At 34.4% G+C, this 57,693-nt stretch overlaps 8 protein-coding genes across 13 annotated transcripts; 5 read left to right on the forward strand and 3 right to left on the reverse strand.

The window, feature by feature from the left end:
* The first annotated feature begins 23,143 nt into the window (after nucleotides 1-23,143).
* Nucleotides 23,144-30,932, forward strand: LOC106450450 (S-adenosylmethionine synthase 2). Of its 3 annotated transcripts, none has more exons than XR_007339470.1 (3): nucleotides 23,144-23,375; nucleotides 23,712-24,947; nucleotides 30,792-30,932. XR_007339470.1 is itself a non-coding variant. In XM_013892105.3 (2 exons), exon 2 carries the CDS (start codon nucleotides 23,715-23,717, stop codon nucleotides 24,888-24,890), a length of 1,176 nt encoding a protein of 391 aa, XP_013747559.1. In that variant the 5' UTR covers nucleotides 23,144-23,375; nucleotides 23,712-23,714; the 3' UTR covers nucleotides 24,891-24,949. The 3 variants fall into 3 exon arrangements, 1 of the variants encoding a protein (XP_013747559.1); XR_007339471.1 differs by having other exon boundaries at nucleotides 23,344-23,518; XM_013892105.3 differs by lacking the exon at nucleotides 30,792-30,932 and having other exon boundaries at nucleotides 23,712-24,949.
* On the reverse strand, nucleotides 28,969-29,892 carry LOC125609577. The gene has a single exon (XM_048781093.1). It carries the CDS (start codon nucleotides 29,890-29,892, stop codon nucleotides 28,969-28,971), a length of 924 nt encoding a protein of 307 aa, XP_048637050.1.
* A 313-nt stretch (nucleotides 30,933-31,245) lies between the features above and the next one.
* LOC106408356 (squamosa promoter-binding-like protein 1) lies at nucleotides 31,246-35,321 on the reverse strand. 3 transcript variants are annotated; one of them, XM_048779455.1, is made up of 11 exons: nucleotides 35,073-35,321; nucleotides 34,326-34,942; nucleotides 34,068-34,252; nucleotides 33,573-33,985; nucleotides 33,426-33,500; nucleotides 33,240-33,347; nucleotides 33,044-33,161; nucleotides 32,817-32,958; nucleotides 32,619-32,739; nucleotides 32,019-32,549; nucleotides 31,246-31,943 (listed from the first exon to the last, which is right to left on the reverse strand). In XM_048779455.1, exons 2-11 carry the CDS (start codon nucleotides 34,859-34,861, stop codon nucleotides 31,509-31,511), a joined length of 2,664 nt encoding a protein of 887 aa, XP_048635412.1. In that variant the 5' UTR covers nucleotides 34,862-34,942; nucleotides 35,073-35,321; the 3' UTR covers nucleotides 31,246-31,508. The 3 variants fall into 3 exon arrangements, with proteins under 3 accessions (XP_048635412.1, XP_048635410.1, XP_048635411.1); XM_048779453.1 differs by having other exon boundaries at nucleotides 33,573-33,988; XM_048779454.1 differs by having other exon boundaries at nucleotides 33,573-33,988; nucleotides 34,326-34,934; nucleotides 35,073-35,307.
* Nucleotides 35,322-38,201: 2,880 nt separating this feature from the next.
* Nucleotides 38,202-40,318, forward strand: LOC106450452 (probable receptor-like protein kinase At2g47060). Its single transcript, XM_048779456.1, has 8 exons — nucleotides 38,202-38,337; nucleotides 38,513-38,616; nucleotides 38,683-38,936; nucleotides 39,021-39,147; nucleotides 39,218-39,491; nucleotides 39,587-39,719; nucleotides 39,796-39,882; nucleotides 39,982-40,318. Exons 2-8 carry the CDS (start codon nucleotides 38,529-38,531, stop codon nucleotides 40,108-40,110), a joined length of 1,092 nt encoding a protein of 363 aa, XP_048635413.1. The 5' UTR covers nucleotides 38,202-38,337; nucleotides 38,513-38,528; the 3' UTR covers nucleotides 40,111-40,318.
* A 329-nt stretch (nucleotides 40,319-40,647) lies between these two features.
* LOC106454411 (pectinesterase 5-like) lies at nucleotides 40,648-41,621 on the forward strand. Its single transcript, XM_013896534.3, has one exon. It carries the CDS (start codon nucleotides 40,707-40,709, stop codon nucleotides 41,355-41,357), a length of 651 nt encoding a protein of 216 aa, XP_013751988.2. The 5' UTR covers nucleotides 40,648-40,706; the 3' UTR covers nucleotides 41,358-41,621.
* Nucleotides 41,622-44,239: 2,618 nt separating this feature from the next.
* Nucleotides 44,240-48,895, forward strand: LOC106450453 (pectinesterase 5-like). The gene is made up of 4 exons (XM_048779457.1): nucleotides 44,240-44,675; nucleotides 44,759-44,906; nucleotides 45,358-47,726; nucleotides 47,964-48,895. Exons 3-4 carry the CDS (start codon nucleotides 46,637-46,639, stop codon nucleotides 48,650-48,652), a joined length of 1,779 nt encoding a protein of 592 aa, XP_048635414.1. The 5' UTR covers nucleotides 44,240-44,675; nucleotides 44,759-44,906; nucleotides 45,358-46,636; the 3' UTR covers nucleotides 48,653-48,895.
* Nucleotides 48,896-49,995: 1,100 nt separating this feature from the next.
* On the forward strand, nucleotides 49,996-52,615 carry LOC106450454 (peptide chain release factor 1, mitochondrial). 2 transcript variants are annotated; one of them, XM_013892113.3, is made up of 11 exons: nucleotides 49,996-50,220; nucleotides 50,298-50,398; nucleotides 50,477-50,575; nucleotides 50,637-50,820; nucleotides 50,913-50,961; nucleotides 51,048-51,126; nucleotides 51,207-51,281; nucleotides 51,368-51,445; nucleotides 51,541-51,699; nucleotides 51,767-51,862; nucleotides 51,959-52,615. In XM_013892113.3, the coding sequence occupies exons 1-11, from the start codon at nucleotides 50,112-50,114 to the stop codon at nucleotides 52,151-52,153; spliced, it is 1,224 nt and encodes a 407-aa protein (XP_013747567.2). In that variant the 5' UTR covers nucleotides 49,996-50,111; the 3' UTR covers nucleotides 52,154-52,615. The 2 variants fall into 2 exon arrangements, with proteins under 2 accessions (XP_013747567.2, XP_022574704.2); XM_022718983.2 differs by having other exon boundaries at nucleotides 50,027-50,220; nucleotides 50,301-50,398.
* Nucleotides 52,616-52,906: 291 nt separating this feature from the next.
* LOC106450456 lies at nucleotides 52,907-55,115 on the reverse strand. Its single transcript, XM_013892115.3, has 4 exons — nucleotides 54,764-55,115; nucleotides 54,115-54,689; nucleotides 53,213-53,728; nucleotides 52,907-53,117 (listed from the first exon to the last, which is right to left on the reverse strand). Exons 1-4 carry the CDS (start codon nucleotides 54,975-54,977, stop codon nucleotides 52,995-52,997), a joined length of 1,428 nt encoding a protein of 475 aa, XP_013747569.2. The 5' UTR covers nucleotides 54,978-55,115; the 3' UTR covers nucleotides 52,907-52,994.
* Nucleotides 55,116-57,693: the final 2,578 nt, after the last annotated feature.

A 57,693-nucleotide genomic window follows, 5' to 3' on the forward strand; every position in this document is an offset into this window, starting at 1 on the left:
GTGGACTAACCACTATAAAATCGCTATTTTCTAGGGAAATGGAGACAAAAAGTTCCAAACCTCTTTGACCTTCATCATATGTTAGTGAAGGATGCAACTATGCATTAAAACAGAATTTTCATATTTTTGAATTTTTCTCAAAATCTATGGGCTAACCCCTACGAAAATACTGAATTTTTCGGTAAATGCTCTAATAATGAAGCATATGATCTTTGGGGTTGTTTTAAAATTTCTAAACACATTCTACATTTGTATTAATGTATATTAAACTCATTTTCATGGTACATGGGCATCGTTTTAATTTTTTGTCAATTAATTTAGTAAAACTTCATAATACTCCCTAAATTGGTGGACTAACCACTATAAAATCGCTATTTTCTAGGGAAAGGGAGACAAAAAAAGTTCCAAACCTCTTTGACCTTCATCATATGTTAGTGAAGGATGCAACTATGCATTAAAACAGAATTTTCATATTTTTGAATTTTTCTCAAAATCTATGGGCTAACCCCTACGAAAATACTGAATTTTTCGGTAAATGCTCTAATAATGAAGCATATGATCTTTGGGGTTGTTTTAAAATTTCTAAACACATTCTACATTTGTATTAATGTATATTAAACTCATTTTCATGGTACATGGGCATCGTTTTAATTTTTTGTCAATTAATTTAGTAAAACTTCATAATACTCCCTAAATTGGTGGACTAACCACTATAAAATCGCTATTTTCTAGAAAAACGGAGACAAAAATGGTTCCAAACCTCTTTGACCTTCATCATATGTTAGTGAAGGATGCAACTATGCATTAAAACAGATTTTTCATATTTTTGAATTTTTCTCAAAATCTATGGGCTAACCCCTACGAAAATACTGAATTTTTCGGTAAATGCTCTAATAATGAAGCATATGATCTTTGGGGTTGTTTTAAAATTTCTAAACACATTCTACATTTGTATTAATGTATATTAAACTCATTTTCATGGTACATGGGCATCGTTTTAATTTTTTGTCAATTAATTTAGTAAAACTTCATAATACTCCCTAAATTGGTGGACTAACCACTATAAAATCGCTATTTTCTAGAAAAACGGAGACAAAAAAGGTTCCAAACCTCTTTGACCTTCATCATATGTTAGTGAAGGATGCAACTATGCATTAAAACAGATTTTTCATATTTTTGAATTTTTCTCAAAATCTATGGGCTAACCCCTACGAAAATACTGATTTTTCGGTAAATGCTCTAATAATGAAGCATATGATCTTTGGGGTTGTTTTAAAATTTCTAAACACATTCTACATTTGTATTAATGTATATTAAACTCATTTTCATGGTACATGGGCATCGTTTTAATTTTTTGTCAATTAATTTAGTAAAACTTCATAATACTCCCTAAATTGGTGGACTAACCACTATAAAATCGCTATTTTTAGGAAATGGAGACAACAAAAGTTCCAAACCTCTTTGACCTTCATCATATGTTAGTGAAGGATGCAACTATGCATTAAAACAGAATTTTCATATTTTTGAATTTTTCTCAAAATCTATGGGCTAACCCCTACGAAAATACTGAATTTTTCGGTAAATGCTCTAATAATGAAGCATATGATCTTTGGGGTTGTTTTAAAATTTCTAAACACATTCTACATTTGTATTAATGTATATTAAACTCATTTTCATGGTACATGGGCATCGTTTTAATTTTTTGTCAATTAATTTAGTAAAACTTCATAATACTCCCTAAATTGGTGGACTAACCACTATAAAATCGCTATTTTCTAGGGAAAGGGAGACAAAAAAAGTTCCAAACCTCTTTGACCTTCATCATATATTATTTAAGGATGCAACTATGCATTAAAACAGAATTTTCATATTTTTGAACTTTTCTCAAAATCTATGGGCTAACACCCCTACGAAAATACTGAATTTTTCGGTAAATGCTCTAATAATGAAGCATATGATCTTTGGGGTTGTTTTAAAATTTCTAAACACATTCTACATTTGTATTAATGTATATTAAACTCATTTTCATGGTACATGGGCATCGTTTTAATTTTTTGTCAATTAATTTAGTAAAACTTCATAATACTCCCTAAATTGGTGGACTAACCACTATAAAATCGCTATTCTCTAGAAAAACGGAGACAAAAAGGTTCCAAACCTCTTTGACCTTCATCATATGTTAGTGAAGGATGCAACTATGCATTAAAACAGATTTTTCATATTTTGAATTTTTCTCAAAATCTATGGGCTAACCCCTACGAAAATACTGAATTTTTCGGTAAATGCTCTAATAATGAAGCATATGATCTTTGGGGTTGTTTTAAAATTTCTAAACACATTCTACATTTGTATTAATGTATATTAAACTCATTTTCATGGTACATGGGCATCGTTTTATTTTTGTCAATTAATTTAGTAAAACTTCATAATACTCCCTAAATTGGTGGACTAACCACTATAAAATCGCTATTCTCTAGAAAAACGGAGACAAAAAAGGTTCCAAACCTCTTTGACCTTCATCATATGTTAGTGAAGGATGCAACTATGCATTAAAACAGATTTTTCATATTTTTGAATTTTTCTCAAAATCTATGGGCTAACCCCTACGAAAATACTGAATTTTTCGGTAAATGCTCTAATAATGAAGCATATGATCTTTGGGGTTGTTTTAAAATTTCTAAACACATTCTACATTTGTATTAATGTATATTAAACTCATTTTCATGGTACATGGGCATCGTTTTAATTTTTTGTCAATTAATTTAGTAAAACTTCATAATACTCCCTAAATTGGTGGACTAACCACTATAAAATCGCTATTTTTAGGGAAATGGAGACAACAAAAGTTCCAAACCTCTTTGACCTTCATCATATGTTAGTGAAGGATGCAACTATGCATTAAAACAGAATTTTCATATTTTTGAATTTTTCTCAAAATCTATGGGCTAACCCCTACGAAAATACTGAATTTTTCGGTAAATGCTCTAATAATGAAGCATATGATCTTTGGGGTTGTTTTAAAATTTCTAAACACATTCTACATTTGTATTAATGTATATTAAACTCATTTTCATGGTACATGGGCATCGTTTTAATTTTTTGTCAATTAATTTAGTAAAACTTCATAATACTCCCTAAATTGGTGGACTAACCACTATAAAATCGCTATTTTCTAGAAAAACGGAGACAAAAAGGTTCCAAACCTCTTTGACCTTCATCATATGTTAGTGAAGGATGCAACTATGCATTAAAACAGATTTTTCATATTTTTGAATTTTTCTCAAAATCTATGGGCTAACCCCTACGAAAATACTGAATTTTTCGGTAAATGCTCTAATAATGAAGCATATGATCTTTGGGGTTGTTTTAAAATTTCTAAACACATTCTACATTTGTATTAATGTATATTAAACTCATTTTCATGGTACATGGGCATCGTTTTAATTTTTTGTCAATTAATTTAGTAAAACTTCATAATACTCCCTAAATTGGTGGACTAACCACTATAAAATCGCTATTTTCTAGAAAAACGGAGACAAAAAGGTTCCAAACCTCTTTGACCTTCATCATATGTTAGTGAAGGATGCAACTATGCATTAAAACAGATTTTCATATTTTTGAATTTTTCTCAAAATCTATGGGCTAACCCCTACGAAAATACTGAATTTTTCGGTAAATGCTCTAATAATGAAGCATATGATCTTTGGGGTTGTTTTAAAATTTCTAAACACATTCTACATTTGTATTAATGTATATTAAACTCATTTTCATGGTACATGGGCATCGTTTTAATTTTTTGTCAATTAATTTAGTAAAACTTCATAATACTCCCTAAATTGGTGGACTAACCACTATAAAATCGCTATTTTCTAGAAAAACGGAGACAAAAAGGTTCCAAACCTCTTTGACCTTCATCATATGTTAGTGAAGGATGCAACTATGCATTAAAACAGAATTTTCATATTTTTGAATTTTTCTCAAAATCTATGGGCTAACCCCTACGAAAATACTGAATTTTTCGGTAAATGCTCTAATAATGAAGCATATGATCTTTGGGGTTGTTTTAAAATTTCTAAACACATTCTACATTTGTATTAATGTATATTAAACTCATTTTCATGGTACATGGGCATCGTTTTAATTTTTTGTCAATTAATTTAGTAAAACTTCATAATACTCCCTAAATTGGTGGACTAACCACTATAAAATCGCTATTTTTAGGGAAATGGAGACAACAAAAGTTCCAAACCTCTTTGACCTTCATCATATGTTAGTGAAGGATGCAACTATGCATTAAAACAGAATTTTCATATTTTTGAATTTTTCTCAAAATCTATGGGCTAACCCCTACGAAAATACTGAATTTTTCGGTAAATGCTCTAATAATGAAGCATATGATCTTTGGGGTTGTTTTAAAATTTCTAAACACATTCTACATTTGTATTAATGTATATTAAACTCATTTTCATGGTACATGGGCATCGTTTTAATTTTTTGTCAATTAATTTAGTAAAACTTCATAATACTCCCTAAATTGGTGGACTAACCACTATAAAATCGCTATTTTTAGGGAAATGGAGACAACAAAAGTTCCAAACCTCTTTGACCTTCATCATATGTTAGTGAAGGATGCAACTATGCATTAAAACAGAATTTTCATATTTTTGAATTTTTCTCAAAATCTATGGGCTAACCCCTACGAAAATACTGAATTTTTCGGTAAATGCTCTAATAATGAAGCATATGATCTTTGGGGTTGTTTTAAAATTTCTAAACACATTCTACATTTGTATTAATGTATATTAAACTCATTTTCATGGTACATGGGCATCGTTTTAATTTTTGTCAATTAATTTAGTAAAACTTCATAATACTCCCTAAATTGGTGGACTAACCACTATAAAATCGCTATTTCTAGAAAAACGGAGACAAAAAGGTTCCAAACCTCTTTGACCTTCATCATATGTTAGTGAAGGATGCAACTATGCATTAAAACAGATTTTCATATTTTTGAATTTTTCTCAAAATCTATGGGCTAACCCCTACGAAAATACTGAATTTTTCGGTAAATGCTCTAATAATGAAGCATATGATCTTTGGGGTTGTTTTAAAATTTCTAAACACATTCTACATTTGTATTAATGTATATTAAACTCATTTTCATGGTACATGGGCATCGTTTTAATTTTTTGTCAATTAATTTAGTAAAACTTCATAATACTCCCTAAATTGGTGGACTAACCACTATAAAATCGCTATTTTCTAGAAAAACGGAGACAAAAAGGTTCCAAACCTCTTTGACCTTCATCATATGTTAGTGAAGGATGCAACTATGCATTAAAACAGAATTTTCATATTTTTGAATTTTTCTCAAAATCTATGGGCTAACCCCTACGAAAATACTGAATTTTTCGGTAAATGCTCTAATAATGAAGCATATGATCTTTGGGGTTGTTTTAAAATTTCTAAACACATTCTACATTTGTATTAATGTATATTAAACTCATTTTCATGGTACATGGGCATCGTTTTAATTTTTTGTCAATTAATTTAGTAAAACTTCATAATACTCCCTAAATTGGTGGACTAACCACTATAAAATCGCTATTCTCTAGAAAAACGGAGACAAAAAGGTTCCAAACCTCTTTGACCTTCATCATATGTTAGTGAAGGATGCAACTATGCATTAAACAGATTTTTCATATTTTTGAATTTTTCTCAAAATCTATGGGCTAACCCCTACGAAAATACTGAATTTTCGGTAAATGCTCTAATAATGAAGCATATGATCTTTGGGGTTGTTTTAAAATTTCTAAACACATTCTACATTTGTATTAATGTATATTAAACTCATTTTCATGGTACATGGGCATCGTTTTAATTTTTTGTCAATTAATTTAGTAAAACTTCATAATACTCCCTAAATTGGTGGACTAACCACTATAAAATCGCTATTTTTAGGGAAATGGAGACAACAAAAGTTCGAAACCTGTTTGACCTTCATCATATGTTAGTGAAGGATGTAACTATGCATTAAAACAGAATTTTCATATTTTTGAATTTTTCTCAAAATCTATGGGCTAACCCCTACGAAAATACTGATTTTTCGGTAAATGCTCTAATAATGAAGCATATGATCTTTGGGGTTGTTTTAAAATTTCTAAACACATTCTACATTTGTATTAATGTATATTAAACTCATTTTCATGGTACAAGGGCATCGTTTTAATTTTTGTCACTTAATTTAGTAAAACTTCATAATACTCCCTAAATTGGTGGACTAACCACTATAAAATCGCTATTCTCTAGAAAAACGGAGACAAAAATGGTTCCAAACCTCTTTGACCTTCATCATATGTTGGTGAAAGATGCAACTATGCATTAAAACAGATTTTTCATATTTTTGAATTTTTCTCAAAATCTATGGGTTAATACTGAATTTTTCGGTAAATGCTCTAATAATGAAGCATATGATCTTTGGGGTTGATTTAAAATTTATAAACACATTCTACATTTGCATTAATGTATATTAAACTCATTTTCATGGTACATGGGCATCGTTTTAATTTTTTGTCAATTAATTTAGTAAAACTTCATAATACTCCCTAAATTGGTGGACTAACCACTATAAAATCACTATTTTTAGGGAAATGGAGACAACAAAAGTTCCAAACCTCTTTGACCTTCATCATATGTTAGTGAAGGATGCAACTATGCATTAAAACAGAATTTTCATATTTTTGAATTTTTCTCAAAATCTATGGGCTAACCCCTACGAAAATATTGAATTTTTCGGTAAATGCTCTAATAATGGAGCATATAATCTTTGGGGTTGTTTTAAAATTTCAAAACACTTTCTACATTTGTATTAATGTATATTAAACTCATTTTCATGGTACATGGGCATCGTTTTAATTTTTTGTCAATTAATTTAGTAAAACTTCATAATACTCCCTAAATTGGTGGACTAACCACTATAAAATCGCTATTTTCTAGAAAAACGGAGACAAAAAGGTTCCAAACCTCTTTGACCTTCATCATATGTTAGTGAAGGATGCAACTATGCATTAAAACAGATTTTCATATTTTTGAATTTTTCTCAAAATCTATGGGCTAACCCCTACGAAAATACTGAATTTTTCGGTAAATGCTCTAATAATGAAGCATATGATCTTTGGGGTTGTTTTAAAATTTCTAAACACATTCTACATTTGTATTAATGTATATTAAACTCATTTTCATGGTACATGGGCATCGTTTTAATTTTTTGTCAATTAATTTAGTAAAACTTCATAATACTCCCTAAATTGGTGGACTAACCACTATAAAATCGCTATTTTCTAGAAAAACGGAGACAAAAAGGTTCCAAACCTCTTTGACCTTCATCATATGTTAGTGAAGGATGCAACTATGCATTAAAACAGAATTTTCATATTTTTGAATTTTTCTCAAAATCTATGGGCTAACCCCTACGAAAATACTGAATTTTTCGGTAAATGCTCTAATAATGAAGCATATGATCTTTGGGGTTGTTTTAAAATTTCTAAACACATTCTACATTTGTATTAATGTATATTAAACTCATTTTCATGGTACATGGGCATCGTTTTAATTTTTTGTCAATTAATTTAGTAAAACTTCATAATACTCCCTAAATTGGTGGACTAACCACTATAAAATCGCTATTCTCTAGAAAACGGAGACAAAAAGGTTCCAAACCTCTTTGACCTTCATCATATGTTAGTGAAGGATGCAACTATGCATTAAAACAGATTTTTCATATTTTTGAATTTTTCTCAAAATCTATGGGCTAACCCCTACGAAAATACTGAATTTTTCGGTAAATGCTCTAATAATGAAGCATATGATCTTTGGGGTTGTTTTAAAATTTCTAAACACATTCTACATTTGTATTAATGTATATTAAACTCATTTTCATGGTACATGGGCATCGTTTTAATTTTTGTCAATTAATTTAGTAAAACTTCATAATACTCCCTAAATTGGTGGACTAACCACTATAAAATCGCTATTTTCTAGGGAAATGGAGACAACAAAAGTTCCAAACCTCTTTGACCTTCATCATATGTTAGTGAAGGATGCAACTATGCATTAAAACAGAATTTTCATATTTTTGAATTTTTCTCAAAATCTATGGGCTAACCCCTACGAAAATACTGAATTTTTCGGTAAATGCTCTAATAATGAAGCATATGATCTTTGGGGTTGTTTTAAAATTTCTAAACACATTCTACATTTGTATTAATGTATATTAAACTCATTTTCATGGTACATGGGCATCGTTTTAATTTTTGTCAATTAATTTAGTAAAACTTCATAATACTCCCTAAATTGGTGGACTAACCACTATAAAATCGCTATTCTCTAGAAAAACGGAGACAAAAAGGTTCCAAACCTCTTTGACCTTCATCATATGTTAGTGAAGGATGCAACTATGCATTAAAACAGATTTTCATATTTTTGAATTTTTCTCAAAATCTATGGGCTAACCCCTACGAAAATACTGAATTTTTCGGTAAATGCTCTAATAATGAAGCATATGATCTTTGGGGTTGTTTTAAAATTTCTAAACACATTCTACATTTGTATTAATGTATATTAAACTCATTTTCATGGTACATGGGCATCGTTTTAATTTTTGTCAATTAATTTAGTAAAACTTCATAATACTCCCTAAATTGGTGGACTAACCACTATAAAATCGCTATTCTCTAGAAAAACGGAGACAAAAAAGTTCCAAACCTCTTTGACCTTCATCATATGTTAGTGAAGGATGCAACTATGCATTAAAACAGATTTTTCATATTTTTGAATTTTTCTCAAAATCTATGGGCTAACCCCTACGAAAATACTGAATTTTTCGGTAAATGCTCTAATAATGAAGCATATGATCTTTGGGGTTGTTTTAAAATTTCTAAACACATTCTACATTTGTATTAATGTATATTAAACTCATTTTCATGGTACATGGGCATCGTTTTAATTTTTTGTCAATTAATTTAGTAAAACTTCATAATACTCCCTAAATTGGTGGACTAACCACTATAAAATCGCTATTTTCTAGGAAATGGAGACAACAAAAGTTCCAAACCTCTTTGACCTTCATCATATGTTAGTGAAGGATGCAACTATGCATTAAAACAGAATTTTCATATTTTTGAATTTTTCTCAAAATCTATGGGCTAACCCCTACGAAAATACTGATTTTTCGGTAAATGCTCTAATAATGAAGCATATGATCTTTGGGGTTGTTTTAAAATTTCTAAACACATTCTACATTTGTATTAATGTATATTAAACTCATTTTCATGGTACATGGGCATCGTTTTATTTTTTGTCAATTAATTTAGTAAAACTTCATAATACTCCCTAAATTGGTGGACTAACCACTATAAAATCGCTATTTTTTAGGGAAATGGAGACAACAAAAGTTCCAAACCTCTTTGACCTTCATCATATGTTAGTGAAGGATGCAACTATGCATTAAAACAGAATTTTCATATTTTGAATTTTTCTCAAAATCTATGGGCTAACCCCTACGAAAATACTGAATTTTTCGGTAAATGCTCTAATAATGACGCATATGATCTTTGGGGTTGTTTTAAAATTTCTAAACACATTCTACATTTGTATTAATGTATATTAAACTCATTTTCATGGTACATGGGCATCGTTTTAATTTTTTGTCAATTAATTTAGTAAAACTTCATAATACTCCCTAAATTGGTGGACTAACCACTATAAAATCGCTATTTTCTAGGAAAAGGGAGACAAAAAAAGTTCCAAACCTCTTTGACCTTCATCATATGTTAGTGAAGGATGCAACTATGCATTAAAACAGAATTTTCATATTTTTGAATTTTTCTCCAAATCTATGGGCTAACCCCTACGAAAATACTGAATTTTTCGGTAAATGCTCTAATAATGAAGCATATGATCTTTGGGGTTGTTTTAAAATTTCTAAACACATTCTACATTTGTATTAATGTATATTAAACTCATTTTCATGGTACATGGGCATCGTTTTAATTTTTGTCAATTAATTTAGTAAAACTTCATAATACTCCCTAAATTGGTGGACTAACCACTATAAAATCGCTATTCTCTAGAAAAACGGAGACAAAAAGGTTCCAAACCTCTTTGACCTTCATCATATGTTAGTGAAGGATGCAACTATGCATTAAAACAGATTTTTCATATTTTTGAATTTTTCTCAAAATCTATGGCTAACCCCTACGAAAATACTGAATTTTTCGGTAAATGCTCTAATAATGAAGCATATGATCTTTGGGGTTGTTTTAAAATTTCTAAACACATTCTACATTTGTATTAATGTATATTAAACTCATTTTCATGGTACATGGCATCGTTTTAATTTTTTGTCAATTAATTTAGTAAAACTTCATAATACTCCCTAAATTGGTGGACTAACCACTATAAAATCGCTATTTTCTAGGGAAATGGAGACAACAAAAGTTCCAAACCTCTTTGACCTTCATCATATGTTAGTGAAGGATGCAACTATGCATTAAAACAGAATTTTCATATTTTTGAATTTTTCTCAAAATCTATGGGCTAACCCCTACGAAAATACTGAATTTTTCGGTAAATGCTCTAATAATGAAGCATATGATCTTTGGGGTTGTTTTAAAATTTCTAAACACATTCTACATTTGTATTAATGTATATTAAACTCATTTTCATGGTACATGGGCATCGTTTTAATTTTTTGTCAATTAATTTAGTAAAACTTCATAATACTCCCTAAATTGGTGGACTAACCACTATAAAATCGCTATTTTCTAGAAAAAGGAGACAAAAATGGTTCCAAACCTCTTTGACCTTCATCATATGTTGGTGAAGGATGCAACTATGCATTAAAACAGATTTTTCATATTTTTTAATTTTTCTCAAAATCTATGGGCTAACCCCTACGAAAATACTGAATTTTTCGGTAAATGCTCTAATAATGAAGCATATGATCTTTGGGGTTGTTTTAAAATTTCTAAACACATTCTACATTTGTATTAATGTATATTAAACTCATTTTCGTTGTACAAGGGCATCGTTTTAATTTTTTGTCACTTAATTTAGTAAAACTTCATAATACTCCCTAAATTGGTGGACTAACCACTATAAAATCGCTATTCTCTAGAAAAACGGAGACAAAAAGGTTCCAAACCTCTTTGACCTTCATCATATGTTGGTGAAAGATGCAACTATGCATTAAAACAGATTTTTCATATTTTTGAATTTTTCTCAAAATCTATGGGTTAATACTGAATTTTTCGGTAAATGCTCTAATAATGAAGCATATGATCTTTGGGGTTGTTTTAAAATTTATAAACACATTCTACATTTGTATTAATGTATATTAAACTCATTTTTATGGTACATGGCAATCGTTTTAATTTTTTGTCAATTAAATTAATAAAACTTCATAATACTCCCTAAATTGGTGGACTAACCACTATAAAATCGCTATTTTTTAGGAAATGGAGACAACAAAAGTTCCAAACCTCTTTGACCTTCATCATATGTTAGTGAAGGATGCAACTATGCATTAAAACAGAATTTTCATATTTTTGAATTTTTCTCAAAATCTATGGGCTAACCCCTACGAAAATACTAAATTTTTCGGTAAATGCTCTAATAATGAAGCATATGATCTTTGGGGTTGTTTTAAAATTTCTAAACACATTCTACATTTGTATTAATGTATATTAAACTCATTTTCATGGTACATGGGCATCGTTTTAATTTTTTGTCAATTAATTTAGTAAAACTTCATAATACTCCCTAAATTGGTGGACTAACCACTATAAAATCGCTATTTTCTAGAAAAGCAGAGACAAAAATGGTTCCAAACCTCTTTGACCTTCATCATATGTTGGTGAAGGATGAAACTATGCATTAAAATAAATTTTTCATATTTTTGAATTTTTCTCAAAATCTATGGGTTAACCCTACGAAAATACTGAATTTTTCGGTAAATGCTCTAATAATGAAGCATATGATCTTTGGGGTTGTTTTAAAATTTCTAAACACATTCTACATTTGTATTAATGTATATTAAACTCATTTTCATGGTACAAGGGCATCGTTTTAATTTTTTGTCACTTAATTTAGTAAAACTTCATAATACTCCCGAAATTGGTGGACTAACCACTATAAAATCGCTATTTTTTAGGGAAATGGAGACAACAAAAGTTCGAAACCTCTTTGACCTTCATCATATGTTAGTGAAGGATGCAACTATGCATTAAACCAGAATTTTCATATTTTTGAATTTTTCTCAAAATCTATGGGCTAATAATGAAGGGCATATAATCTTTGGGGGTTGTTTTAAAATTTCTAAACACATTCTACATTTGTATTAATGTATATTAAACTCATTTTCATGGTACAAGGGCATCGTTTTAATTTTTTGTCACTTAATTTAGTAAAACTTCATAATACTCCCTAAATTGGTGGACTAACCACTATAAAATCGCTATTTCTAGAAAAACAGAGACAAAAATGGTTCCAAACCTCTTTAACTTTCATCATATGTTAGTGAAGGATGCAACTATGCATTAAAACAGATTTTTCATATTTTTGAATTTTTCTCAAAATCTATGGGCTAACCCCTACGAAAATACTGAATTTTTCGGTAAATGCTCTAATAATGAAGCATATGATCTTTGGGGTTGTTTTAAAATTTTATAAACACATTCTACATTTGTATTAATGTATATTAAACTCATTTTCATGGTACATGGGCATCGTTTTAATTTTTTGTCAATTAATTTAGTAAAACTTCATAATACTCCCTAAATTGGTGGACTAACCACTATAAAATCGCTATTCTCTAGAAAAACGGAGACAAAAATGGTTCCAAACCTCTTTGACCTTCATCATATGTTGGTGAAGGATGCAACTATGCATTAAAACAGATTTTTCATATTTTTGAATTTTTCTCAAAATCTATGGGCTAACCCCTACGAAAATACTGAATTTTTCGGTAAATGCTCTAATAATGAAGCATATGATCTTTGGGGTTGTTTTAAAATTTCTAAACACATTCTACATTTGTATTAATGTATATTAAACTCATTTCATGGTACATGGGCATCGTTTTAATTTTTTGTCAATTAATTAAGTAAAACTTCATAATACTCCCTAAATTGGTGGACTAACCACTATAAAATCGCTATTTTTTGGGAAATGGAGACAACAAAAGTTCGAAACCTCTTTGACCTTCATCATATGTTAGTGAAGGATGCAACTATGCATTAAACCAGAATTTTCATATTTTTGAATTTTTCTCCAAATCTATGGGCTAACCCCTACGAAAATACTGAATTTTTCGGTAAATGCTCTAATAATGAAGCATATAATCTTTGGGGTTGTTTTAAAATTTCTAAACACATTCTACATTTGTATTAATGTATATTAAACTCATTTTCATGGTACATGGGCATCGTTTTAATTTTTTGTCACTTAATTTAGTAAAACTTCATAATACTCCCTAAATTGGTGGACTAACCACTATAAAATCGCTATTTTCTAGAAAAACGGAGACAAAAATGGTTCCAAACCTCTTTGACCTTCATCATATGTTGGTGAAGGATGCAACTATGCATTAAAACAGATTTTTCATATTTTTGATTTTTTCTCAAAATCTATGGGCTAACCCCTACGAAAATACTGATTTTTCGGTAAATGCTCTAATAATGAAGCATATGATCTTTGGGGTTGTTTTAAAATTTCTAAACACATTCTACATTTGTATTAATGTATATTAAACTCATTTTCATGGTACATGGGCATCGTTTTAATTTTTTGTCACTTAATTTAGTAAAACTTCATAATACTCCCTAAATTGGTGGACTAACCACTATAAAATCGCTATTCTCTAGAAAAACGGAGACAAAAATGGTTCCAAACCTCTTTGACCTTCATCATATGTTGGTGAAGGATGCAACTATGCATTAAAACAGATTTTTCATATTTTTGAATTTTTCTCAAAATCTATGGGTTAACCCCTACGAAAATACTGAATTTTTCGGTAAATGCTCTAATAATGAAGCATATGATCTTTGGAAACACATTCTACATTTGTATTAATGTATATTAAACTCATTTTCATGGTACATGGGCATCGTTTTAATTTTTTGTCAATTAATTTAGTAAAACTTCATAATACTCCCTAAATTGGTGGACTAACCACTATAAAATCGCTATTTTTTTGGAAAATGGAGACAACAAAAGTTCGAAACCTCTTTGACCTTCATCATATGTTAGTGAAGGATGCAACTATGCATTAAACCAGAATTTTCATATTTTTGAATTTTTCTCAAAATCTATGGGCTAACCCCTACGAAAATACTGAATTTTTGGTAAATGCTCTAATAATGAAGCATATAATCTTTGGGGTTGTTTTAAAATTTCTAAACACATTCTACATTTGTATTAATGTATATTAAACTCATTTTCATGGTACAAGGGCATCGTTTTAATTTTTGTCACTTAATTTAGTAAAACTTCATAATACTCCCTAAATTGGTGGACTAACCACTATAAAATCGCTATTTTTTTGGGAAATGGAGACAACAAAAGTTCGAAACCTCTTTGACCTTCATCATATGTTAGTGAAGGATGCAACTATGCATTAAAACAGAATTTTCATATTTTTGAATTTTTCTCAAAATCTATGGGCTAACCCCTACGAAAATACTGAATTTTTCGGTAAATGCTCTAATAATGAAGCATATGATCTTTGGGGTTGTTTTAAAATTTCTAAACACATTCTACATTTGTATTAATGTATATTAAACTCATTTTCATGGTACATGGGCATCGTTTTAATTTTTTGTCAATTAATTTAGTAAAACTTCATAATACTCCCTAAATTGGTGGACTAACCACTATAAAATCACTATTTTCTTGGGAAATGGAGACAACAAAAGTTCGAAACCTCTTTGACCTTCATCATATGTTAGTGAAGGATGCAACAATGCATTAAACCAGAATTTTCATATTTTTGAATTTTTCTCCAAATCTATGGGCTAACCCCTACGAAAATATTTAATTTTTCGTAAATGCTCTATATACTGAAGCCTATGAGCTATAGTGTTGTTTTAAATTTTCAAAACACATTCTACATTTGTATTAATGTATATTTTTTTGTCAGTTGTATTAATGTATATTAAACTCTCTTTCACAGTATATGGGCATCGTTTAAATTTTGTGTCAATTAATTTAGTAAAACTTCATAATACTCCCTAAATTTGTTGACTATACACTATAAAATCGCTATTTTCTAGAAAAACGGAGACAACAAAGGTTCCAAACCTCTTTGACATTCATCATATGTTAGTGAATGATGCAACTATACATTAAAATAGAATTTTCATTTTTTTGAATTTTTCTCAAAATTTATGGGTTAACCCCTACGAAAATATTTAATTTTTAGGTAAATTCTCTATATACTGAAACTCATGAGCTTTAGTGATTTTTTAAAATTTCTAAACACATTCCACATTTGTATTAATCTATATTAAACTCTCTTTCATGGGACATGGACATCGTTTAAATTTTTTGTCAATTAATTTTGTAAAACTTCATAATACTCCCTAAATTGGTTGACTAATCTTTATAAAATCGTTATTCTCTAGAAAAACGGAGACAACAAAGGTTCCAAACCTATTTGACCTTCATCATATATTATTGAAGGATGCAACTATGCATTAAAATAGAATTTTTCATTTTTTTTGAATTTTTGTCAAAATCTATGGGTTAACCCCTACGAAAATATTTAATTTTTTGTAAATGCTCTATATACTGAAACTCATGAGCTTTAGTGTTGTTTTAAATTTTTAAAACACATTCTACATTTGTATTAATGTATATTAAACTCTCTTTTATGGTACATGGGCATCATTTAAATTTTTTGTTAATTAATTTAGTAAAACTTCATAATACTCCCTAAATTGGTTGACTAACCACTATAAAATCGCTATTTTCTAGAAAAACGGAGACAACAAAGGTTCCATACCTCTTTGACCTTCATCATATGTTAGTGAATGATGCAACTATACATTAAAATATAATTTTCATTTTTTTGAATTTTTCTCAAAATCGATGGGCTAACCCCTACGAAAATATTTAAGTTTTAGGTAAATCTCTATATACTGAAACTCATGAGCTTTAGTGATGTTTTAAAATTTCTAAACACATTCCACATTTGTATTAATCTATATTAAACTCTCTTTTATGGGTCATGGACATCGTTTAAATTTTTTGTCAATTAATTTTGTAAAGCTTCATAATACTCCCTAAATTGGTTGACTTACCTTTATAAAATCATTATTCTTTAGAAAAACGGAGACAACAAAGGTTCCAAACCTATTTGACCTTCATCATATGTTATTGAAGGATGCAACTATGCATTAAAATATAATTTTAATTTTTTGAATTTTTGTCAAAATCTATGGGTTAACTCCTAAGAAAATATTTAATTTTTCGTAAATGCTCTATATACTGAAGCCTATGAGCTTTAGTGTTGTTTTAAAATTTCTAAACACATTCTACATTTGTATTAATGTATATTAAACTATCTTTCATGGTACATGGGCATCGTTTAAATTTTTTGTTAATTAATTTAGTAAAACTTCATAATACTCCCTAAATTGGTTGACTAACTACTATAAAATCGCTATTCTCTAGAAAAACAGAGACAACAAAGGTTCCAAACCTCTTTGACCTTCATCACATGGTAGTGAAGGATGCAACTATGCATTAAAATATAATTTTTATTTTTTTGAATTTTTATCAAAATCTATGGGTTAACCCCTACGAAAATATTTAATTAATTTTCCGTAAATACTCTATATACATAAGCCTATGAGCTTTAGTGTTGTTTTAACGTTTCAAAACACATTTTACATTTGTATTAATGTATATTAAACTCTCTTTCACAGTATATGTGCATCGTTTAAATTTTTTGTCAATTAATTTAGTAAAACTTCATTATACTCCCTAAATTGGTTGACTAACCACTATAAAATCATTATTTTCTAGAAAAACCGAGACTACAAAGGTTCCATACCTCTTTGACCTATGAGCTTTAGTGTTTTTTAAAAATTTAATGCTCTACATACTGAAGCCTATGAGCTTTAGTGTTGTTTAAAAATTTCTAAACACATTCTACATTTGTATTAATGTATATTAAACTCTCTTTCATGGTACATCGACATCGTTTAAATTTTTTGTCAATTAATTTAGTAAAACTTCATAATACTCCCTAAATTGGTTGACTAACCTTTATAAAATCACTATTCTGTAGAAAAACGGAGACAACAAAGGTTCCAAACCTATTTGACCTACATCATATGTTAGTGAAGGATGAAACTATGCATTAAAATAGAATTTTTATTTTTTTGAATTTTTGTCAAAATCTATGGGTAAATGCTCTATATACTGAAGCCTATGATTTTTAATGTAGTTTTCAAATTTTTAAACACATTCTACATTTGTATTAATGTATATTAAACTCTCTTTCATGGTACATGTGTATCGATTAAATTTTTTGTCAATTAATTTAGTAAAACTTCATAATACTCCCTAAATTGGTAGACTAACCAATATAAAATCACTATTTACTAGAAAAATAGAGACACCAAAGGTTCCAAACCTCTAAATTTAAAATTTTAAATTTATGACCAATTGTTTATATAAAAGTTATAAAACTTATTATATTGTTTATATCGAAAATCATGAAAATATAAAAAAGGAATTAACCTTTTTATAATCTTTATAAAAACAATATAAAACAATTGGAACCTCTTTTTTTAAAAAATACAAAACAATATTTTTTTAAAAATATTGTTAATTGATAAATTAACAATATTAAGCTAGAGCGATAATTTAGGGAGTATTATGAAGTTTTACTAAATTAATTGATAAGAATTAATTAGTTAATAAATTAATTAGTTAATAAATTAATAAATTTTTATAAACCAATTTTCCATATACTAGAAAATTGATTTATATAAAAATGTAAATCTATGACCCTACAAAATTGAGTTTTTCTATAAATGCTCTATATAATGAAGTTTACACTCTTTGATGTTGTTTAAAAATTTCTAACCACATTATAAATTTGTATTAATATATGCTAAACCCTCATTCATGGTACATAGACATCACTATAGTTTTTAAAAATTTAATTTACTAAGTTTTATATACTACTTAAATCAGTGGACTAAACAATATAATATATATTCTCTAGAGAAACAGACTCAACATATATTGCAAACCTCTTTACCATCATCCTATCTATATTCAGGATGCAACAATGCAATAAAACATTATTGTCATCTTTTTGAATTTTTTTCAAAATCTGAAGGTTAACCCCTACAAAATTGAGTTTTTCGGAAAATGCTCTGTATAATGAAGTTTACACTCGTTAATATTTTTAAACATTTCTTATCACATTATACATTTGTATTAATGTATGCTAAACTCTCTTTCATGGTACATAGAAATCACTATAGTTATTAAAAATTTAATTTAATAAATTTTATATACTACTTTAATTAGTGGACTAAACACTATAAAATATATATTCTCAAGAGAAACGGACACAACATACATTTCAAACCTCTTTGACCATCATCATATGTCTGTTACGTATGCAACTATGCAATAAAAAAAAAGATTGTCATTTTGTTTTACTTTTTTTTCAAAATATGAAGGTTAACCCCCTACAAAATGAGTTTTTCGATAAATGCTCTATATAATGAAGTTTACACTCTTTAATGTTGTTTAAAAATTTCTAACCACATTATACATTTGTATTAATGAATATTAAACTCTTTTTCATGATACATGAATATCGTTTCTATATCTTTAACAATTAATTTTAATAAAACTTCACGTACTGCCAAAATCAGTGGACTAACCACTATGAAATATCTATGCATTAAAGAAATGGATATAACTAAGATTTCAAACCATCTTGATCAGAAGAAAGACTAAACTATGCAATAAAGCAGGATTGTCAAATTTTTAAATTTTTCTCAAAATCTGAAGGTTAACCCCCTAAAAATTGAGTTTTTCGGTAATTGCAATATATATTGAAGTTTACATTCTTTAGTATTGTTTAAAAATTTCTAGCCACATTCTATATTTGTGTTAATGTATGCTAAACTCTCTTTTTCATGGTATGTAGACATCACTATAGATTTTAAAATTTTAATTTAATAAATTTTATATACTACATAAATTAGTGGACTAAACACTATAAAATATATATTCTCTAGAGAAACAAAGACAACATACATTTCAAACCTCTTTGACCATCATCATATGTCTGTTAAAGATGCAATTATTCAATAAAAAAAGATTATCATATTTTTTGAATTTTTTTCAAAATCTGAAGGTTAACCCTTACAAAATTGAGTTTTTCGATAAAAAATGCTAAATTAAAAGAATTTAATGTTTTTTAAAAATTTCTAACCACATTATAAATATTTGTTAATGTATACTAAACTCTTTTTCTTTGTACATGAGTATTGTTTGTATTTTTTAACAATTAATTTAATAAAGCTTCATGTACTGCCAAAATCAGTGGACTAACCACTATGAAATATCTATTCATTAAAGAAAGGGATATAACAAATATTCCAAACCATCTTGCTCAAAAGCAAGACGAAACTATGCAATAAAGCAAAATTGTCAGATTTTTAAATTTGTTCTCAAAATCTGAAGGTTAACCCCCTATAAAATTGAGTTTTTTGATAATTGCAATATATATTGAAGTTTACATTCTTTTGTGATGTTTAAAAATTTCTAACTACATTCTGCAATTGTATTAATGTATGCTAAACTCTCTTTCATGGTACATATACATCACTATAGTATTTAAAAATTTAATTTAATAAATTTTACATACTACTTAAATTAATGGACTAAACACTATAAAATATATATTCTCTAGAGAAACGGACACAGCATATATTTCAAACTTCTTTGGCCATCGTCTTATGTGTGTGCATGATGCAACTATGCAATAAAACAAGATTGTTATATTTTTGAACTTTCTCAAAATCTGAAGGTTAATCCCTACAAAATTGAATTTTCGGTAACTGCTATATATAATGAAACTTACACTCTTTAGTGTTGTTTAAAATTTTCTAATCACATTATATATTTGTATTAATGTATTCTTAAATCTCTTTCATGGTACATGAGTATTGTTTATAATTTTTAACAATTAATTATTAAAACTTCATATACTGTCTGAACTAGTGGACAAAACACTATAAATATATATATATATATATATATATATTCTCTAGAGAAACGGATACAACGTAGATTCTAAACCTCTTTACCATCATTCTATCTATATTCAGGATGCAACAATGCAATAAATCAATATTGTCATCTTTTTGAATTTTTTTCAAAATCTGAAGGTTAACCCCTACAAAATTGAGTTTTTGGTAAATTCTCTATATAATGAAGTTTACACTTTTTAGTGTTGTTTAAAAATTTCTAACCACATTATACATGTTTATTAATGTATTATAAACTCTCATCTTGGTACATGAGTATCGTTTCTATGATTTTTAACAATTAATTTAATAAAACTTCATATACTTCTTAAATCGATCGACTAACCACAATGAAATTTTTATATTCTCTAGAGAAACAGACACAACAAAAATTTCAAACCCCTACGAAATTGATTTTTTGATAAGTTCTCTATATATTGAATTTTATCCTCTTTAGTGTTGTTTAAAAAAATTCTAACCACATTAATGTATGTTAAACTCTCTTTCATGGTACATAGACATCACTCTAATGTTTAACAAGTAATTTAAGAAACTTCATGTACTGCCTAAATAAGTGGATTAACCACTATGAAATATCTATTCTTTATAGAAACGACATAATAAAGATTTCAAACCTCTTTGGCCATCATCATATGTCAGTGCAGGATACAACTATGCAATAAAGCAAGATTGTCATATTTTGAATTTTTCTCAAAATCTGAAAGTTAACCCCCTATGAAATTGAGCCTTTCGATTAGTGCTTTATATATTGAAGTTTGCACTCTTTAGTGTTGTTTAAACAATTATAACCACATTCTATATTTGTATTAATGTATGTTAAACTTTTTTTCATGGTGCAAGAATGTCGTTTCTAATTTTATAACAATTAATTTAATAAAACTTCATATACTGTCAAAATCAGTGGACTAACCACTGTGAAGTATCTATTCATATTGGTTTAAGTGTTTTAATGGATTTTAAAATCCAAGCCAAATCAAGTGTTATTGGTTTTATCATTTTAAAATCCAATTTCAAATCTGTTGTTATTGGTTCTATAATTTAAAAATGGATTTTAAAATCATGTGTTATTCAATATTAATGATTTCTTTGAGGATTTGATTTTAACTTAGATTTGAGTGGATTTATAAATAATTTTAAGAGTAAAACACAAAAGAGCAAATATTGAGTTAAACCTTGTTATTTTGACTGGATTTGTATTATTGGGTTTTTCCAATTCCTTGTTTTGTTGTGTGTATCCTAATATCCTAATAAACGTAGTTGATAAGAACCTTAATATTACTCTTTTGTTCATTTTCAAAACATGCATTAGGCACATGTCTTGCATACAAACATATTGTATAATACATATAAAAACGAAATTGGTGTTATTACTTATCTTGTTGTTACAAAAGTGATGATGAATTGTTTCTCAAGTTGTTTTCTCTTGTGAAGAGAGAACTTATTGACACTTCTTCAACTTTCAAATTGATAGGTGCAAACAAAACTTATCTCGCATACGAAAATACTGAATTAGTTATCATTATTGTGATTCAAATAACATAAGCAATGTGTTTGTGCATGTTTTGATAGGTTCTTAAGTTTTTTTATCGAATGTATACATCATCAAACATGAATACATAATTTTTTAGACATTAAGAAACTTTAGAAGAAGAAAATATATATATATATATCACATGAAAATGATGAACTAGATGCATAATTACACAATGAGAACTTTATATATCCATTTCATTGATTTATAATAATCCACTTATTTTGATTTTGAAATCTATATAGTTAATTTTGAAATCTGTTTGTCTGATTTTAGAATCAATGGATTAGTCAATGATTTCTAAATCCAAAAAGAATTTCTAAATCCACTAAACTACTAGAACCAATAACCCCCACTAAAGATACGGACACAATCAAAGATTTCAAACCTCCTTATCATCATTCTATGTCAGTGCATGATGAAACTATGCAATAAAGCAAGGTTAACTAATCCCTACGAAATTAAGTTTTTCGGTAATTGTTCTAAACATAGTGAAATATGGTAATCTTTTTTTAGTTGTGTTTCTTGAACGAAACATCTTAATCTTCGATCTAAAAATACGTTGAGCTATAAATTGATTTAAGTCATGATTACTGAGCTGAAAAAAACAATAATCACACCAACCGGTATGCACCACGAGAACGACACTTCACATCGGTTTATATACATTGTCTTCGGTTTAGGATACGGTGCGGTTGGTGTCTGCTAGTTACTTTACACTAACGTTGAGGCAAAAAGAAGATATTTGGTTTTTACAGATGACGTGCTGTCTCGTGCATCATGTGAATTCATTCCACGACGTCAAGCTGATTCAACCGGCTGGGGTTGGTGGCTGACCGGTAGTTTATAATGCAAACAAAAAAAAAACAGGATAGAAACTGGTAAATGTCATTCTCTATCACCAACTACCACAAATCTCAACCGTTGAGCTAATGCATCAAACAACTGTGATTAAAAAGAACGTGTTACTTATCCTCACAAAAATAATTAGTGTGTCTAGTATTTATATAACTTTAGGAAGAATTACATGTTCAGAGTAAAATGTAGCTGATAGAGAGTTCTACGTACATATATAGTTTTGTAAAATTCTAAAATTAAAACATGCCTTAAATTACTTATATTTTATTGGTTTCAAAAATTAAATTAGTAAATACAATTATTGCAATACCTTTTATTTACTACAAAAGTAAACAGAAAATAGTAAATAAACAGTAGTATATATTATTCTGTAAGAGAATCCAACTTACCATTAATATCATTATTTGTATGTTTTCTTAATAGGAAATGAATAAATGCAATTTCCACAAGAAAATATCCGACCGATTGAACCAGTAACCAGTTACTGAAAGTTAAAAAGAATGAAGAGTGTATAAAAAGAACACGTGCAGCGGCGTTAAGGGTTGTGTACTTGTGTCCAGTGGCTTGGTCGGTGTCGGCTGCTTCTCTGCTTAGATTTGCTCTTCCTCTCTCTCTCTACACAGGTTTCTCTTTAATAGACAAACTCTCTACCTATTCTCTGACTCTTTTCTTGTTATAAACAAGGGTTTGATTCTCCTGTCTTCACAGATCTGTGCCAATCATTTGCTGTTTTGTTTGCTTTGGATAGGGAAAATATTACTCTTCGGTTTGACCTTTCTACTAATCACTTAATAATGATTGTGTCTTCATTGATCAATATAGACTTTAATCTCTGTTTCCAGTTTACTGATCTTGATTTTAACGGTTACACTTAATAATAATAATCTGTATCAGGATTTATTTTTCTACTATTAATAACTAGTCTTCCAAGTCACTAATCTTTGTCTTACTGTATTTAGGCTATGGAGTCGTTTCTGTTCACATCAGAGTCAGTGAACGAGGGCCACCCAGACAAACTCTGCGACCAAGTCTCCGACGCAGTCCTAGACGCTTGCCTCGAGCAAGACCCTGAAAGCAAAGTCGCATGCGAGACTTGCACCAAGACCAACATGGTCATGGTCTTTGGTGAAATCACCACCAAAGCCAAAGTTGACTACGAGAAAATCGTCCGTGACACGTGTCGCGCCATCGGCTTCGTCTCAGCCGACGTCGGCCTAGACGCTGACACCTGCAAAGTCTTGGTCAACATCGAGGAGCAGAGCCCCGACATAGCTCAAGGTGTTCACGGTCATTTCACAAAACGCCCTGAGGAGATCGGAGCTGGTGACCAAGGTCACATGTTTGGGTACGCAACGGACGAGACTCCTGAGCTTATGCCGTTGAGCCATGTCTTGGCCACGAAGCTCGGTGCGCGTCTCACTGAGGTTAGGAAGAACGGGACTTGCCCATGGGTTAGACCTGATGGGAAGACACAAGTCACCGTTGAGTACTACAACGAGAACGGTGCTATGGTCCCTGTCCGTGTGCACACCGTTCTTATCTCAACTCAACACGATGAGACCGTCACCAACGATGAGATCGCACGTGACCTCAAAGAGCACGTGATCAAGCCGGTGATCCCCGCCAAGTACCTAGACGAGAAAACCATCTTCCACCTAAACCCATCAGGGAGATTTGTCATCGGTGGTCCACACGGTGACGCTGGTCTAACCGGACGCAAGATCATCATCGACACGTACGGTGGCTGGGGAGCTCACGGTGGTGGTGCATTCTCTGGCAAAGACCCATCTAAAGTGGATAGAAGCGGTGCGTACATAGCTAGACAAGCGGCTAAGAGCATTGTGGCTAGCGATCTAGCACGCAGGGCTCTTGTTCAGGTCTCTTACGCCATTGGTGTCCCCGAGCCGTTGTCTGTTTTTGTTGATACTTATGGAACAGGGAAGATTCCAGACAAGGAGATTCTCAAGATTGTGAAGGAGAACTTTGATTTTAGGCCAGGGATGATGACTATTAACCTTGACCTCACGAGAGGTGGCAATGGGAGGTTCTTGAAGACTGCTGCATATGGGCACTTTGGTAGGGATGATCCTGACTTTACCTGGGAGGTTGTTAAGCCTCTCAAGGCTGAGAAGGCTTAAGAAGAGTCAGCTTATTGTTTTAACTACGTTTATGTTTGTTTGAAACTCTTTAAATTGCTTTTTGTTGTGTATTACTAAATAGAAGTGAGAAACTAAAGATATAAATATAATATATCTTCTTTGATGTGAGATAACGTGAGAAGAAAAGAGAAACTGATCTTTCTGATTATTGTTTCAATCGTCAAACTCCACTCACAACAAAGGGATAATACACCTATTTATAGTAAGGTGAAAATATTAAAATAACAAAAGGCGGTCATTTCAGTCGGTCAAAGAAAGATCTGGAGAATCATTATTTTATTACATGTTTATCTTCAACACTCCCCCTTGATTCTCCATCTTTATTACGTAGTGCCTCGTTAAAAACCTAGTCATGGAAAAATCCATTGGGACAAAAACCATGACAAGGAAAAAAGAGTACACTACCATAATCCCCCCTGAAAGTAGTGGACCTAGCTTCCTTGTTACAAGTCACGCAAATGCCGCATTCCGATACCGTAGACATGTTTTCTGAATGTTGTAGTCGGAAGAGCTTTGGTGAACAAGTCAGCTGGATTGTCGCATGATCGTACATATTCGATGTCCACTTCTTTATTTTTCTCGAGCTCCCTTATGTACGAGAAAAATCTTGGAGGGATATGTTTTGTTCTGTCGCTCTTGATATAGCCTTCTTTAAGTTGAGCAACACAAGCCGAATTGTCTTCAAATATTTTCGTCGGCTCTTTCTCGTTGACTATTCCGCTTGATTCTTGTATGTGGTAACTCATTGACCGAAGCCACACACATTCTCGACATGCTTCGTGAAGTGCAATAGTTTCTGCATAATTTGAAGATGTCGCAACCAGAGTTTGTTTATGGGACCGCCAAGAGATCGCGGTTCCACCAATTGTAAAAACATAACCGGTTTGCGATCGAGCCTTATGAGGATCTGATAAGTATCCTGCATCTGCAAAACCAACTATACCAAACTCGGGTTTTTTAAAATACATTAACCCTAAATCAACTGTACCTTGAAGGTAACGGAATAAGTGTTTTATTCCGTCCCAATGCCTGCGAGTATGAGCAGAGCTATATCTCGCTAGTAGATTAGTAGCAAAAGCTATATCTGGTCTGGTACAGTTTGCAAGATATAACAGCCCACCGATAGCACTCATATAAGGTACTTCTGGACCTAATATCTTCTCGCTATCTTCACAGGGCCTAAAAGGATCACTCTCAACATTGAGAGATCTACCAATCATTGGAGTACTCAAAGGAGTCGCTTTGTTCATACGAAAGCGTTTCAATAACCTTTTCGTATAGTTTGATTGATGCACAAATATTCCTTCTCGGAGATGCTCTATCTGGAGCCCAAGACAAAACTTTGTCTTGCCGAGATCTTTCATTTCGAACTCCTCTTTCATATGAGTTCGAGCATCATCAACCTCCTTTTGAGTTCCAACTATGTTCAGGTCATCTACATATACAGCAATGATCACAAAGCCAGATGACGATTTCTTTATAAAAACGCATGGACATATCGCATTATTCACATATCCTTTACTCAAAAGATATTCACTTAAGCGATTGTACCACATGCGTCCGGATTGCTTTAATCCGTAAAGTGATCGCTGTAACTTGACCGAACAACTCTCCCTGGATTTTTCTTTCAATGCCCCTGGCATTTTCAATCCCTCAGGGAGTTTCATGTATATATCGTTATCCAACGACCCATACAAATATGCAGTCACAACGTCCATGAGATGCATTTCAAGATTTTTAGACGCCGTTAGGCTTATCAAAAATCTAAACGTAATTGCATCCATTACCGGGGAATACGTTTCCTCAAAATCAATTCCCGGTCTCTGAGAAAAACTTTGGGCAACTAATCGGGCTTTATATCGTGTTACTTCATTTTTCTCATTTACTTTTCTCACGAATACCCATTTATACCCAACAGGATTTATATTCTCAGGCGTTATGACTATAGGTCCAAAGACATTTCTTTTATTCAGGGAGAGTAATTCAATTTGAATGGCCTTCTTCCACTCCTCCCAATCATGTCTTTTTTGACATTCTAAAATGGACCTTGGATCGGGATCATCATTTTCATGATCGATCTCTTTGGACACAGAAAAGGAGAACATTCCATCAACATCTTTTATCTTATTTCTGATCCATATCTTTTCATCTCGGGCGTAGTTGATGGAAATCTCATACTTTTCTGTTCCCTTCTCGTTATCTGGACCATCTTTATCTATGCCTTCTTTCAGAGATTTTTCAGTATCAGGTTCTTCTAAAACCTTACTTTGTTCATCCAATTTCTTTTTCTTTCGGGGATTTTTATCTTTAGAACCCGCTGGCCTCCCCCTCTTTAACTGAACCCTAGGTTCATTCATTATGTTACCATCAGTTTGTTCTTTAGGAACATCAACTCTTGATGGAACATTTTCAGCGGGTATACATGACTTCGTCACCCTTCTTGTATCTGTGAATGCATCTGGTAACTGGTTTGCCAAATTATGCAAATGCATAATTTTCTGAACTTCCAGCTCTCTTTGATTCGTAGGGGGATCAAGGTGTAACAACGACGGTGTACACCAAGTAAGCTTTTTAGGAAATTCTCTAATTCCTCCCCCTAATGCTGGAAATTCATCCTCATTAAAATGGCAGTCGGCAAATCTTGCCGTAAACATATCACCAGTTACTGGTTCCAGATACCTTATTATACTTGGTGACGTATAACCCACATAAATTCCCAATCTCCTTTGTGGGCCCATTTTTGTTCTTTGTGGCGGAGCTATCGGAACATAGACCGCACATCCAAAGACACGGAGATGGGATACATCTGGCTCTTGCCCAGATGCCAATTGTAAAGGGGAGTACTTATGATATGCACTCGGTCTTAGCCGAACCAGTGCAGCCGCATGCAATATAGCATGACCCCATACAGAAATTGGGAGCTTTGTTCTCAAGACTAACGGTCTTGCAATCAATTGCAACCGTTTTATCAATGACTCGGCCATGCCATTTTGTGTATGCACATAGGGAACTGGATGTTCCACATCAATCCCCATTGACATACAATAATCATCAAAGGCTTGCGATGTAAACTCACCAGCATTATCAAGCCTTACTTTCTTAATGGCATACTCTGAGAACTGCGTTCTCAGCTTTATTATCTGGGCAATGAACTTTGCGAAAGCCGTATTTCGTGTTGTCAAAAGAGACACACTTGACCATCTACTAGATGCGTCAATCAATACCATGAAATACTTAAACGGCCCGCACGGTGGGTGGATCGGCCCACATATATCACCATGTATTCTTTCTAAAAACATTGGTGATTCATTGCCTACTTTTGCTGGTGATGGCCGAGTTATAAGCTTTCCTTGAGAACATGCATTACATGTAAACTCGCCCGTTTGCAAAATTTTTCCGTTTTTCAACGGATGGCCATTCGAATTTTGCACTATCTTTCTCATCATGACTGAACCAGGATGTCCTAGCCTTTCATGCCATATTTTAAATGTATCAGTAAACTTCATGTTTACCACGGCATATGACTCAGTCATGGTTATTTTCGTACAATATAGTCCAGAGGATAACATTCTTAACTCTTCCAATATATGTTTCCTCTCAGACTTAATGCAAAGAAATTCAATGCCATCTTTATTCATAGTCTCAATATGATATTCATTTCTTCGGATATCCTTAAAACTTAACAAGTTTCTATGAGACTTGGGGGAATACAATGCATAACTTATTTCAAATATCGTTCCCCCTGGCATTGAAAATTTCGCTCTTCCAGAGCCCATAATAATCTTTGCATTACCAGATATTGTACTTACGCTTCCAGCGTAATTTCTTATTTTGAGACTGGAGAAATATTTCTTATCTTTGATTATCGTGTGCGTTGACGCACTATCTGCCAAACACAAATCTCCATCCATAGTCTCAAAGTTTGGCATTCTTTCTGAATTTAAAATATTCATAAAACATATATTATTAAACATTAAACATAACAAACATAACATATATCTTCCAACAAAAGAAATAGATATTATAATACAGTCTACTTATATCACATCGATTTATATTACTCATCGATACTCTCTGGTTCAACCAGAAAGTCTGATACGTCGAGATGAGTATCATCGTTTAAACCATGAAAGGATGGCCCAGGTTCATCAGAGATGAAGTTAGTTTCACCTCTTCCTTTCTCTTTTCCCTTTTGGGATTCTCTATACAGATCAGCTAAATGTTTTGGTGTACGACAGGTACGTACCCAATGACCTTTCATGCCGCATCTGTAGCAAACCGTTCCCGTTTGCCTTTTATCATCCTGGCCCTTTTCATTCCTTTCATTTTCGTGGAAGTTCTTATTATCTCTTTCATCATAGGGACGAAATCTTCTTCCTCGTCCTCTTCCACGACCATGATAACGGTTTCCACCACGTCCACGACCTCGTCCTCTTCTATTATCATAACTGGATGATGCAACATTCGCTTCAGGGAATGGAGCAGATCCAGTGGGACGAGCTTGATGGTTTAAAGTCACGAGTTGATTATTCTGCTCCGCTACAAGGAGGACTTGCATCAACTCCGAGTAACGGGTATATCCACTCACCCGGTACTGTTGCTGCAGGATTACATTTTCAGGATGGAACGTGGAGAGAGTTTTCTCGATCATATCATAATCACTTATTTTCTCTCCACATAACATCATCCTCGAAGTAATTCCGAACATCGCGGAATTAAACTCACTAACACTTTTGTAATCCTGGAACCGGAGATGGATCCACTCGTGTTTAGCTTTCGGTAAGATCACATATTTCTGGTGATCGAACCTCTCTTTTAAAGATTTCCAGAGGTCACAAGGATCCTCTTTCGTAATATATTCATCCTTTAAACCATCATGGATGTGGTGTCGTAAAAATATCATGGCTTTAGCCTTTTTCTCATCCGACACCGTTTTTGAACTATCGATGGTTTCCAAAAGCCCGTTTCCTCTCAGGTGCATTTTTGCACCCACTGCCCATGTCATATAATTATTTCCCGTAATATCCAGGGCATTAATTTCGAGCTTTGTTAAATTCGACATGATAACTGTATTCATAGAATAATATATATAAATATAGTAATTACGAGAATTTAAATGCGTAATTTAAATGCAGAAATTAAAGGCATAAAATAAAAGCATAAACTTAAATTGCAGAAATTTAAATTGCAGAAATTTAAATTGCAAGAATTTAAATAGCATAAATAAAATCGGGAGGCTCAGCCTACCACATGATCCGAGGAGTCATAGACTACCATATTGATCATTTTTCAAAGTCCGAGGAGACATGGTCTACCATTTTGACTTTATTTATTTTAAGGTCCGAGGAGACTTAGTCTACCATTTTTGACCTTTTTATTCACGGAGGCAAAGCCTACCACGTGTTTCTCTGATCGTGAAGGCATAGCCTACCATAACGATCAGTCGGGGAAGGCAGCGCCTATCATCCCGAACGGAGAAGGTCCAGCCTCTCACTCCGAAACAATAATAAAATTTAAATAAATTAAGTGTATTGAAATACATAAATTTAAACATTACCTCGGCTGGTTTAAGAACTTTTGGATTGATAAACTTCAGTTGGTCAGAGCTTCGTGCTGATAACGTATTGTGTATTACTAAATAGAAGTGAGAAACTAAAGATATAAATATAATATATCTTCTTTGATGTGAGATAACGTGAAAAGAAAAGAGAAACTGATCTTTCTGATTATTGTTTCAATCGTCAAACTCCACTCACAACAAAGGGATAATACACCTATTTATAGTAAGGTGAAAATATTAAAATAACAAAAGGCGGTCATTTCAGTCGGTCAAAAAAAGATCTGGAGAATCATTATTTTATTACATGTTTATCTTCAACACTTTTGTGGTTTTCAGTCTCAGTCTTGTTTGTTTTTTATTTATTTTTATCAGTGTGATGTTTGTGCTCTTTGGTTTGGTACTTTGGTATGATGTTACGTACTCCTTGATGGTTTTTTATAATAGAGATTAGTGTGGTGGCAGAGCAAGACTTTTACTTAAGAAGACACTCAGCTTTCAAGTGCAAGTCTCCAGTATTCAAGACCAATGAAGAAAATGGATATACAGTTCTACTTATACCATACATTATATTAATACAGAACGTGGCATGCAGCATGTTGAGAATATGATGCAATAATTAAACCAATTTTCAAAAAATCGGTATTCTTATAAAGGATTATTGTTTAGGTAGACGCTTAGATCGATTTTTATAAAACTTACACCGATTTAATAAAAAATTGTTCTGAAAAATACCTTTCGATTTGATTTTTAGAACGCTGATCAAGGGAATCAGGGGAAGCAACAGAAGAAAATTAACTATAGTACAAACATCATCTCCATTGTTAAAATTACAAAAATATAATCATGTCAACCAAAAAAAAAAAAATACTAATCAGTTACAGAAAGAGAATCCTCAGGTTCCAGAGAGAAAAGAGAAGCTTTTACACACAACAACCTTCTAAACACATGTCTCTATATCTCTTTATATATTACAATATAGAAATCACACATTTATTTTATTTATAACTTAGAAGATTCTTCAACATAGACTTACACACTCATCTTGTTCCATAGTCCAACAACTCCCACCTGAACGGTTGAAACACATAAAGCACTTCTGGGCAACTCTTGAAGAGAAGTGCCACACAGACGCAAACCGCAGCAATCGCCACCATTGACAGCATAGCTGGTCTGTATGCTACAGACCGGCGTGCTGTCCCATACACCAGCTTATGGTCACAGAGCTTGCACTGAAGCTTGTTGTTTCCATGTGTGATCTCCAACGCTGAAGAACCTGATTTGGTTTCTTTCTGCTCTCTGTCTGAGATAGAGGACGCAGGGATGTTAACCACAACATGATCTTCAGTTGCTGACTTTTTATTGATCTTGCGTTGGATCAAGTGGATGTATGAGAAGTGACCGCGTAAACGAGCGTAGTCTTCTGGTGTAAAGCCTGTGGTGTCTCTAGATGTTCTCCATGCTTCAATCCCCACCTGAACCAAATACAAAATAAGATAAGTTTTTTTTTTGTTCTGAGAATCAAATTCAAGTGAAAGAGATCAAATCACCATTGAGGGATCTTCTGTTAGAGCGTCCAACACATCTTCTGAACCATCTTTACCAGCTGCAATGTGAAGAGGTGTTAAACCTGCTGGACCAGCATCATCAGGTCTAAACAAGCTGTGTATTCTTTGCTGGTTAGGAACGACGTATCTCAAGAGCATTTCCACCATAGGCTTAGAGTTTTTCCTGACGGCTCTGTGAAGAAGGCACAGTTCTGATAGCGCGGCGGCATCAGAGGAAGAGTCACCAACAGCTCCTTCAAAGAACATATTCAGTAGCTTTCTGATCACAGCGCACCACTCTCGGTCCATTGAGAACTCGATGAGCCACTTGAAACGTGCTAATGAGAACACACCGAGCTTACTTCTGCGAAGTAGCCAACCGAGTTCATGAATGAACTCCATAGCTAGCTTAGCGGAATCAGTATCAGTGAACTCTAACGTGGTTTCGAGTATACGGATCTCAGAACAAACGTCATCTTCTTCAACCACTATGAAAGGGAAGAAACTGCTGCTGAGTCCTCCTTGGTCTTCAATCTGAAAATAGTTTTGAGTCATATGAATAAACAAGTGACACAGAGGCCATTAAATAAAAATCTCTCTCACCTCCATGAATCCTCTACCGCTTGTTATAGGCAAATCACAAGAGAAACTGACACACTCATTACTCTCCTTGAGATCATCATTCTCCTGAATCAAGTATTTTCCTTCTACAGCACAAAGTAACCTGAACAAAGACTGTTAGATATCAATAGAAAAAAAAAAAAGAAGGGGCAAGAAAGACTTCAAAGGGGACATTAGAACCTGGTGCCAGGTCGACGGAGATTGATGCCTTTTACTGTGAACTGAGCCTTTCCTGTTGCAGCTACAGCGAGCGGTCTAACACTAATAATGTGGCTGTGATCATAACTTCTTAGCGGTAAAGAAGTATCAACAACAACCTGACCTGTAAGTAACCCACAAAATTCACAATTAAAATTACTTGCAACTATTATATTCAACTGATGAAAGTAATCTCGAAACTAACTAACCGTCAAACACAAATGCGTATTGGTTTTGCATCCTAACATAAATCCATCCACTTGTCCATAGAGGATCATCTGAGAGATCTAGAAGCTTGCTCAAGCTTAAGCCCATGTCATCAGAAAGCTGCAAAGCAAAAAAAAAACAAAGTTCATAAGTGTGGAACTTTTAATCAAGATAAAAGAAGAAATGTAGTAAGCTTACTTCTTCCCAAGCCGTTTCAGCTTGACGAAGATAAATGGTCAATACGATGCAACCAGGTCTAATGTAGCTCTCAATGTCAGTTGGAGTATGAGATAGCCAGTCAAGAATCTGAATATCAAAGAGAAGAGAAGATTATTATTAACACATCAGTATAAAAAAACAAAGTTTCAAGTTGAGAAAATGTACCTGTCCACGCAAGACAGGAGGAAAGTCATTTGGCTCTTTCCCAAATAGTTTGAACACAATCCTCCCTGTGCGCATCTGAAGAAGATGAAGGTTATTATCAGCTAGAGCAAATGGAATGGATGAGGTAAGAGATTCATTCATATATACCTGAGCATCTTCGCTGGAGCTTGATGGTGACTGGTCAGATGCTGAATCTGAGTTCCTACTAGTCTGATGTATCCAGGAAGGATAATCAGGAGAGCTTGTTGCTGGATTCGTAGTAGTAGTAGGAGGAGAAGATCTTTCGAGATCTGTGCCATCATCAGAGTCTATGTAGATGTCATTCAGATCAAAATCATTTACTTTGGTTTGTAGTTTCTCTGATCTGTTCCCATTGGCATACAGTTCCTGCCGAGGAATCTCAGGAGCTTGCTTCGAATCCTCTTGAGGAGCTGCAAGCAAACCCGAACCTCCTTGTAGAAGAAGTTCGACCAAGTTCTTCCCTAACTGTTCACCAGCATGGCTGACAAGGCTCTTGAGAAGATGAGGCATCAAATCAGGATGGTCTGATGATCCATTGGCTGCTGCAACAAAAGAACAGAACACAATGTTAAAAATAACACTAAAACTAGAATGTGTGATGAGAGGTTTTAAGTAACATACAGTGCATATTGGAGAGTATCTTCAAGAGACAAATCAACAGATAATTGCTTGATTGATTATCATCACTCAGGGGATTCCCATTGGCGGCAGGTTCAGGATTTGTCTTCCTCCTACGTTTGTTATGCCCAGCCAAACGTCTACGGCAGCTCCTCTTTCCTTCATCAAACTCCTCAAGAACATGGAACCTGGAACACAGAACAATCAAAAGTTAATTCCTTTTTGTTTTTTAATATTAACTTCATTCATCATCAGGCATACCTACTACATTGCTGACAAAACCGTTGCATGATTCCAGCGACGAGTGCACTAGTAGCCTTAGAATGCATCTCACACACCTTATGACGTCTATGATAGTCCTTAACTTTGCTAAGATCAGCTTCACAGCTCTCCACCTGACAAACCGAGCGATGATTTGTCCCACTTCCTCCTCCGAGTTTCGTCTTCTTCCCTTCTCTTTCACCATTAAGATCATAACCATTCTCTCCCAGCTTCAAACTAAGCCCACCATTATTATTACCATCTTCCCCTGTAGCAGCAGCAGCAGCAGCTCTTCTTCTCTTCTCAACTTCTCTTGTAACATTACCATTCCCTTCCTCAGAGCAAGAAGAAGAGCTATTCGAAGAGTTCCCTAGTGGGAAAAACTGACGCCCCATGGTTTGGCTAACACCAGGATTCAACGGTGTTGCTATGAAGAGATCACCATCCCACTTCCAATCATTCAGATCCCACTCCACGCTCCTTTTGCCTCTGTATCCATAGAAATGTTGACCCTCACCTTCAACTCTAGCTTCCATCACAAAACACCTTCGATCCCAAATTGATCTTTGTAGATCGAAAGGTGAAGATAAAATCAATCAAGATTCTTCCCTAGAGATCTACAAAGGAACAGATCCATGGTTCCAATTAGCCCCAAACACACTTCTCAATACACAGATAAATCAAAAGACCTTTCAACGTATAAAAGCTCTTCAGACACGACAAGAACAAGAAGAAGAGAAAACTGACCTGTCTCAATACTAAGCAAATCAAAGTAACAGCTGGAGAGACCTTCGAGAGGAGCCACTGGTGATGGAGATGCGATGAAGATGCGTTTGTGGCGTGATGGAGAGGAGAGTATGTGTATGGTAATGGTTAATTGGGGTAGTACAAAAGGTTTGGGGGAGAGAAAGAGTGAGAGAGAGAAAACCAAAAATTAGTACATATCAAAAAAAATATAATTTTAGTTTTAATTTTTTTTTAAGGCAAAACAAAATAGTGGTGGACCACTTCTACACTGATAATATTTATATTTAAAAATCTATATATGATAAAAAGACACAAAATTAATTCTTTTGTGACTTTTGTCTACCTTTTTTATTGTCTTCTCCCATGTGGAGCAGTGTACTAATGGAGGTTAATAATCGACTGCGTCGCGGAGCATGTGACGGTTTCGTGCACTTAGAGGTGGTATTGTCTGTGGAGCGGTGTACGTTAATGCGTTTTAGACTCTTAGTTAGTTGTGAGTTCGTTGGGAGTAAAAAAATGGAGTGTTCCAGTGAGTAGTGAAGAACCGTAGTAATCGCTAATCGATAAAGAAAGTGTCGGTGTGTCTTACTAGTATATGAGTGGACGCGGTTTGACTTTGACTTGAGGAACCCGACTGGGCCAACTTTCTGTCTCGATGTGGTCAAAGTGGTCTGGGCTTTATTGGCCCACTTACTACTAACCCACCTAAATTAAATATTTTATATTATAGATTTTGTTTTGTTGTTAATCTCGTTTTGTGTTTTGTTTTCGTTCTTGTGATACATCTAATCATTTAATTTAAGGTAAAATATTGGAAAAAAAATAATCGAGTTTTTGTTAGTGAGAGTACAAAAAGAGACCAGTCACATGAGAAATATAAGGGAGAATCCAATGCGCTGCGTCGGATGATATATTCTTCCATGTTCCTCGTCATGATAAGCTTTAGAATCTCCAAAGGATCTCATTCCGTAATTATTATGTAATTTCATAGTCTTAAAGTATGATGTTCCTCACTTATTATAACCTGATGCTGATAGTTATTGATTGTATGTGATATTCCTTTCTAATTCTATTGATTTTCACAAATAAAGAGAAGTAAATTGATAAGGAGCCGAATAAATGCATTATGTGATGAATTTAGAAAAGCACTACCAACCGCAGCGGCAAGGTTTCGGCAAATAATTTCTAAAAGGAAAAGAAAAACCTGAAACGGCTAATGATCATATTATATGTTTAGAGAAGGTGGAAGATTAATTAAATGGTGATAAAATAATGGAGATGGTGGTCACACCAAAAGAACACCATGATGATTCATCTCGAACATGCCCATATTTTGTTCACATGCAAAGATAACGACTTCATCTAGATACGACCCACAACTCACCAACCCACATTTATACATTTATTTATAAAGTTTCGTTGGCTGTTTCTTGTGGAAAGAAACGCATTATAAAAAGATAACGCGGAAACATGATACGTAACATAGGAAAGCTAACTAGTAAAGGCTGTATATATGCATACGTAGTTTTATTAACTAAAATGGTCTTAGGAACGAGTATCTAAAAGATGTTACTATAAAGGAAACTATATAGAAAGTGTATGTGTTTTAATAAATATTGTGTAGTCAGTGTGTAGTTGCAATGAAGATAAACGACTTCTCTATCAATATCTTTAGAACACAGCATGATTTAGAGGAAATGAATAGATTTGGTCGCAAAAGATAGATATCATTGTAATGAAATCAAAATTTGACATATATATTCAATAATTCTTCATCATCCAGAAAAACAAAAGGAAAATAATCCCAACTACCAACGGCCACACACAAAAAAAAAAAAAAAGCATGGTCGTTGAATGACGGCCGACGGCGGAACTCACGCCGTGATATGATTATATGAAACGATAATTCCGGTAATATTTTTCAATTTCAGTTGACAAATAATCCAAATTAAAAATGAGGTGGCAATCTGGTCCGTTGGCTCATGAGTTTCGTCAAACTAATCCAACGGCGACACCGCTGTCAAGCGACAGCGTTGAAATCCAGTCAAAGTAATTAAATTAATACACTAGTAGAAAAAACTATTATTAAAATACAAAAAAAAAAAAAAAAGTTTGCGCGTTTTTTTTTTTTCCACAAATTGTTTTTATTGATTAAACGGGCCAAGCCCACGGCCGGAGCCCACAAACAAAAAGCCCACTAGCATGAGGGGCAACTTACAACAAAGGCCGAGGTCCAAAATGAAAACCGGCCCAGCAGACCCAAACCACGAAATCAGACGGTTCGCCCTAGAGACGCACCAAGGAGACAGGCTGGACACGTGTAAACATCTGGAGAGTCTGCACGCCACGCGTCGTCCGCCTCGACTTGATCTCCGCCTCACCGCACAACCGCCGACACCAGCCACCGACACCCACTTTTCACCGGATCTCCGATACTGCAGAGCCTCCGCGTCACCAAATCACTTCACGGCCGCACTGTCTTCACGCCGGAGAGATCGTCGTTCAAACGAGATCTCCATCCGACTCTGAATCACCAGAAACCCTAGAAAGGCGCGCCGCGAACCACCGCTCTCTCGTCTTGACAATCGTCGCCGTCGCCAGGCAACTCGACCTCGACGACCCACGAACTCAGACTCGAACTACACGAAACCAGTAACCACAACCCAAAAATTAGGGCTTCAACACGACGGCGAGGATCTTTCTGAGCCTCCTCACCCCGTTATACCTAAGCCGGCAAAGAAGAAGCTGAAGAAGCCTCCCTTCCCGGAAGCTAGAGCGGCGTCGGTGAATCTGAGATAGCCTCCACCCCCCGCAGACAGATCGGCGTCGATGAAGCTAGAGGAGCCTCCATCGCCCGGAGAAACACAATCCGAACCAATCAAAACCTCCGTCTCCTCCGAGGCTCTCCAAACGGCGCGTCTTCACTCCAAGGCCGACCACCGACAAAGTCAGTTGTGGTATCAGAGCTTCGACAAGGCGACCGTTGATGGCACTTCGGAAACAAGGCGGAGAGAAGCTAACTTGCTGAATGCGAAGGGCTCCGGCGACGGCACGGACGCTCACGCGCCGGCCGTACGCCGGAGAAAGTCTTTTCTCTCTTTTCTCTCTTTTCTCTCTTTTCTCTCTTTTCAATCTCTGAAAAGTTTGCGCGTTATGTAATTTAATCTTTCAGTCCTATAATTTTTCAAAAGATCGCCACTGTTATCGAAACTCAGATCTCCAGAAGAAACCTCGCTCTCACTTACCTACTACTCATCCTCTCGAGGTACAAAGTTCATCTAGACTTCGCTCTTTGTTGCTCTGATCCTCGATTCGAACCTGTAATCGATTATTTCTTGCTATTTATAGTAACGTTTGAATTCATTTGGTTCCGTAACGCTTCCTAGATAGTTGAATTTCATTATCAGATTCAGATCTCTCGTTTGATCTGGTTAATGTAGATTCTATAAAATAAAAATGAGCTGCTTCGGGTGTTGCGAGGAAGATGATATGCACAAAGGTGCAGCTGATTACGGTGGCCACAATACAGCTAAACACTTTGGAGGTAATTTTTTTTTTTTGAATAAAGCAAGTTTTTGGTTTTACTTAATTGTTTGATTATTTGGTGTAGGGAATGATGGGAGGCACAATGCCTCTGAAGCTGCACAAAAGGGCGGCGCACCAGCTGTGAAGGTGCAGCCTATTGAAGTACCTACGATCCCTGTCAACGAACTCAAGGAAGCTACCGAGGATTTTGGATCGAGTTCTCTCATTGGTGAAGGCTCATACGGAAGAGTTTATTACGGGATGCTTGCTAACGAGCAGCCTGCAGCTATTAAAAAGCTTGATTCTAACAAACAGCCTGACAATGAGTTTCTTGCCCAGGTTTGCTTCCTTTCTATAAATAGAGTTACTAGTATTAATGTTTCCTATATTAGCTAAACTTGGGAATTATCACTGCTTGCTCAGGTTTCCATGGTGTCGAGGCTGAAGCATGATAACTTTGTTCAACTGCTTGGCTACTGTGTCGACGGGAACTCGAGGATACTTGCCTATGAGTTTGCCAAGAATGGATCTCTTCATGACATTCTTCATGGTACAGTTTTAAATATATCTATTTTTGTGGGCATTACTTTAGTTTAACATCTGTCTTTATGATTCCACAGGGAGGAAAGGAGTGAAAGGAGCTCAGCCAGGTCCTGTCTTGTCGTGGTACCAACGAGTGAAAATTGCGGTTGGAGCTGCGAGAGGGCTTGAGTATTTGCATGAGAAGGCAAACCCTCACATCATTCACCGTGACATTAAGTCAAGCAATGTCCTACTCTTTGAAGATGATGTTGCCAAGATTGCTGACTTTGATCTCTCTAATCAAGCTCCTGACATGGCGGCTCGCCTTCATTCGACACGTGTCCTTGGAACGTTCGGTTACCATGCCCCTGAGTAAGTTGACACATAGCTTCTTCTTGTGAATAAAAAAACGTAATAGTGTGAGCTCCTCTCAAGTCTCAAATGCTCTTGTTATTTTTTCTTGACAGATATGCGATGACCGGTCAGTTAAATGCCAAGAGTGATGTGTACAGCTTCGGGGTTGTCTTACTCGAACTCCTTACAGGTCGAAAACCTGTTGATCATAGATTACCCAGAGGCCAGCAAAGTCTAGTCACATGGGTACTATTTCATCTCAGTCTTACACATCTTTAGTCTGTCTTATCGAAATCCATATAAAATGTTACTTATGCATCAGGCAACACCTAAACTGAGTGAAGACAAGGTCAAACAGTGCGTTGATGCAAGACTTGGTGGCGATTACCCTCCAAAAGCTGTTGCCAAGGTATTTAAAACATTATATGTCTTTGGACTTTTGAAAACGTAAACGCTCAAGTGATTCTCTCTGCTTATCTCATATGTGATGTTGGATGATGAAACGCAGTTAGCGGCGGTTGCAGCGTTGTGCGTGCAGTATGAAGCAGATTTTAGGCCGAATATGAGTATTGTTGTGAAAGCTCTACAACCTTTGTTGAACGCTCGAGCCGCTGCTCCAGGGGATGGATTACATTAGCCAACACCGGAATATTTGATATCTCTGCCGTCTACCTGAATATTTGATTTCCACGTATACAGTAATCAAAACTTAATGTGCATAGAAAATCTATTTTTTTGTTACAAAATTAAATCCGTCACCGTTATTTGGATTCTTGCTTTCCTACTAAACGGATATCTCTCCCATACGATTTCTGACTCTGCCTAATATTATTATTTTCATTGAATTTGTGGTAAAAAAAAAGCCAGAATCATAGAGATACTTCTGGTTAGTTTTTCTGTTCTAAACTTATGAATTTTATGTGTATTTAATATAGTTTAAAAAAATTATGTTATATTTCAAATATATTTATAAGAAGAGTTTCACCTCACCTGACTCTTGAAATGAGGAGGAAGAAATAGATTTTTCTTTGAGGACGACAAGCGCATGGCATGTCCAGACATTAAAAAACGCCACAATTTACGCGTTACCATCAGTTTATCTTTGAAAAAATAGTCAAAATAATCCAAATATAGCAAAACCGTATAAACATCTATATATACACGTACCATGTCTTCCTTCTTTTTCTAATCCTTTCCAATCCACGTTGAAGTTAACAAAAAAAAACCAAAAAAATGAACACTCCTATAAAACTCGCCTTTCTCATTCTATGTATCGCCCTAACCGCAACCGCGTTCGTAGTCCCAGCCAAACGTGACGCCGTTACACCAGAACATGAAAAAGCCGTCGCAGGAATATGCAGCGTTGTCCAAGACAAAAGTCTTTGTAGCATAACCTTGAAAACCGTCCCAAGCAATGATCCCAACGTTTTGGTCCGTCACTTAGCCACAGGTGCAGAAACCTCCGTTAAAAAGGGATTGAAGTTCCTCTCCGGAATCAAGCCCAAGTACAAAGGAAACGCCTTCGCCACAGCTTGCATCACCAGCTGCGAGAAACAGCTGAACAACGCCTTGGAAGACTTTTCAGATTTCTGGAAAGCCGCGGGCAAAGACATAAACAGCATGGCTAAGAACTACTTCACGTGTAAGAAGAAGATGACCTCGATCTTTAACTACCAGTCGAGTTGTCTCGATGACATTTACGACAAACCGTTGTTGAAAGAGGTTCAAGGAGGGATAGGGCTTGGGAAAAGAATGAGCGGCGAGTCAGTGGATGTGTTCGCTGGAATGGGCAAAGTCTTTAACACTCTCAACATTAAGACCAAACTTAACCAGAAAGATACCGATTCGTTGCTCCCACCACCTTTGTCCTTTTACTACTATTGATTTATTTATATAATTAACTATATAAAAAAAAAGACAAAATGTCATTGTCAATGGTGATGAATACTTTGCATCGGTTGGTTTTTTAGATATCTTTAGGAATCTTGTAAAGAAAGGTTCCTTTTGATGTATGTTTGTAACTAATATGTTTTGTAGATAATCATGTATGGACCTCGTGGTTGGAAAGGATGTGGAAAATATGATTATCTAATAATAATAAACTTAATTGACAATGTATTATTGGTATATAATATGTTTTGACCTTCATGTATGTACATTTTAAATATATTGTGTTGACAATTGACATGTTCTATCAAGTCTATTCTAAAACTTTGATCTTAAGATCAATGTGATTCCTGATCATTTAGAAATCGCAAGCTTCTTTGATTTAGAACTGAGGGTTTTAGTTGGAGCTGAAAAATATGGGATTGAAATGGTACAAAAGGCTATACTGCTCATTATTATGATATGCCACGGTAGAATTACATTGCAAAGCAGAGGAAGCAAAGAACTGGTGAGTTGGCAGTTCAAGAAGAAGAACCAGCTAAGCTGGCAAGTTAGTTTGTTCGATGTGTAATTTCCAATTAAGAAGCTTGATGTGAAGACTCAAACTTCTCCTTAAAGCATACCAACATGTTATACTTGTTCCAAGACAAAGACACCATTGTATTCCTTTGTTATTAAAAGACTAATAAGACAAAGTCCACTCAAGGACAACGAAAATACAAACTACAAAAGTAGTTTAGTCTGAATTGAATCATAGTTTCCGCATCAATGTTTCTTGCTCCACCACAAGCCTCTCTCTTTCTTTTTATGAACTATTGACCAAGTAGTAACACAGAACAAAACTGTTCTATAAATTCTACAGTGCTACAAGATCACATAAACACACATTTCCCAAGTTCCAAAAAAAAGAGAGATATAACTTCCACTATATAGAACTCTATATCCTAAACCAAATGTCAATAAAATTAGAAATGCAAGATCATTCCAAACGGAACACCAAAAAGATAGAGTACGAAGACACGAGTCAAAAAATGATTAGTTAGCCAGTACACATCTAATGAATCATGCAAGGACTGATCATTGAAATGATAAGAACATTATAATGTAATCACATTTACATGTTCTATACGTGTTGGTTGAGTTCATATATAGGTATGGAATATAGTATCTTCCACTACTGGATCATCCAAATCTTCTTCTGCTCCATTATTGTTAACATCACATGAATCATGATAGAAATGGAGCTATCCTTCAACATTTATTTCATTCTCAGTTTGCCTATTGTTTCTTCTTTTCTTTTTTTTCTAGCTTTTATCAACAATTTTGTTTTGCTTCTGTGTAATTTATTCTTCTATGAGATCTTAAAACTCGATATGTGGATGCGCTAGTAGTTCCAACATCATTTGCAACAGGTACAAGTGGATTTGTTCTCCATTTTCAGATATCGCCAATCGGTTTGGCAAATTTGGATAATCTCCATTTTCAGATATCTGCAAAACATACTTAAACCGATAGCGAGTTACTAGATGTGAAAGAGCCAATCACCACGAGAAAATTAAAAGAGCTAAATCTTCGCTGAATAACTAATTTATCAGTTGTTGATATACAGTCTTTGTGCAGCTTTTCTCTTTTGCTTCTCTAGATTATGACATTTTGCATATCTCGAGATTAATTTATCCTCAGCCGACAATTACAGCTCCAAACATGCATAGACACTTTTTCATAGATACATTTTAATGAAACACATTCTCATGAACACATTAGCACGGTCAAATGAATCATTTACAATGACGCAGTGAAATGAATCATGGACAGTGTGTCGTAGATAGTTAGCCTCACTAGCAGTTTCCCTTGATGTCATGAGCAGCCAGCAGAATCCAGCTTGTGGATGCTATTGTGCTCTTCACCTGGCTTCGCATTTTAGGCACTTAGTGAATAATATGATGCGGCTTAGGCTAAACATACTGTGAAGTAGCTTTGGTATATACATAAGTTAAGTAGGTGTGTAACTATGACTCTATGAACTTAACTAACAACCTTAACCTAACATAACTACCATTAATAAAACACAATATGAATTGTAAGGTCGACAAAAGCTTGAGATATGTATAGACACTATACTAATAAGAGATTAATATATCAACATCTTGATTCATATAACCATTCTTAAGTAAATCAATATTTGTCTGATTATTTTACGTATGACAATAGTATTTTTATAAATTTGCCTTCTCATGTAAACAGAGTCTGTGGCAATATGCATAACAGCTTTATACTTGCTTAGACATTATTTGGTTCACACATTTCTCACACCAACTAATCAATCCAATTAAAATACAATTGAAATTATGCTTTAAAATGTTCAAGTACTGGTCTGATCCGACTAATTAACACTGTTGGTCAGGTCATTCAGATTTCAGACTCACCACAACATGTTAAGTTTGCCGAAATCGCACGTTTGCTCTATTAACATTATCAATTCATAATACAAACTAACGAAATAGCACGAGCCACTAGGCCCGGTTTTGAATACACACGTCAATAAATGATAACGAATTTAAAATGCATTGTAACAATCATTTTAATAAAGATAATTACAATTTATACAATTGCCAATTTGATATAAATGTTGCGTATATATGCAGGTAATATATCAATATCATGGGGCAATATGTGTGCTTATATAAAAGACTAAGAACATGTTTATTACATGTATTTTAGGTTAAGGTTCTTAGACCATCTTTAACGCGGTTTCTTAACAGGGTTTTAAAGAAAAAAAGGTGATTTAATTAAATCAGAAGTAAATGAAAAGGCAATCACCGATCCTTAAATTGGGATTTTGGAAACCATTTTTAAGAGAGTTTTTCGAGCACGTGTCAGCAAGAGAAGGCATTGAATTTTTATTTTCTTTTCTTTCTTTTCTTCTCTCTCGTTTCTCCATCTTCGTCTTCTTCAACGGAAGTTCTTGTTGTTGTTGCTGCGGGGAAAACGATGGTGGATTGCACGAACTCGCAGACCATGAATCGTTTGAGCTTTCGTCGCTATTGAAAGGGTTTGAATCGATCACACAGCTTGGGCTGCTGCTCAACGAGGATGATGAGTCGCGATTCTTGCGTTTGAGGCAAGATTGGGTTTCGATATGTAAACCCATGTGATCTAATTGTAATTGGAGGATGAGATTGTATTACTGGTGGAGTGATAAAAAGCTAACCTTGGTTATGTTAAGGACACTGAGGAGGTTGGGTTTGATTTGGATCCGAGGAAGGTATGCTCACAGATAGGACTCTGCGGTTTTGACGGTTCACATAGTGTGAGGTCAGTACATAGTTCAGGAGAAAAAAGGATGTCTCTAGAACATTAGTTAGCAAACTAAAAACTGATTCATGTTCTGTCTGCAGTATGGGGATAAAGTCAGTTGTAGAAGATGGAGTCTCAGGTCTTCTAAACGAAGCCATGTGGAGCGCCTGTGAAATGTCATCTGTGTGGATGCAGAGTGAGTTGTCTCAGAATCAAACACAAGAACGCATACTCGCTTATGCTGCTGAGGTGAGTCTTGAAGACTTTTTTTGGCCATAAAACATGTTCAAAAACAAAACTCTAATCTCTGTGAATTTTTTTTATAGCTTTGTGACCATATACCATCTGACTTTGACTTTGATTTACTTTTGTTTAGCTGATTGGGTTTTGCTTCTGCTTCCCTCTTTTTTTTTATTATTTGTTACTTCTACATTCAGTCATCTCTTCCTGCTTCTATAGCGAATGAGTCACTGGTTTCTAGTTTGAATGTGGCTTGGTTGATCTGCTGCTCTAGAAATTGCTGACTAGGGGGTTTAGAGTTTAGGTCTTTTAGCTCAACTTAGGTGAATTGTATTCGAAAACTTCTGTCTTTGAATGTAATTCTGATATGTGTTGTGTTAAAAATTGTTCTATCATCTGGGTTTTTGTTTCTGAAACTGAATTTTTTTGGTAGATGTTACATTTTGATTGTATTTTGAAGGATTAGGCTTGTGAAGATGGCATCAAAGTATCGTTATCGTATTACGACATGAGGACATAGTGCGGAGAAGACGAAACGGCATTGTATTAAGAGTAACCGTCGTTGAGATCCTCGGAGAGAAGAGAAAATCCCCCAATCAACAACTCATCTTCTTCCTCACTGGTGCCGCGTCTCTATTGCACAAACACAAAGGTACGGTGAGCCTCCCAATATATTTGCCTATTGATTTAGATTTAGTGAGAACTCGATCATGTACCATGACTTAAGGAGCTTTGCAATCTTGGTTTTGCCTTCATGTGTGGCTTCTCTCAATAATCTAACTATCTTTCCATTTCTTAAAATTTTTTTTCTAAGAAACCCAAATTAAGAAACTACCATTGTAGCACAAAAATTAAATGATTCTTAACTAAAGTCCTTAGCTAAAATTTAATAATTAAATAGTCATTAAAGTGTACTTAAGAAACTTTATGGGTTTCTAGGGATAATCATGCTCTTAGCTTAATATAAAATACAGTCTCTTAGCTTTTAACTAAAAATACTAAGAGACGGCTCTTAAATAAGAAATATAAGAGACGTCTCTTAGATTTTTTAGTTAAAAGGTAAGAGACTATATCTTATATTACGCTAAAAATTCCAACCTAACAGACCTGCAATAAACATGCGGAGAAAATTTATATGAAATGTTTTTTTTGTTTTAAAAATATCGTATCCCTTCTATTTTATCGGTTTCTTATTCATATAAGGCTTCTGATATTACAGGAACAACCCTAAGTATCACTTAATTACTGTTGATTATTGTTAAATCAAGCCGCATGCAGAATTTTAAACATCTCATCTAAGCAAACTGCACAGTCTCCAAAAGTTATTACTTACTTCATTTTACAGGTATATGATTATATCTATCTATATATGTTATCGTCAATCAAGCCACCACACCTTCTAATTAGGAGAATACGCCATATTTATCCTGCGTTGACCAATTTTAAGCTATTTTCATAGTCTCGGAAGTTAAATTAACAGAGCTTTTTTTAACTAGATATTCTCAGCCATTCATCCACCATAATTCTCTCCCTCCATGCAAAATCCATGCAACGTCCCTAATTTTAGAAACCAAAAGGCTTCTATAAAAACCTCCTCATCCCTCACAATATACACTGGCCCAAGTCATTAAACAACTTGGCTTTTCTCTAATAAAGCCCCTCCCTCTCCGATTAACCTCTAAACAAAACCGGAGGGAGCAAAAAATAAAAAAAAATCAGAAATACACAAAAATTAAAAAATGATTGGAAAAGTTGTTGTCTCTGTGGCCTCCGTCCTTCTATTGGTCGGAGTAGCCATTGGAGTCGTTGCCATCGTTAATAAAAGCGGCAACACTAATTTGTCTCCACAGATGAAAGCTGTTCAAGGCATTTGCCAAGCCACTGCTGACAAAGCCTCATGTGTTAAAACTCTCGAGCCCGTCAAGAGCGATGACCCAAACAAACTAATCAAGGCCTTCATGCTCGCTACACAAGATGCACTAACCAAATCATCAAACTTCACCGATAAAGCCGAAGGCAACATGGGTTCGAGCATCTCCCCAAACAACAAAGCCGTTCTTGATTACTGCAGGAAAGTTTTCATGTACGCGCTTGAGGATCTCGGTACCATTCTTGAGGAAATGGGTGAAGATCTTAACACGATCGGTAACAAATTCGACCAGCTTAAGCAATGGTTAACCGGTGTTTACAATTACCAAACCGATTGTCTTGACGATATTCAAGAAGATGATTTGAGAAAGACTATTGCTGAAGGCATTTCTAGCTCCAAGATTCTTACTGGTAATGCCATCGACATCTTCCACACAGTTGTTAGCGCCATGGCCAAGATTGACGCTAAAGTCGATGATTTCAAGAACATGACAAGTGGAATCTTCACTCCTTCAGCTCCGGCCAACAAAGAAGCCGCTCCTGTCGTTGACACTCCCGTGGCCGACCCTGACGGTCCTTCTCGTCGTCTTCTTGAAGACCTTGACGACCTTGGAGTCCCAACATGGGTTTCAGGTGCAGACAGGAAGCTCATGGCTAACGCTGGACGTGGCCGAAGAGGAGGCGGTGGAGCTCCTAGAATCAGAGCAACCTATGTGGTGGCTAAGGATGGAAGCGGACAGTTTAAGTCAATTCAACAAGCTGTTAACGCTTGTCCCGACAAAAACGCTGGAAGATGCATCATCCACATTAAGGCTGGTATCTACAGAGAGCAAGTTATCATCCCTAAGAAGAAGAACAACATCTTCATGTTCGGAGATGGTGCAAGAAAGACCGTTATTACTTACAACAGAAGTGTTGGTCTCAGTTCTGGAACCACCACTTCTACTAGTGGCACAGTCCGTAAGTCTCACCAAACCCTAAACTACTAATTTATTAGTCAACTAATAAAATGTTTTATAAAATATTAGTTCCTAGATACCGTCTATACCAATTTTTAGAAAAATCGATCTATAAAATCATTTCATTTATAATCGACTCAGTGACTAGGGCCAGCCTAAACAGATTTTTAGAATCCTACAAAAATCTAATTATCTCTACATATAACTAATATAAATTATGTGCTATGTATTCGTATAGAGGTTGAATCTGAAGGATTCATGGCTAAATGGATCGGATTCAAGAACACAGCCGGTCCAAATGGGCACCAAGCTGTTGCTATCAGAGTCAACGGCGACCGTGCCGTGATCTTCAACTGCAGATTCGACGGTTACCAAGACACACTATACGTCAACAACGGTCGTCAATTCTACAGAAACTGCGTCGTTTCAGGAACAGTCGACTTCATCTTCGGCAAATCCGCCACCGTTATCCAAAACTCACTCATCGTCATCCGCAAAGGAAACAAGGGACAATACAACACCGTCACAGCCGACGGTAACGAAAAGGGTCTATCCATGAAAATCGGTATCGTCATCCAAAACTGCCGCATCGTTCCCGACAAGAAGCTAGCGCCGGAGAGGCTGACCGTTGAGTCGTACTTGGGAAGGCCGTGGAAGCAGTACTCCACCACCGTGGTGATCAACACCGAGATCGGAGATGTGATTAGACCAGAAGGTTGGAGACTGTGGGACGGAGAGAGCTTCCACAAGACATGTAGGTACGTTGAGTACAACAACCGTGGACCAGGAGCTAACACTAACAGGAGAGTTAACTGGGCTAAGGTCGCTAGGTCTGCTGGTGAGATTAATCAGTTCACCGTGGCTAACTGGTTAGCTCCGGTTAACTGGATCCAAGAAGCTAACGTGCCAGTCACGCTTGGATTATAAAGCGTATAAAAATCATTTAAATAAAAGAAAAAGACTAGTACGTGTGCATGTGCATGTAAAAGGTGAAAAATGCAACGTTTATTTTCAATAGAAGTTGTAAGATTCGCTTTTTCTTTGTCTCACGTACGAAAAAAACTGAAAATTTATATGTTGTTTGTTTTTTTATTTGTATATTTTTTTCAAAATATGAAATTTATCTACTGTGTTGTATGTATCATCTATGTATAATAGTTAACTAAAAATCCCCTATATATTATTTGAGAAACATTGCAACATTTTTTGTAGCCACGTGTCATCACTAGAATGATTCTTAGAATCCTTAGAGAAATAAGTTGGTCCATCTAAATATATAATAAGCTTTTTATTAAACCACAATAAATACATTATTAATGTGCTTCATTATTTCCTTAAATAAGATTACGGAATTGCCTAATGTGGCTAAAGTATATATGATAATTAATGATTTTGAATAATAAAGATTTGATAAAAATAAGTGTGTATTATAATTATATTTGTTTAATTTAAGCTAATAAAATAAATTAAACAATCATAGTAACCATATAATAAAAATTAAAAAAATTATTTATATATTATATTTTGATTTTTTTTTAAACGAGTATAAATCACTAAAACTGTTAAAAGTTTCACATTCAAATTTTGTAATCTATGATTTAAAAATTTTGTTATGACATGATACAAATAATTAAAAAATAATATAAGTTAAAAATCTCATTTAATATGTATCAAAAATAAAAGATATATAAAAATATGTATCATTTTTAATTAAACTATATACCATATAAAAATACATAAATATCTTAATTTTGAAATTTACTTTGAACATTTTTTGATAAAAAATTTGAAAAAAATATTGACAACTTAATTTTGTAAAATATTATAAATTACTTAAGAAATTAATTCCACGGTGAAATTAATTTAGACTTTTTGCTATAACAGATACAAATGATAAAAAAAATATGAGCAAAAAGCATCATCTAATAAATATTAATATTAAAATATACCATATATATGCTACTATCATTTAAATTTAATTATATATCATATCAAATAGAAAAAATATTTTTTCGATTTATAAATTTATTTATATGTTTGCACCAATTTAATTATATAAGTAGTAGATAATGACTTTTTAATTATTCAATATATATTTATTATTTCATAATATATTGTAAACATATAATATATAAAATAATTTATATATATAATGTTCATCCCGCGCAAGGCGCGGGTCTTAACCTAGTAAATAATTTATTTGCTGTTGTAAATTTAGTTGACCAATTAGAGGGAAATCCCAATTAATGTATTAAAAGGCCCAATAGATGTAACATGAAAGCCCAATAGATTTACCAAAACCCTCTCGTTGTTCCATTTCATTTCATCTCTTCCCGACGGCGACGAAGAACGCCGTCACGAGCTCCGGCCAGATAAAATCCGAAGCATGAGGAGGATGTTTCGGCCAATGATTCTGAGCAATCTGATTCGATCTTGCTCGAGAGCTACGCGTTCAATTAATCGATCGTCGATGATGTTTCGTCTGTACTCCACCGGTAAGTTTCAGTTTTCAATTTTAGTTTTTTTTTTTAATTCGATTGCTATTGATTGAAACGATGTCGTATGATGGCAGAAGTGGAACCTCAGTTATCTCCAGATCTTATTAAGATAATGGATGAGAGACTATCAGCTATAGAACACCGTAACGCTATTCTCCAGAGGCTTATTAACCAGGTAATCCAATTAGCTCGTTATTGTTGTTATGAAGCTTCTTTTTTTTTTTTTTTATTAATCTATGTTGATTGAAGACAGCCTGAGTACTCACAAGAAGAGTTTTCAAGAGCTAACAAGGAGCTTCGGAAGCTGAGAGACTCTATGGAGCTGATCAGTTCCTTGAGGGCTATTCAAAAGGTAGTGGCTTTCCTTCTTGTAACAGTCTCTAGCAAGCGTCGTTATTCATTCGTTTTGGCAGGAGATTGATGGGCTGAAGAGTCTGGTTTCAGAGAGCTCGGATGATAAGGACATGCTTGATATGGCTGTTAGTGAGTTAGATGAGGCGGTGGAGGAGGAAAAAAGGCTTCAGACTTTGCTGCTTAAGTCTTTGCTTCCTAAAGATGAAGCTGATGAGAGGGATTGCATTTTGGAGGTGAGAGCAGGTAGGGCTTATCAGAACTATTTGGTTTTAAAAACATTACCCATGAATGTTGAAAAGCTGACTCTGTAGTTGATAACTGAATGTATTGGTTAGGTACTGGTGGAGAAGAGGCTTCTTTGTTTGCCATGGACATTTTCAGAATGTAAGTTCTTCCCTCCCTATTACTGCTGGCATAAGCTAGTTAGTATGTTTCTTCCTTACTTGAACTTTAGTTTGGTATGTTGATAGGTACGAAAGGTATTCTCAGAAGAAAGGTTGGAAGTTTGATATTGTAGACATCACCGAGTCTGATATGAAAGGATATAAAGTATGTATTATTTTTCTTGTGTGGGGGTATTATTAGTATTCCACTATTGCTCTGCTAAGATTTTTACATGCTATTGACAGGAAGCAAGTGCTGCAATTTGTGGAGCCAGTGTGTATGGAAAACTTAAGTTCGAGAGTGGAATTCACAGGGTTCAGGTATGTTAACATTCTGATATATTTCTTTACTCTCCATGGCATAGAGATGTTCATAGCTATTAACTCTCGTAAACATCTTTTCACAGCGTATTCCCATCACAGAGAAATCTGGACGTATTCACACCAGCGCTGTATCTGTTGCCATCCTTCCCCAGGCTGATGAGGTTCTCCAATCTTACAAACATCACATTTTTCTTTTTTCTTATCTATTAGTATTACAACAACTCACGTACTCTGTAATAATGTTGGCTACGTATAGGTAGATGTTCAGCTAAGGAATGAAGATTTGAGGATTGATACTTACAGGTCTGGTGGCTGCGGTGGTCAGCATGCCAACACAACCAACAGCGCAGTCCGAATAATCCACCATCCAACTGGGATCATGGTCTCCATCCAAGACGAAAGATCACAACATATGGTATAGTCAAATCCCCCTCCTCAAACTTGTACGTCCTTATTAATAAGTAAAATTTCCACTATAACAGAACAAAGCCAAAGCACTTAAAGTACTCTGCGCAAAGCTCTATGAGATTGAAAGGTTGAGATTACAGAGCAGCCGGTCAAAGCTACGGTCAGAACAGGTACGTATGTGGATTAACAATCTTTTATCTTATGTATTCAGTCAATACTACATTCATTTTCTTTATTTGCTGATCGATGTGTAATCCTGTTAACAGATTGGCAGCGGAGACCGGTCTGGACGAATCCGTACGTACAATTTTCCACAAGGGAGAGTCACGGACCACCGTGTGGGAATCACTCACCATGCCATTGAAGATATGATGGAAGGAGAGAATCTAGACACCTTCATCGACGCCCTGCTCTTGCGCCAGGAGATGGATGCCATTGCTTCTTTCAGCTCCACTTCATGAACACAGAGGTAGACCAGAACTCTTAGCTTGTCAAAAGGGTGTTAGCAGTAGTAAAATAAAATAAAAATTCATTGAAAGGAGAGAAAAAAAAAGAGAAGGGATAGAAAGAGGAGGGAGCCAGGGAAGAGGCAGTGCATGGGAAGAGACCAAACATAGTCATTTGATGTTTTGGTAAAAACTCAATCCATGCTCTGCTTGTTCCCTGTCTCTCTCTGATTACCACTTTTGTCTTCTTCATTTCATTGTAAAACAGATTAAAGAAAAGCTTGCTTGTTGTACCTTTGAACTTGGCAAGTTCCATGAGTTGATGCTGTTTTGATGACATAGGTTTAAATAGATATTTGGAACTTGTGTTTATGATGTACTACACGAGGCATCACAAGAGATATTTGTACTCCTTGTAATGGAAACTTTTGTACTGCGATCTAGCTTAGCTAATAAAGAGTACACACAATTTATTAATTTTATGTTTGTATTGCAAAATCTCTAAGGTAGTTTGTACTTTATACGACCTTTTGTGCGTTTTGGACATTGGCTAAATCGGAAGGTAGAGAATTATTAAGCTGCCACGTGGTAGGTCCCAATCACATCGCAAGTACACTTTTTAAAAATTAGTACATTGCTCTCTTTCTGGTACTACTACAAGAATAATCTCTCAAGTACATCATATTTTATTCTGATACAAATGAATAATTAACTTTTAATATGGTTAGCTTGGATTTAGTATTGTTTATGTTCGTTTTGCTGTAGATGTTTTAGTTTAATACTATTGTATAAAAAAAGAAGTAATTTAGTAAACACTCGAATAAAATTTCAAGAACATAAAATAAAGGGAATTAAATCAAGTAATAAGAACATTGAAATCAGAAAGATGCCATTCTGCAACTGCTCCTTCGTCTTTATAAATCTCTGTACCAACATCCACCGATGTCCAAATCCTCCTCGCCGGAGTCGTACCGGGATCCTACAACAACAACCAAACCGCACCAAATCAAATTCCAAACCGGGAAAATAAGAGAACAAACCGGTTTAGTCAATCAGTTTAAAACTTTAAATCACCTGGTAGAAGTAAAGCCTACTAGACAAAGCGCCAACATCAAGCTCCCAAGTTATCGGGTCACCCACCCAACCATCTCCTCTCCGGGTCGGATATCCATATTCACCCCAAACCGGGTGAGGCAAAAGCTGAAGAATCTCTTGAGCCTGTGGGTTGCTAAAAGGATCGCAAGTCCCCACCGGAAGCTCGAGATGCTCGGCGTTTCCCGGCGCACAGTAAACGTGGTAAGCCTCGTAAGGGAACCTCTGGCTGTCCGTACGGTGGACTCTGGTGCCGTTTCGAAACGTGTGGTACGGTGGACAGTTGTGCAGAGTCTTGGGGTTGCACCAAAGCTCTGTTTCAGGGTTTATGATCATCTCCGAGTAACGAGTGACGTCGGTTGTTACGTCACCGTCGCATGGCTCGCCGTTGTTTTTCCAGCAGCTTCCGATGTCGAGAAGGTAGAACTGACTCTTGCGTCCTCCTCCTTGCTTGATGTCTACGGTTAGTCTCACCTTAAAGTTTGGTGACTCCGGAAGCTAAAAACATAACACAACACTTCATCATATTGAACACTAAAGATCAGCTCGGAACAGTGTTTTTAAAATTGGATCAACCCCATTGTAGGACTTGGTTCGACCATGAACCAGTCATGCAGCTAGATTGGATCTCAAAATTATTAAATTATATAAAATCCATCAAAACTATAAAAAATTCATGAACCAACCATATAACAAAAATCTAGTTTATATTTATAACTTTTTTATTTGATATTTATTTATGTATCATAATTACTAATATTAATTTAAAATATTTATATTAAAAATATATTGAACCAAGTTAGTAAACCATGTTTGATCCTCTCGAATTATATTAAACCGTCATCCAAATAATTATCCGGTTTTGATCGGTTTTAAAAACTTACTGTTTTGAGCATTCCTCTAGTGTCATAATGGTATCCACCAGAGAATTCTTTAGTTGCATCGGCTCTAAGGTAAAGCATAAGCCAAGGATACTTTGATGATGTCTTAAGCTTATGTTTAAACACCCAACCGCCAACACCAACTCTCTTCTCCCACACAACCTCGTAATAACTCACCCCATCCGCATCAAGATCGTACGTTCCATTGAACCAACCCCTCATTGTGTAACCATCACTCAGAAGCTGAGTCTTCCCATGGTTCAACACCGGTTGGTTCATGCAACCGGTTCCGAAACAGGGGAACTTTCCTGGCTGGTCGAAAGGTGGGATCTTACGGCCGTTTTGAGGGCAGAGACCGGACTTTGTGTCGTAGTTTCCGTTCTTGAGCATGACCATCCAGAAACTCCATGGGTTTGGTTCGTCCGAGACTTGACAGAGAGAGCCTAGGTAGAGCTCTTTTTCGACGGCGTAAAGATCAGGGTTGTGTAATGCTGCTTCTGATATGACTCCTGGTTTACTCTTACCGATCCCTAGGTTGTTATCCGAGTCTGATACCTTGTGTGCCAAGGAATAACCACCTACTCGTAATTTTAGGTTTAAAAAACAGAGGAGGCATGAGAAACAGAGGAGGAAGTAGAAAAAGAAAGCTTACTTGTAGAGACATCGAAGCAATCTGCGGCTCGAGGACTACCCATGTGAGGAGCTTCGAGACCAACCTCATTGCAGAAGTTCCAAGCTTCAAACGCCACTCTGAGACCGTCTCTCTTCATCCCTGGATCTCCAACAGCTGATGATGAGGAAGACACGTCTCCATGAACCATGAGAAGCAAGTTTATCACGGTGTGGATTAGAGCCACTTGCTTCATTTTTGTGTTTGTTGTTGCCTCTGTTACTCCACTTATTAGTTTCTCTTTGTTCTAATTTGTCGGAAAAGCAATTTTTTGGTGGACTGTAGCGGTGGTTGTTGGTGAATTATTCAGTGTCTAATAAATGCTTGCAAAAGTCATATATAGTTGTTAGTCTTCTTTGTTATCTTGGTGGCTATAAATGAGGAACAATCCATGACTTGCTCTTCCTGATCCTGATCCCAGATCAAAAGCAATGCTATTATAAAATGTTTTTGAATCATCCAATTCATAAATACATCCTTTTTTTTAACTACTCATAAATACATTCTAAAATGCATCGTTTTCCTTGTCATTGAGGGACTTTCTTGTCATTTAGTGTGAATTGATAGTTTGAAACTGGTTAGCCAAGTTCAAGGATTTAGGTCAATTTGACACATGTCATGCATAATTCTCCAAAATTTTAGTGGGAATGGAATGCCTTTTCTGCACTCTTTTTTTAGGTCTTATAGGAAAAAGATGGCTTACACAAAATACATATTAATTTCTTGAACTACGACAAAGATAACCAAACTAATCAGTGAATATGATTTACTTTTATAAGTACTATAAGTCTATAATCGTCTCTTTTCGTTTCATATAGAAATAATAAATATTCACTTCAAAATATGTTTTGATGAAAGACTAAAAAATATTTAAAATAATTATATTCAAATAGTTTAATTATAAAAAAAATAATTAGTTTATTTTCATGATTGTTTTTTAAGAATAATAATCTGTTAATCGTCCATTCTCAAACTGAAATTCACCTATATGTCCTATTTAGAGGCTCGCATGATTTAGAAGAAATGGCATGTATTTGATTGTAGCATTAGCAATTTAGCATCAATGTTTGGATATAGGCATATAGCAAGTATGGTCTTCTCTACCAAACTTCTCGGACTCTCACAGTCATGTTTCCTCAGCTCTAATGGCAGAAGCCATTGCTGTACATTGGGCGGTATCTCTTGCCGTGTTCTCAAACGTCCGATCCCTGGCAGTTCTATCCGACTCTTTGTCCCTGGTCAATTTATTGAACAAGGGCGAGACTCAACCTGAACTGTTCGGTATCATGTTTGACATCTATCACTTTATCCCTCTGTTTGATGTAATTTCTTTCCATTTTATCTCTCGAAACTTCAATGTGGAAGCCGATTTGGTGGCAAAATCAGCTTTTGCTGGGTCTGTAATGAACTCCTCTGTTGGAGCTTAGACTCCAATGAGAAATGAAATGCTTGTTTGTTCAAAAAAAAAGGCATATAGCAAGTAGTAGTAATTTTCTTCTTTTATAAGAAATTGAAAAGTAGTACATATATTCGTGGGAAAGAGAGAAATATAGTAAGAACCTTTATGTCAGGAATGACGTCGGGCTCGTTGATTAGTTAGAAAGAAAAGTTTAACAGTTAACATTCATTGATTCTAAAAAAAGTTGCGCAAGAGAAGTAATGGCAGACAATTCCACCCTCCCTGGCTCCATGAAAGTAACAACTAAAAAAGGTCTCATTCTTCTTCCTTTCCTGTATTTATGAAATATGCAGAAAAGTAGTAATGGGAGACAATTCAACTTTCATTCGCTCCCTTTCTATAGTTTTGACTTTCTCTATGATCATTTTGACTTGTTTGCTCAGAAAGCAAACCAGCTTCACGTGGTTTCCCCAGCAAACATATGCAACGATTTTATACTAATATTTTTAGCTTAACTGCATAAGTAATCTATGCCATCTTGATTTTGGGGATTTGATATCTTTTGTAACACTAGCTAATGCTACCATATATTATTAATGCATTCCTAATAATTATGTGCACATGCTTTACATCCGTTGTCAAATCGAAGTTTGTGATAACAAAACGTTTTTTTGTTAAATTTAAGAAATCGGGTTTTTGCACGTGATAACAAAACGTTTTTTTGTTACAACTTACAACTCACAAATGCGAACAAGAAAGTCAACTAAACCGATGCAGGAAATTCTAATCATCCTGTGTTTTTTGGCTTTGGTTTATTTTGTGGTATACGGTACCTACTACTATTAGTATTTTAAAAAAATATATTTTTAATTCATAGCTGGTAAGAGATTAAAACAAAAATGTTCTTAGAGCATCTCTCTTATTGAGATGCTTTTTAAAAGTAATTCACTAATATGTTATTAATGTTTAAATTATATATTTAAATTACAAAACATATACTCACTCATATTAGAGTAATGTGTATCAAAAATATCTATTGTGTTTCAAGAAAAAATCAAATGGAAAATATTCATTTAACTTTTACTTTCTTTTTCTTCTGTTTTTTTGATAAAATATTTATTGAAAGGAAGCAAGTGGATGTGTTTTTAGTGAAACTTAGAGCATGATTAACGCAAATATCCAAATGGGTTTCTAAACTTTTTTTTTATCCAATTTAAAAAAAAATTAAAAAAATTAAAAAAGAATCAATTGCAGATTGCCACATTTCAGTAGGGCCTGCAAACAGTACAAAAATCCAACTACAAACGCCTCTTATTTGGCTACCTTCTTCCTCGGTTCCTCCGTTTTTGTGATCCCCTAAAAACACTCCTAAATACCCCGTTAATGTTGCTCTTATGATTGTCACTTTCGTCACTGCTAGTGGTAGTCCATATATGTACAGACAAACACATATGTACCATATACGAATTTTAAAATGAGTTAGGAGGACACATACAGGCTGCTAAAACATAGC

The sequence above is a fragment of the Brassica napus genome, chromosome A5 (assembly GCF_020379485.1).
Source record: "Brassica napus cultivar Da-Ae chromosome A5, Da-Ae, whole genome shotgun sequence".
Taxonomy (NCBI): domain Eukaryota; kingdom Viridiplantae; phylum Streptophyta; class Magnoliopsida; order Brassicales; family Brassicaceae; genus Brassica; species Brassica napus.

Excerpts from the sequence above, each read along its gene's own strand:
- LOC106450452 (XM_048779456.1), top strand. The coding sequence starts at position 38,529 with ATGAGCTGCTTCGGGTGTTGCGAGGAAGATGATATGCACAAAGGTGCA. Across the intron at positions 38,617-38,682 it reads TACAGCTAAACACTTTGGAG|GGAATGATGGGAGGCACAAT; the intron begins GTAATTTTTTTT and ends TATTTGGTGTAG. Across the intron at positions 39,148-39,217 it reads TCTTCATGACATTCTTCATG|GGAGGAAAGGAGTGAAAGGA; the intron begins GTACAGTTTTAA and ends ATGATTCCACAG.
- LOC106450453 (XM_048779457.1), top strand. The coding sequence starts at position 46,637 with ATGATTGGAAAAGTTGTTGTCTCTGTGGCCTCCGTCCTTCTATTGGTC. Across the intron at positions 47,727-47,963 it reads TTCTACTAGTGGCACAGTCC|AGGTTGAATCTGAAGGATTC; the intron begins GTAAGTCTCACC and ends GTATTCGTATAG.
- LOC106450450 (XM_013892105.3), top strand. The coding sequence starts at position 23,715 with ATGGAGTCGTTTCTGTTCACATCAGAGTCAGTGAACGAGGGCCACCCA.
- LOC106450454 (XM_013892113.3), top strand. The coding sequence starts at position 50,112 with ATGAGGAGGATGTTTCGGCCAATGATTCTGAGCAATCTGATTCGATCT. Across the intron at positions 50,399-50,476 it reads TCCAGAGGCTTATTAACCAG|CCTGAGTACTCACAAGAAGA; the intron begins GTAATCCAATTA and ends GATTGAAGACAG. Across the intron at positions 51,700-51,766 it reads ACGAAAGATCACAACATATG|AACAAAGCCAAAGCACTTAA; the intron begins GTATAGTCAAAT and ends CCACTATAACAG.
- LOC106408356 (XM_048779453.1), bottom strand. The coding sequence starts at position 34,861 with ATGGAAGCTAGAGTTGAAGGTGAGGGTCAACATTTCTATGGATACAGA. Across the intron at positions 33,989-34,067 it reads GATACTCTCCAATATGCACT|CAGCCAATGGATCATCAGAC; the intron begins GTATGTTACTTA and ends CTTTTGTTGCAG. Across the intron at positions 33,162-33,239 it reads CTGAAACGGCTTGGGAAGAA|CTTTCTGATGACATGGGCTT; the intron begins GTAAGCTTACTA and ends TTTGCTTTGCAG.
- LOC125609577 (XM_048781093.1), bottom strand. The coding sequence starts at position 29,892 with ATGCACCTGAGAGGAAACGGGCTTTTGGAAACCATCGATAGTTCAAAA.
- LOC106450456 (XM_013892115.3), bottom strand. The coding sequence starts at position 54,977 with ATGAAGCAAGTGGCTCTAATCCACACCGTGATAAACTTGCTTCTCATG. Across the intron at positions 54,690-54,763 it reads TTGCTTCGATGTCTCTACAA|GTGGTTATTCCTTGGCACAC; the intron begins GTAAGCTTTCTT and ends AATTACGAGTAG. Across the intron at positions 53,729-54,114 it reads CTAGAGGAATGCTCAAAACA|CTTCCGGAGTCACCAAACTT; the intron begins GTAAGTTTTTAA and ends TTATGTTTTTAG.
- LOC106454411 (XM_013896534.3), top strand. The coding sequence starts at position 40,707 with ATGAACACTCCTATAAAACTCGCCTTTCTCATTCTATGTATCGCCCTA.